At 37.6% G+C, this 72,089-nt stretch overlaps 1 protein-coding gene across 3 annotated transcripts; it reads right to left on the bottom strand.

Moving 5' to 3' along the window:
- Window positions 1–18,238: 18,238 nt before the first annotated feature.
- RAB3IP (RAB3A interacting protein) lies at window positions 18,239–68,410 on the bottom strand. 3 transcript variants are annotated; one of them, XR_003570106.1, is made up of 12 exons: window positions 68,336–68,410; window positions 46,908–47,177; window positions 46,250–46,508; window positions 35,355–35,450; window positions 32,176–32,253; window positions 31,409–31,612; window positions 28,040–28,168; window positions 26,633–26,745; window positions 20,768–20,867; window positions 20,602–20,671; window positions 20,103–20,204; window positions 18,525–18,598 (listed from the first exon to the last, which is right to left on the bottom strand). XR_003570106.1 is itself a non-coding variant. In XM_027873236.1 (11 exons), exons 2-11 carry the CDS (start codon window positions 47,150–47,152, stop codon window positions 18,516–18,518), a joined length of 1,377 nt encoding a protein of 458 aa, XP_027729037.1. In that variant the 5' UTR covers window positions 47,153–47,177; window positions 68,336–68,410; the 3' UTR covers window positions 18,239–18,515. The 3 variants fall into 3 exon arrangements, 2 of the variants coding, with proteins under 2 accessions (XP_027729037.1, XP_027729050.1); XM_027873236.1 differs by lacking the exon at window positions 20,103–20,204 and having other exon boundaries at window positions 18,239–18,598; XM_027873249.1 differs by lacking the exons at window positions 20,103–20,204; window positions 28,040–28,168 and having other exon boundaries at window positions 18,239–18,598.
- Between the last annotated feature and the right edge of the window lie 3,679 nt (window positions 68,411–72,089).

The raw sequence follows: 72,089 nt of genomic DNA, 5'->3' as shown, positions 1-72,089 counted from the left end.
AAGTTGCAAAAAAAAAAAAAAAAAAAAAGGTGTTTATCATAATGCCTGACACAAAGTAGGTACTTAAAATAATGCTTATGGACAGACAGACCTACATTAGTAGAGGAAGTACATCATTGGGAACTCCCTACACCAATGAAATCACAGGTCTAGTAACAATCCCTAACTCCAGAACTATAACAGTGTAAATCAGATTTAATGAACTTTGTTCTAGAAAGCTGAGGGTCACAGAGGTGGTGTGGAATAATAATAGCTAATATTTATGTAATACTTTAAAGTTTGCAAAGTGCTTTATAAATATTAACTCCTTTTATCCTCACAACCACCCTGGAAGGGAGGTGCTTTTATCAACTGCATTTTAGTAGGAAAAGCACTGGTTAGTGCTTTTAGTTAGGAGAGACCTGGATTCAAATCCTACCTCTAGCATTTATTTGCTGTGTGATTGCTGTACAAGTCACCTTAACTCTTTGAGAATTAGTTTCCTTATCTGTAAAAAGGGAGTAATCATGCAGGACCTAGTTCTCAGGATTGGTGAGGACCAGATGAGATGTTACGTGTAAATCCCTCTGCAAACCTTAAAGCATTGTGTGTTGTTTTTGTTCAGTTGTTCAGTCAAGTCTGACTCTGACTCTTTGTGACCCCATGGACTATAGCACACCAGGCCCTTCTATCCTCCACTATCTTTTTTTTTTTTTTGGCTAGGCAATGGGGTTAAGTGACTTGCCTAGGGTCACACAGCTAGTAAGTGCTATGTGTCTGAGGCCATATTTGAACTCAGATCCTCCTGAATCCAGGGTCAGTGCTCTATCCACTGCACCACCTAACTGCCCCCTCCACTATGTTTTGAAGTCTGTCCAAGCTCATGTTCATCGCTTTCATAACTCTATCTACCAAGCTCATGTTCATCGCTTTCATAGCACTATCTATCCATCTCCTCCTTTTGCCCTCAATCTTTCCCAACATCTTCGTCTTTTCCAATGAATCCTGTTTTCTCATCATGTGACCAAAGTAGTTAAGCTTCAGTTTCAGTATTTGACCTTCCAGTGAGTGGTCTGGATTAATTTCTTTAAGTATTGATTGATTTTACCTCCTTGATGTCCAAAGGACTCTCAAGAGGTTCTCCAGCACCATAATTCAAAAGCATCATTTCTGTGGCACTCAGTTTTCCTTATAGTCCAACTCTCACGGCCATACATTGCTACTGAAAAAAAAAACATAGCTTTGACTAATATGGACCTTTGTCAGCAAGGTGATTTTTTTTTTAGTATACTGTCCAGATTTGCCATAGCTTTCTTTCCAAGGAGGAAGCATCTTTTAATTCAATGGCTGTAGTCACCATCTGCAGTGATCTTTGAACCCAAGAATATAAAATCTGATACTGTTTTCATTTCTTCTCCCTCTATTTGTCAGAAGTTATGGGACCAGTTGCCACAACTTTAATTTTTTGTTTTGTTTTGTTTTGTTTTTTGTTTTTGTTTTTTAATGTTAAGCTTCAAGTCAGCTTTTACATTCTCCTCTTTCATCCTCATCAAGGGGCTTCTTAATTCTTCTTCACTTTTTGCCTTCAGAATGGTATCATCTGCATATCTAAGACCATTGATGTTTCTCCCAGCAACCTTAATTCTGGCTTTTGACTCATCCAGTCAGGCATTTCATATGATGCACCCTGCATGTGTTAAGTAAGAAAGGTGACAATATACAGCCTTGTTGTACTCCTTTTCCAAACTTAATCCAATCAGTTGTTTCACGTTCAGTTCTAACTTGATTCCTGACCCACATACATATTATTCAGGAGACAAATAAAATGATCTGGTACTCCCATCTCTTTGAGAACTTGCTACATTTTGTTGTGATCCACAGTCAAAGGCTTTAGTGTAGTCAGTGAAGCAGATGTTTTTCTAGAACTCCCTTGCTTTCTCCATAATTCAGCAAATGTTGGCAATTTGGTCTCTAGTTCTTCTGTTTCTCTGAAAACTCAGCATTATATAATAGCCAGCTATTATTAATTGCTCCTATGATTATGCTCCATTCATTGATAATGGCCTTACTTGGATGGCTCATTGCACTAGAAAATTTTTAAATGATAGCATAAATTAAATAAGAGCACCAGAGAAAATAATTTGAAAAGAAATGAGAGATTTGAAGAAAAAGTTGAAAACAGCTTCTTGAAAATTACAATGAATCAAATAAAAGTTAATGACTCCATAAGACAAGAAATATTAAAACAAAATCAAAAGCCTAAAAAGAGAAGTAAATGGAAGTTATGGTATATCAAAAATGATATGAAAAACAAATAAGGGAAGAATAATTTAAGAATCATTGGCCTACCATGAACAACAAAAAAAAGAGCCTAGATATATATTTTAAGAAATAATGAAAGAAAGCTGCTTAGCCATATTAAAATAAAACCGCAAAGTGAAAATAGAAAGAATCTACTGGTAACCTTCTGAAAGAAATGCCAAAATGAAAATCTGCAGGAATGTCATAGTCAAAATCCTGAGTTTCCTGGTCAAAGAAGAAAACATTGTAAGCAGCCTGAAAGAAAGAATTCAAATACCAAAGTGCCACAGTCAGGATCACATAAGATTTAGCAGCTACTCCTACAAAGGAATGTTAAATTTCAAAAAGCAAAAGACAATAGCTTATGATAAAAAATAATTTTAGAATTATATTTTTACAATTTTTTACAATTATTTTTTACAATAAAAAATAATTCTAGAATTGACTAGAACTTTAAAATACAAATGAGTCAAGAGAAACATTAAAAAATAAATGTGAGAAGCAATCAGAGGGGACTATACAAAGAACTGTTTAGTTTCTAATAGAAAGAGATGACACTGTATAGGGGGATAAATAAGACAGAAGTTCTGGGACAGGTTTTCTTATATTTTGATAATCTTAAAAAAAGAAAGAAATTGGAGGAATAATGAAATAAAAACTAAGATGATAGTGAGATAAAGAATCACAAGGAAGTTTGTTTTTAAATGTCAATATCAGTTCACATGTAATTTTAAAAAATAATAAGAAAAAATATAATTTCCCTAATATACCACCTTCATCTTACCCTGTTGCTGTGGTGAATAAAGTGCTGGACTTAGAGTCAAGAAGACTTGAGTTCAAATCCTGCCCCAGACATCAACTAGCTGTGTGGCCCTAGACAAGTCATTTAACTTTTCTCAGACTCCGTTTCCTCATTTATAAAATGAAAGGCTTGGATTCAGTAGCCTCTAAGATCCTTTCCAACTCAAAATCTGTGATCCTAAATCTGAGTGTGGCGAAACCAGCATAGAAAGCTTTAGGAAAAATGACCCAGTAGAATAAGAAGAAGTCCTTACAGACATTCTAAAAAAAGGTACCTCAGGGAATCAGCACATTGACAAGTACAGGATAAAAACTGTGACTCTCCAAGTCTCTCAAGTTTTCACTAATAGTCACTAATAACCAATATTTATTAAGTGCCTACTATATGTCAGGCACTGTGCTAAGTGCTGGGGATACAAAAAAAAGAGAGGCAAAAAACAGTCTCTGCCCTCAAGGAGCTCATAATCTACTTTGGGCATTTTTTTTAAAACCAAGATGAGGGGAAAACATGGGTAAAATAGTCACTCCTTACTTTCCTTGTTTGGTTGGTATGACTATTTTAATGAGAGATAAAAAAAAGAGACAGAGACAGAGAGACAGGTCCAAGCCAAGAAAAAAAGGGGAAAAAAAGTTACTGTATTTTGAATACTGCTTATTTTAATATTTACTGAGGGATTTTATATATGAACATCAAAGCATTCATTTTTGTTTTAATTTTTGTTAAGAAAAACAATAAGCGGAAATCAATAAAAATAATGGCCATCTACCTATACTCATGTACTACCTATATGTATAATATACACATACACACATTTTTGGTCTGGATCTGTGATGTCGAAAGTTTTGGGAGCTGTCCATGAGGAATAACTCTCTACTTTTATTGGCAGATCAGCAATTGTGCCGCGATTTGAATTCTTAGAGCAAAGGCTCATAACCCTTTTTGTGTGTTATGTACCCCTGTGGTAGTCTAGACTCCTTCTCAGAATGATGGTTTTAAATGCATAAAATAAAAATACATAGGATTATAAAGGAAACCAATTATGCTGAAATACAATTATCAAAATACTGAAAAGATAAGTTCATGGACCTTTCATTAAGTCCCCTTAGAGAGCTGTCTTAGGTACTACGAGATAAAGGGATTTGGGCGTGGGGAAACAGGGAATTAATATTCAGAGGCAGGATTTGATCTCAGGTCTTCTTGATTCTGAGAATAATTCTCCATCTACCATGCCATACTTTAGCAGTAAGTACATTGAATATATCATATTGTGTATTTATAACATACATAACATATAGACAACATAAATAACATATATATGACATACTTCAACTGTAGGCATATTATGTGTATAACACTGAACATAAGTTATACACATATATTCAATGCACCTGCAGCCAAAGCATATTACATATATACGCATATATATATATATATATTCTCACATGGACATTTTCATACATATAACATCTAAAAATTGAGAATGTGTCTATGTTACACACACACACACACACACACACACACACACCACCCCTAGAGCAGCACATTATGGTAAACTGGTTTTATCCTCAATTTAGTAATCTGCTAAATGAGAAAGTATTACATGAAAATGCTTCTGAGGTTCCTTTCAGTTCTAAAATCTCTGATTCAACGATACCTTCTCTTCAATTACAATCTAAAACACAAAAGAATTATGTTTATTCTGTTCTTAGTTCTCACATGTCAGTTTCTTGCTACAAGCATTCATTCTCAGAATTCCCTTAACACAAGCACTTCTTTCAAGGTGTCTGTTGAAGAAAACATCTAAACTAAATTTATAAATAAGGGTGGGGGAGGGGAGCTGTGATCAGTCATTTTCCAGAATCTACTATTCCCTTCTGGAAACTGGCTTCTTTCTTACCTTCAAAGAATTGCTGCAACGCTTCATTCTCTCCCACCACTTCCATGATGAGGACACAGGTCCTGGCCAAATGGAACGGTGCCGAACTTTAGAAAGGAGGGACTACAGTCCTCTGTTTGTTAGAGGTCTACCAGTAAACTTGAAAACGTCTCATGTTGTTCTAAAGAGGTGAAGATCTTCAGGTTAGTGACTTGGTCCAGGTAAAGATACGTTATGATCTTAACTGGTCCTTTTGTAAGAAGCAGGGTGTGTCGTAAGGTGGTAAGCAAAAGTTAACAGGTGAAGGGGGGAAGCAGGAGCAAATCCATCTTCCGCTTAATACAGAAAACGTTCTATTCTGCATTTCTTCTTTGTTTCAAGGACCTTTGGTCTCGGTGACACATGCAATTATATAGATGGGCAATAAATATATAGTCTTATCTTCTCTCTCATTCTAGAACAGGATATTTATAATTCTACCACTACAAACAGACCTCTCCAGCCATGGTGAAGTTAGGACAGAGGAGGGGCTGAGTCTACATTTCAAGAGAGCAGGAAGTAGCGAGGGTAACTCATTTCTGTCAAACACCGAGCTCAGAATGCTCTAGTTAAGAAATGCTCTTGGGGCATCCAGGTGGCTCAGCGACAGAGCACCGGCCCTGAAGTCAGGAGGATCTGAGTTCAAATTTGGCTTCAGACACTTACTAGCTGTGTGACTCTGGACAAGTCACTTAACCCTATTGTTTCGAAAAAGAAAAGTCTAGTTTTCTTCATTTATAAAGTGGGGATAATAATAGCCCCTACTTCACAGAGTTGTAAGTGATGAATTAGATAACATATATGAAGTGCTTTACAAACCTTAAAGCACTACATAAAAAATGTTAGCCATAAGGACTGTTGAGTTGTTTTAATAGTTCTATTTGTTGGGAAGCCTTGGGCAAATGCCTGAGTCCCTGCCTACCTCAGCTTCCTCCGTTTAAGGAAAAAAAAGAAAGAGAGATAGATTGTTCTTGTGAAATTATAAAATATGAAGTTCAAAAGTCCCACTGTCCAATAACCTCACAAGTTTGTTGTGAGGAAAACACTTTATAAACCAGAAAATGCTATTCATGAGTTGTTGTAAATCCACAATTAAATGGAAATAACAATTTTCTATAACATCATTTATATATTTTGTTTTCACAAAACTGACATTTTCCAATAAAAGCCCAGATAATATCCCATATACAAAGTACATTGCCCCCTCTCAGATACCAACATCCTTTATATTTTCTAATAAAACTTGGTATTTTTTAAAAGTATATACTAATTTCAGATCACTAGTTCCAAAGCTATTCCACTTGTCTCTGATGCCTCTCTGTAACTCCTTCTCCTCTCTCTCTCTTTTTTAAATGCTTCACCGACACTTTGTTTTTTGTTTTTTAATTTGGCATTGCTATCATCCCTCTTGCCCCCATGATGGAACCAAAAAAATAAAAATAAAAATAAAATTTAAACCCTCCCTTGTGGCAAGTTAATATAGTCAAGCAAAATATCCACACATTGCCCACGTCCAAAAACATATATCATTTTACACCTGTAGCCAATCACTTCTCTGTCAAGAGGTGGGAAATATACGTCATCATTGGTCATCCCAAAAGTCTTGGTTCATCATTGCATTCACCAAAGTACTTAAGTCCTTCAGAGTTGTTTTGGTTTACAATGCCATAGTTATTTTAGTTCTTCTTATTTCACATTGCAGTAGTTCATACAGGTTTTTCTAGGTCTCTCTGAATCCATCCCTTTCATCATTTCTCGTGGTACAACAATATTTCATGATGTTAACATACCATAATTTGTTTCACCAGTCCCAATTGAAGAGAATCTGCTTAGTATCCAGTTCTTCGCTATAGCAAAAGTGTTGTTATGACTATTTTTGTGTAGCTATATAAACACATGTAAGTAGTGCATAAGCATAGGGCAGCTAAGAGGCACAGTGGATAGAGCACTGGGCCTGGAGTCAGGAAGACTCATCTTCCCGAGTTCAAATATGGCCTCAGATACTTACTAGTTGTGTGACTCTGGGCAAGTCACTTCAACCTGTTTGCCTCAGTTTCCTCCTCTGTAAGATGAACTGGAGAAGGAAATGACAAACCACTCCAGTATCTTTGGCAAGAACACCCCAAAATGGGGTCATGAAGAGTCAGACATGATTGAATAACTGAACAACATGCCTATGCATATTTGTAGGTACACACGTGTGTATGTGTATGTATTTATGTAATTTATATTTTTCCTTTATTTCTATGTATACATGTATACATACATGGGTCCTTTTCTCTCTTACTTCCAGGCGGAGATGTGTGTGTGTATGCAGCAGTGGTATCATCTGGCCAAAAAGCATGCACAATTTAGTTAGTTTAGTTACACTAATGAACTACAGTCCCAAGTTGTTTTCCAGAGTAGTTGATCCACTTTACATCTCTCTCATCACCTATTCTCCTTTATCCCTTTCAACAATTGTCATTGTCTGTTGGAGAAGATGTGGGGAAATTGGAACACTAATGCACTGTTGGTAGAGTTGTGAAATGATCCAACCATTTAGGAGAGCAATTTGGAACTATGCCCAAAGGGCTATAAAAATGTCCATACCCTTTGACCCAGCAATAGCACTTCTAGGGCTGTATCCCAAAGAGATCATATAAATGGGGAAAGGACCCACATGTACAAAAAATATTTATAGCAGCTCTTTTTGTGGTGGCAAAGAATTGGAAATTGAGAGGATGCCCATCAATTGGGGAATGGCTGAACAAGTTGTGGTATGTGAATGTAATGGAATACTATTGTGCTATAAGAAATGATGAGCAGGTGGACTTCAGAAAAACCTGGAAAGACTTGTATGGATTGATGCTGTGTGAAGTGAGCAGAACCAGAACGTTGTACATAGTAACAGCCACGTTTGTACAATGACTAATGTTGATAGACTTAGCCTTTTTCAGCAACGCACGGATCTAAGACATCTCCAAAGGTCTCATGATGGAAAACACAATTCACATCCAAGGAAAGAACTATGGAGTTTGAATGCAGATCAAAGCATGCTATTTGCTATTTTACTTCTGTTTTGTTTTCTCTTTTTTGTGGTTCCTCCTATTGGTTCTACTTCTTCCTTATAACATGACTTATGTGAAAATATGTTAAATAGGAATGTATATATATAGCCTATATCAGATTGCTCACCATCTTGAGGACGGAGGCAGAGAGGGACAGGGAGGGGGAGGGGGAGAAAAATTTAAAACTCAAAAGCTTATGGAAGTGATTGTTGATAAATCAAAATACATTAATGAAAAAAATTGTCAAAAATCCATTTTTGTAATCTTTGTCAATCTGATAGGTGTGAGGTGGAATATTAGAGTTATTTTCTTTTTTATTTTTACTGGTTTGGGACTTTTTGACTTTTAGTGATTTTTTCAAATAGTTTTTGATACATTGGGTTTGTGGGTTTGTTTTTTTTTTTAAACCACCCGTTGATATCCTTCTTATCTTTTGGGGAATGGTTCTTCTTCATTTCCCTATATATCTTAGATATCAGAAAACGTTGCTGCAAAGATTTTTTTTCCCAGGTAACCATGTCCCTTCTAACGATAGCTGAATTGATTTAATTTATGCAAAATATTTTTAATTTTATTTAGAAAATTGTCCATTTTATTTCCTGTGATCCTCCATATTCCGTGTTCAGTGAAGGACTCTTCCCCTGCCCATAGTTGGGAAAGGTTTCTCCTCTGCTCCTTTAGTATCTTCATGACACGTCCTTTTCCATCTAGGACACAGATGCATTTGGAGCTTACTGTGGCTGATCTAAAATGAATTTTGGGTGGACTGCTTCCCAATTGACCCAGCAAGCTTTGCTGAATTTTTACTTTTTACTCTAGCAGTTTGAGTCTGGACTTATTGGACAACTTGCACTCTTAATTTGCTTCTTGCTTTTGTATTCCCAACCTGATCCACTTTTGTATTTTTTATCCAGTACCAAATAATTTCAATAATTACTTCCTAATATAACTTGAAATCTGGTACTGTTTAGGTCCCTTTCTAATCACTTTTTTTCATTATTTCCTTTGAGATTCCTGACCTTTTGCTCCTCTAGATGAGGGGGCAGGGGAAGAAGGAGGAGGAGAAGGGAAAGGAAAGGAAAGGAAGATGTTTCAATTTGTACTCTGAATCCATCAGCCTCTGTTTGGAGGTGGACAGCATGTTCATCATGAGTCATTTGGAATTGATCTCATCAATGTTTATACTCTAAGTGTATACGCTTAGAACAACTATAGTCGTTCCTCAACATTCATGAGGATTAGGGGAACAGGATCCCCTCAAATACAGAAAAACCACAAATAACTCTTTTGATCATATTTATTTAACACACACAACAAGCAAAACAATCCACTGCAACCGTAAGAAAAAGTTGCAGTTTCTACAGGAGAGAGATTGGTATTTTGCACCCTATGCAGAGTTTTCACAGCCGCTGGTATAGCTGCAGCAACTGTCTCTGAGTTCCTTCTCCTGTGAAAAAGTGCAAGATACGATGATCGCTGCCGCAAAAATCATTTGACTGAGTCTGAATGGTAGAGACAAAGAGGAGAGAGTGCATAGCTCGTAGTTCTTTAGCGCACTGAAACTTTTAATAAAATTTAACTGTAATTTATATATGTATACTAATGGTAAGAAATATAAAATGAATTAATATGCAGCATTTATGCATTTGACTTAATCATTTTTTAAAAGTTTTCTTTACATATGCACATCATCTGTGATTTACCACAGCATGATGTAAACCTCCAAAAATTCCCATTTAATTCTCGATGGCCAACCCATGAACGACTGAAACCAGGGATGACTGCACAATGGCTGTACATTACAACCCATCTATGCGTGCTCATCTTCAGCAGCTCTTCTTCGGTCATATGTAAATCCTCTTTAGACAGCCCCACTCAATGTAGTGAGGGTCTTACTCTAGTTTTCCAGTGGAAGCCTTTGTTCTTATCACATTGCTGCCAGTTCATACCCATCGTGCTCCTCTCCACTGCCCTTCGGGTTAACTCTGCTGTTGAGGCAAACCCTAATACACTACACAAATGTTAGAGATTATTATTCTACTATAATGATTACTGCTCCACAAAATCCTACTCTGATACTTGAGTGGTGCAGAAGTAGATCTGGGTTCTCAAAAACTCCATCAGGAAAACACACTTTTGACAGGATTTCTTTAAAAACGTTTTTTTAAAAAGTTTCAATATGGTCCCAGCAAGAGACCATCTGCTCTCCAAGGCCAGTTGATAATGGCCACTTTCCAAGGCCATGGCAACTCAGGAATCAAAGACAATAGTAAACGGCGCTCAGCCCTTTGTAGACCCCTTCCACTTCTGCAGGAGCGGCGGCAGAGGCAGAAAATGGGGCCAGAGGTTTTTAAGAACCACCTTTTGGACTCTCTATAAACATTAACTTAGTTGTTGATACGCTATATGTGAGATCCTTGTTCAACAACCATCTCATGGGCATATGCCTGGAGAAACTGCATAGGCTTAGTCTTAATATTCTTGCTATAAATGAAATTAGGCTATCAGAGTAAGCAGAAGCTAATTGGAAGGAAGTTTTCCCTGGAGGAAGGAGTTGGCATGGCAGAGTTGGTTTTATCACGTATCCATAGACAAGAAGAAACATCACCTCATGGGATATGTGATCATTTCGTACTGCAGGGCTTATGATAAATATCCACAGAGATGACCATAAAAATCACTGGAGCATATACACTAATACCACTTACAGAGAATAAGGCGACAGAGAAATTATATGAAGAATTTGATCAAAACACCTCCAAATTTAATAAACGTATACTTTTCATAATACTCAGTGAATTTAATAAAAAGTAAACGTAGGGGAAGATAGCAGAAAAAAATATATTGGTGAACATAATTCAGGAGTAAGGAGCCAATTAATCAATCAACAAGCATTTATTAAGTGCTCACTATGTGCTAAGCACTGTGGTAGGCACTGGGTACAGAGAAAGGCCAAAACACAAAAACAGTCCCCCGTCCAGCAGGGAGGATAAAGGCTTAGAGACTATGAAGAAATCTTATCCCTACACACCATGAATGTCTTCTTCTAAAAAAAGAATTGAAAGGCTCTAGATATGATGAGTACCAAGAAGCATTACAAAAAATAAAGGCAGGAAATGTGACATTACTGATGTGGGAAACATTTCTGAATAAGCTGTTTGTAAACAGTTATACAATTGACTTCTTAGAACAAAGCTCAAAATCAGTACAAAAAAAGTATAGGACAAAGTATAAAAGGAAGATTAAATATGTGTAATAAAACAATTCCAAGCTGGCCTATTTAAACAAATTATTGGTGCTGAAAACTGAGAAACAGATGGAGGAAAAGATCACTAGAAGAACAGGCATTAACAATTATAGCAATCTGATAATGGAAATTTACCCTCAAATGCTCAAATAGATTGGTGATCCCAATGTGAGGAGTTCCACTGATGCAAATCACGTCATCCATGCCTGTCAATTCTTTGTGACTCTTTTTATGTTCCCAAAAGTTTGCCACAGGGGGTCTTGTTCTGCTACTACTTGTCAAAGGACACAGAAACTTCAGCAGTCACATACTTTCACAAACCTTTTTCAATTCACTGCAATGTGAAATATAAGGTACAATTTCTCAAACTCAAGAGATGGAACTCATTTAGGGCAGGTGGATTCTTTTTTATCTCCTCATCGCCATGGTGGTTCCAATTCATGGTTTTCAGTTTTGTTTTGTTTTGTTTTTGCTAGAGTTCAGTTTCATTTCATGATTCCTTCTATTTACAGTTGAAGTAATTATTTATATTGTTATTCTAGACCTGACACTTTATGTTACTCTTTCCATTCTGATGAATTTTTCCGAATTCTTCAGATTAATTTATTTTTATGGTACAGGAGGATCATAGGATCACGAATTTAGAGTTTAAAGGAATCTTAGAAATCCAAACCCCTCATTTTGCTATTGAGGAAATTGAGGTAGAAGTTAAATGACTTGCCCAGGGTCACACAGAACACAATTTGCTTATCTACTTTGCTTCTGTTTCTTTGCCATTAGCATTTTGGTGCATGAGACCTGGCTTTCTGTTTTTAACCTTGTTGGGGTATATGCTTAGCACTGGGTTCTCTGGGTCTAAGGGTACGGGAATTTTAGCTACCTTCATTGTCTAATTACCCCCAGCTTTCCAAAATGGTGAGAAAAAAAAATTTAAATCTAAGCAAAAATGGATACAGCCATATTAACTTTCCTCATCACAATTTGCAATTAGCTCTCCGAAAGTTTGTTTTGAGAAATCCATAGCCCTGTTGAACTAACCTCCTTTGAAGAGTCTCCAGGCCATGTGTTCTTTGTCTTTTCTCTGAACTTTCTGGTTCATGTCAGGTAATTTCTAGAATTCATCAATCTGGAAGATGTGCCTATACCCCAGGGGTTCCCAACAAGGAGCTCCGGGCTCACACAAACTCCAGAGTCACTCTAAGGGGGCTCTGGGCTCATATGGACCTGGATTTATCTGTCTCAGGTAGAAGCTGGGCCTGTGGAAGTCCAGATCCCCTTACTGAGGACCACAGGGCTACAGGTCACAAAACCCTAAATTTTCCATTAATTCTAGCAGCCTCTTGGCTTGTCTTTTCTAACCTGTCTTGACTAAAATCACATCCATGCCAGATAATTGGTGCTTCTCCAGGGCCCTAGGTCAGCTATCATGATTTCTAAGATATGTGGTCATTTCTTCCCAAAGTTTCTTTTATTCCCACTCTGCTGATAAATTCTAGAATAACTAAGAATTTATGAGGGGCAGCTAGGTGGCACAGTGGATAGAACATTGGGCCTGGAGATAGGAAGACTCATCTTCCATCTGGCCTCGGATACTACTTCAACCACTTTGCCTCAGTTTCCTCATCTGTAAAATGAGCTGAAGAAAGAAATGGTAAACCATTCCAGTACCCTTGCCAAGAAAACCCCAAAAGGGGTCACAAAGAGTTGGACACAACTGAAAAACGACTGAACAACAACAAAGAATGTATGACATGGCTTTCGACAAAGAACTCTAAGAAGTATCCAGATAAAGTTCTCATCACAAGCATTCATTTCAACAAACATCAAAGACCTACAACATACAAAGGACTGAGAACAAAATGATGAAAAATGATAGACACTGACCTCAAAAAGTTAATAATCTAAAAGGATGACATGGGACTGGGCTATGACATTCACTTAAATATGATTTAAGGTAGAAGATAATAGAGGCTGGACCAGATTAAATGCCGTAAGATCATCCAAGAAGAGAATTACCTGTAAGACTCTGGACAAGTCACCTAAATTCTAAGGCTATCTGTAAAATGAAGCGATTGTACTCAACTTCTAATGTCCCTTCCAACTCCAAACATCTTATGATTATGAAGCATCATGGTGGAGTTAATACAAGCTGGGCCTTTACTTAGAAAACTGTCTGATATGAGGGACACAAGTGCTCTAGATATGGGTTCTCCATCAACTTCCAGAAGCAAAAATCTAGTCAGTCGACAAGCATTTATTAAGTGCTTACTACATGCTAGATACTGTGCTAAGTGCTGGGGAAACAGGCAAAACCAAGCCCTGTTCTCAAGGAGCTTCAACAGCAGTTGACTGAAACAGTGTGTGAGGAGGGAATATTTCAAAATGGCAGGGGGTGGGGGGAATAGAACGGAAAGAAGGTCAAAACAGAGAAAGAATCTGGAGAGGCAGAGGGCATCCTACGACCTCTGTCAGGCAGGTTAGATGGTAGAATGTGACAAGGGAGGAAAGTAAGGAGGGTGTACAGAGAATTGCAGGAGCTCACTGGAGTTAAGTAATAGGTATAAGGGTCTACTGGCAGCAGGAAGCAATGGGATCCTCTGAAAAAGCAACAGCTAGTTTGCTCCAAGGAATGATATTATACAGATACCATCAGAAAAGGAATAATGCAGTGTCAGAGGAAGAACAGAAAAAAGGAGAGGTCACTGATGATGATGACTCTTTGCAGGAATCATAAAAATCTATCTATCAACCCAGTGTTTTCTAACAGAAAAGCCTGCTTCCGTCTTGGAGGATATAAACAAGACGCAACACCCTCTCAAGACTTGTCAAACCCAAGAACCACATTGGTGCTTCAGGCAGACACAAACAATTATGTTTAAAAGGCTCCAAAAAGAATTGCTATAAGCTATAGTCCTGGGCAAGAAAATGAAGCCATTCAAGGCACGAGTTGTATGTCTATCCCTATTAGCCATTTGAAGGCAGGAGCATTGGAAGAGAATGGTAGGTTTGGGAAGTGAACAGTTCTTAAGAATGAAAACAGTCTTTGTATTTCTAAACTGTAGATTAAAATACAGGTTTGATGAGGGACGATCAGGGATGGAATGAACCTAACAAGGTAAGAGTGTATTTGCCTAAGATCTTGCGAATCTGGTAAGGAGGGCTTAAAACTGAAAAAAGGAAGAAGAAAACTGCTTCCATTTATCCATCAAGCTTGCCGCTGTTTGTCTTTCATTCTTGAAGAGAACCAATGACATCAGAAGGGAGATGCCTTGACTTGCAAGTGGACTGAATTTAAGTGAGGCAGGGCTATGCAAAGTCACCAGCCTCACTCTCTCCTCCAGGATCATGAGTCCAGTGGCAAGACAACTGGAAATTACCCCAGTTACAGCAGGAGACCTTGGTCCTTTGTCAGCTACAGTCTTTCCCAGGTCTCAGTTTGTCCGAGGCAACACCTATTGAGTGATTTAAGGCTAGATCGAGCTAGATAACACTGAAAAGAGCAAGTATATAGCACAGTAGAGGTGCTTAGTAATTCACAGAAGACAAAAATCAAGAAAGAAGCCATTAGTAAAACCCAGAGTCTCAGATTTTTATATGCAAATGAAATAAGCAAGGCAAACTAGAGGTCCTAACATGAGGACAATAAATTATCTCATAGGTAACTACTGATCCTCAGTGAAGTGGGCTTTATGACTATAATATCGCTATGCAAGGGAATATATCTCATTCAAAAGGAACAGAAGAGGTGAAGAAACACTCACAAGAGGACATAAAAGAGCCCAAAGTATGAGACATGTTAGAAAGCATCTGGATGAAGATCAATGGAGGCGGAAATAGAAGTCATATTGTTGGCATGTGTAACAGGAAAGCGGAACAGAAGGAAATAGATGACTAAAGGAAACAGATCACAAGCTTAGTAAGGGAGCATGATCAAATCGGGGTAAGGAAATTCTAATACCTGGGCATTTGCTACAGCTGTCTTATAACTCATAACAGAGCCCTTAATTTAATTCTTGGCATGCTATAAAATCAGACACAGCTGACATGTTAGTTGGTTTTGCCCAAATGCTTTTTCCATCTTAGCTAACTGGTAGCTATGGTTAATCCTAAGTCAGCTTCTCTACCCTAAATCCGTTACACATGGTTTTACTCACAACTGGTTATTTCTGAGGCCAAAAGAGACTTCTTGTTGCTTAGTTGTTTGCAGTCACATACAACTCTTTGGGACCCCAACTGGAGTTTTCTTGGCAGAGGTAACTTCAGTGGTTTGCCATTTCCTTCTCCAGCTCATTTTGCAGATGAGGAAACTGAAGCAAACGGGGTGAAATGACTTGCCCGGCGTCACACAGCTTAAGGTCACATTTGAACTCGGGTCCAAGAGACCTCTACCCACTAACCCACTAATAATAGTGTTAATAATAGCTAACATTTATTCTAGGTAGCAGGCACTGTGCTAAGTGCTTTATACCAGCTCATTTTGTCCAGACAACCACCCTGGGAGGCAGGTGACTTGTCATGGGTTACACAGCTAGTACTAAGTGTCGGAGGTGGGATGTGACCTCGGGTCTTCCTGATGCCAGGCCCAGTTTCTGATCCTTCCCACTATCTCCACTTGGATTCCTATCACATCAAACACCTATCATTTTCTCTCCTCCTTCACCAAACCCAGCTCCTTTACCTATTTTCACCATTCCTATAGCATCTTCCCTATTCCAGTTATCCAAGCCAGTGGTATCAAACTCAGATGGAACAAGGGCCACTTAACCATACATAAGGATTCTGTATATTGACTGAGCAAACCACGGACAAGTATTACCCATTTTTTATTGTATTTTTATTTGTTAACTATTTCTCAATTACATTTTAATCTAGTTGGGGCCCACGCTAGAAAGTGTTGTGGGCTGCGGGTTTGACACCTCTGATTTAGGCTACAGACCTGAAATTTCTCATTCTTCTCTTTCATCCTTTGTCCAACCAACTATGAAATCTTTCTGATTCTTCCTTCTAAATGTTTCTCAAATTTGATCCCATTTTCTCCATTCATGTCATTACCTTTTAGCTGGACTGCATGCAAGACCACCAGAATTCAGATGATCTAACTTCAAATCCTGGCTCTGATATCTACTAGATTGGCAAATCAACACCTTTGAGTTTCAGCTTTCTTATCTGTAAAATGGGAATATTATCTGTATTGCCTATTTTCACTTTTTTAAATAAGACTGTATAAATCTTGAAGCACTATTATTCCTTTTTTTTTTTTGTGAGGCAATCGGGGTTAAGTGACTTGCCCAACGTCACACAGCTAGTACGTGTCAAGTGTTTGGTCTGAGGCCAGATTTGAACTCAGGTCCTCCTGACTTCAGGGCCAGTGCCCTATCCACTGCGCCACCTAGCTGCCCCCACTATTATTCCTTTGAACTATACTGCATATGCTGAGCTCTGCCAGATTAGGAAGCAGATAGGTGGCATAATGGATGGATGGCTGGCCTTGGACACAAGATAGACCAGAATTCAAATCCTGCCTCAGGCATTTAAATTGCTGTGAGACCTTGAAGTTACTTGAACTCTCAGCCTCAGTGTTTCTTATCCATAAAATGGGAAACTAGCACCTACCAGAGTTGTGAGAATTAGGTGAGATAACATAAGTAAACCTTAAGGCACTATATAAATGCTAGTTATTATTATCATTAATTCTCCTAATGCATAATTTTCATTGCTAAAAAAGCTAAAACAATCTTGGGCAACAGTAGAAAAGTATTGTGTCCCATTTACAAAACTATAGTCTCATCATATTTTTCACTGATCACATCATATCTGGGGTGCCATGTCAAACTCTAGGTACATTAAGGTCACTGAGAAATCAAAATGAATCCAGGATGGCAACCTGAGTAATGAAGAGTCTGGAAATCATGCTATACAAGGAATGGTTTAAGGGAGTAGGAATGTTTTGTCTGAATGAAAGATGAAAGTGAAGACACGAGAGCTCTCTTCAAATATTTTGTGGGCTATTACATGGAAGCACTACAATGTGTGGAGTTGACCTCGGTCTAATAGTTGATAGTTATAGAGAGGCAGACATTGCTCAACATAAAAAAAAACAAAAACTGATCACTAAAATTCTTCAACAGTGAAATGAGCAATGACCTTCCTCATCACTGGAAGTGCTTAGATGGAAAGTGGTTATCCATCAAATCAGTTATAAAAGGAATTCTTGCATCGGGAGGTGGTTAAACTGGATGGCCAACACGACTCTGACATTCTATGTCACCACTCTGCTGAAAAGACTTTTAGTTGGTTCCACATCAAGTCAAAATGCCACTGCCTCACAACCAAAGCCTTCTATAATCTGCCCCCACTCAATCTTTAAAAAAATTATTATTTTTTTTTACTATTCCATTAAAAAGTCCCCTTGGTATGGGTCAAACCACTTTTCTCATTATGTTCCACTCTAACTTCTGCCTTTATCCATTTACCCCTCTTCTCTGGCTATTCAATCCTGCCCCAGTCCCACTTTTCCATGAAGGAATTCCCAACTATAACAATTCCCACTCATCTCTCCTATTTTTGCACTTCTTATCAGCACTGAGGAATTATTTAGTGTCTCTTTATTATCTAATTTACTGTCTCATGTTTATTGGACTGGACCCCAACTAAACTCCAAGTTCTATGAAATCTGGGACCACCTGTGACATTTCTCTTGCATCTACCAGAGTAACGCAGCACACTTTCATCGACCAATTTGTAAAATTCAAAGCTGGTTAATCTTTCGTAACTGGTTCACAGAAAAATCACTACTAACATACAGACAGTGTGAGTTCAATATACAACAAGAAATTAGCATTTTAAACAAAAAATTACTCAAAGTATCAGAGATCTGAAATTCTAAAGTAATGAGCTGCCCCCTCATGTGGCATACCAGAACTAGAAGAGAAAGCAAACACACATCTTCAATCTAACATTTATTTAGATTTTTTTTGCAACTATAAATTACAATCACAAGTACACCTGCAAATCTTTGTCTTAGTTTGTTCAACTAAAGTTTTACATAAGCATACACAGAATGTGTCAGTTTGAAACAAATCACAGTACTCCTTAATGCGTTTTGCAAAAGAGGATAAAAGATCTTGGACCCAAATCCTTGGAAATAAATATCAAGTGACCATAAAAAAATTCAGCCATTTTAGTTATTCAGTGAAGTTCATGCATACTCAGTGTAGAGAATTAAAGTTCCTCCTTGAAATATCCCAGTTTTGCCAATGACATCTCTTTTCTCAACTGCATAACTTCCCAAAACATCTGATCAACTGCACAGAAGAGAAAAAAAAGGACACACAAATCATTAAAGACCACCCTAAATTCTAATTTAATCTTTCACTGAAGCACATTTGAAACCAAAGGATTAGTTTAAACTCCCATCACTAAGGTTTGTCTCAAGAAATCTGAGCCTGCATGCTTCTCTTCATTAAAAACTATTCATTATTTTAATTCATTTTTTGATAGTTGCAGTTAACACTTAAAAAATAATTATTAGAGTAGACATGCCATAGCATTTTAAGTATGATCCAACTTCATCAAAAATTAATGCTATGCTTGTATTATAGTACTATTTATATTAAAAGTTACTTTGTTCCAAGAAGAAGGAGACACTTCAAAGTCATCTGACATATAAATGTTGTCATCATCAACAATTAAAATTAATACTCGATTACTCAAGAACTTATTATCTAATTCTTAGATCTCGTTCTGGCTGGCTACCTCCTGGCCATTTCTGAATATCTTTATTAGAAAGTAAGCAAGAAAAAAAGGAAACTCAAATTCAGTGTGGCTACTCCTAAGTACAGTGGTAAAAGGTTTATTATTGAATCAAACTGATGACAAAAGTTAATTGAGAGCAATTAATTATCTGTGGATTTAAATTACCCATATTCTTCTATTACAAAGGCTAAGCATTGGTTCTATAGTTGAGGCAACCCAGGATCTTCATTTTGTTTCTAATGACAATGGATTGAAAAATTTAATAGATTTCTCTTCCACGTACAAGGACACAAAATACTATGGAGGGGAAGGGTTAAAAAAAGCAATAGTATCACCTCTTCCCCTGAATTCATCTCCTATGCTTTCAACCTTCATGAGAAAAAACAAACTAAACACTTTTCAGTCTTCACCGTTAACAAAAAAATTTCTGTAGAGTTTTAAACAAAAAAAAAATAAACATTCAATTTTATGTAAAGTATTTGTTTTTCAACTTAGAAATGGTCTTTGTCTTTGCTAGTCTAGTCCTATGAATAGGTATCTGACAATCTTTCAACATGAGAAGTATCACACAATCTATCACACAGAAACCTAAGCATAGTGACACAAATTTTTAATATGACAATCCCCCAGATATCATTTACATAGTTCAACCATTACAATTCTAACTGTATAGGAAAAACACATGAAAATACCCAAGCCAAGAAAAGGATAGTTTAGTTTTGAATTAGCATGTTTTGTTTCATACAACTTGGTTCATCTGGATGAGAAGTGACAAAACACCACTATTTATTTATTTCAGGGATAGGAAGATTTTCTGTCCCCAGCAAAAAATGAACAGGTAGAAACCCATAAATTGAATTTCACCCAGTATAAAATTAATATGACCTTGGCAGACTGCAATGATGAGCTAGTTTTAGGATAGTAATATCCAATTTGTGAGACTTTTCTTGGGTTTTAAGACCACATTCAACTTTTTAACTTGAAACTTGAATAAACTGAGAATTACTAATAATTACTAATTAACAAGAAAGACTATATTAAAAATTAACACACTTGCTTGAATTTGGCTCTCCCAGGTATATCATCTGCACGTCTCTCCTGATTTAGAAAACAGTAATCTTTATTCCATTCAGTACTGTCCTCACAAAGGCTTTACTAAATTTCATACATGTAAGCAGAAAATATAGAAAAAAATGTATTGTTAGCTCTTTCATGGTTTATGACCAATTAAAACAAATTCTAGATTCTGCTCCATTCCTTGAGAGGCAGAAATTCAATGGGCTATGTACTCCCCTCATGTATACTGACTTATCACACCACTGAAGAGAAAACTGCTTCTGTCTAGAGGCAGAATGATTAAAACAAAACAAAACAAAAAACCTATGCACTTAATTACAAATTTACATATCAGTTTATTGGTATTTAAGAAAACTCAAGAAAATGCCAACATTAGCATTCCTTCTTGTTTCAGCATTATTACTAGGGAATAAAAATATATTCCAAATTTTTGATGCATAGTTGAAGGCAAGCATTTGCTAAGGTAAGTACTCACCATCCTGCTGTTTCACAAGTCCCTGCTGGATATAGCGAATGTATGTAAAAAAGTTACACACTGATGTGATCTAAAACCAAAATAAAAATGTCACAAAAGGTCAACACGTTATATGTAGGTGTACATATGAGATAAGTTTGAATAAAAGTTATGGCAAATTACATACCCTGTATCTGCAAAAAGGAGAAATGTAGTAGTAATTGCTTGAGTCTCCTAATTTAATTCTGTGTTTGCATGACTTACTCTGACCACTGAGAGCACATTTCCTGTAAAACAATTACAACCTAAGTTATTTAGTGTTGAAAGCAGCTACCCCTTCCATCCCATGTAGAAACGATAATATTTAGCATAACAATGTTGGATGTAACAATGTTTGGGATTTTCTGAAATCCAACATAATGATAATTTTCATTGTGTATTTTTGTTATTTTTGTAACAATCTCCACACAAAGAAAACGGAAGTAAAACAGTGAGGTTTGTATTATTAAAGTGTTAGACCAGACTCCTAAGTAATGTGATCTCTAATGCTAATTGGCAGGTGATACTCTGCAGACAGTTTAGAAGTAGAATACAGGTGGTATGTTTGGCCTCAGGGGAAGGAATGCTGTGGGGAGTTCAATTCTATCACATCCAGAAATGAATTAAGGCTTTAGTAACTGGCTGCAAAAGGATTTCCATCTGCTTGGTTAGTGACAGTAGAGTTGCCTACAGGGCAAAAATGAGAGATAAACAAAAGGAGAAAAATAGGACAGTACTCAGCTTTCCATCTGGGGTACAACATATTCCTTTCTTACATGAAAAATTAATCATGGCTCCAGTGTTTGTTAAAATATAATTAATCAGAAGAACTTCAAGTTAGGATTTGGATGACAGTAAAGATAAAACATTTGGCTACATTTTAAGGCCTAAATTATTAGGTGTGGATTTAAAGAGCCAACTGCAAAGAAATTATATGTATCCTATAGTCTGATGATGACACAACAAACCAATACTTTCATTTTGAGGATACTTTTGGCATAATGACTAATCTAAAGAAGTACAGCCATATGATGATGATGATAATAGCAGCTAACATTTATACAGGACTTTAAGGTTTGCAAAACACTTTACATATTATCTCATCTAATTCTTACAATAATTCTGTGCAGTAGGGGCCACTAACCTCATTTTACATACAAGGAAACTGAGTCTGAGAGAAGTTAAGTGACTTGCCCAGATTCACATAGCTACTAAGTGTCTGGGGAAGGATTCAAACCCAGGTCTACCTGTCTCCCTCCTCTCATTCACTCCATCCACTCTGGCAAGCTCCCTCCCAGTAAATAATATTAAACAGCTAAAGCTGTATGTACTGATATTTCAATTATGATCAAAAAAGAAAAAACCACTCAACAGCCTATATGGATGATTCCCTGGTTACTCCAAAGGGCACACCTATAGCCACAAATGGATCTATGATTCCATTGATCTGGGAGTTCCCCAAAATGACACAGATCACAAGCCACGCACGTGGCTCATCATCCAGTGACTCCCGTTGACAACCTCCCTAAAGTTCAACGACAGGGACTCCACCCAATGTGCTGGAGGCCTCCTCCTAACATCAGGAGAGTAAGCATGGAAGACTCTTGCCACCCTCCTGTCTGCCATGCCTCCCCATGGAGCTGGGCCACATCCTCATCCTGTTACGCCTCTCCTTGATGCCATCTTTTGGATCTCTTTTTCCTCAGAATTCGTCACTGGAAATACACTACGCCTGCCCACTCCCGCCACGTGCCTCCCACTACCGATGGCGTGACGCTCACCTTTAGTTTTTTTGGAGGCAGGGCTGTTCCAGGTTTTGCTGCCATAGAACCACAACATTAAAATGTTGGTATTAAAGAGATGGGTCTTTGCTGAGGTCAGTAAAAGTGCTCTGCAATTTCCTAAAAGAAATCCAGCCCATCTCTTCCTCTTTTTCAACCCTGGGTCCAGGGCTCTGTCTGTCTATATCGTCTGTCCCAAAAATACGAACAATCTCTACAGGGTTCTATCCAAGTTTAAGCTGACATCTGAGCAAGAGACATTTTTCAGCCATATAGTCTTGCCTTGTGTGGATGGACACACCAAATTCCTCTGAGTGACTACAGATCTCTGAAAAGCTCTGAAATGCGGTGAGGCTTAATGCAGTCGAAACAACCATTAAGCATCATCCACAATCAGGAGCATGGAGAGGCCTTTCCCATCCCGGTAATCCTCCCTTGACCTGGACTCTTTCCTGAAGCCCCTCCACGGTAAATACAATGAGTGATCACAATCTTCCCTATTTTATGCCTCACTTGGTGTCTATTAATGGACGTCACTGAATATTCTGTTGTTACATCTTCCGAGGAAACTCATCCTGCTCTATAGATGGGAGACAATTTTTTCTGAAAGAGCTCCTAAGAAGACATTTCACTCTACCAAGTAGGATGCTTTTTTTTTTCTTGGCAATCAACCAAAGGGGGACCTTCAATGGTAAAGACGTGGTCTGTTGTTGAATACTGTTTGCCTACTTGTTTCACACAAATCTGCTTACTGAAAATGTCTTCAATCCATCTATACGTGACTCATAAAGATTGCGTAAATGGGAGAGCAGTTGTTGATATTTTTTGATCACTTGTTTTTTGGAATTAATAAGATCTGAGATATTTTCCACATCTTTGGTACTTTCCCCTCCCTTTAAATACTTGGTAAATTAAATTGATCTCTCAATGCCCTTACAATTACACTGACTCCAAAATTAGTCTCACATTATATTTCCCACTGTATTCCTTCTCTCTCTCCCTAGTCTAGGTCTTCTTTTAAGTAGCTAATTACCTATAAGAACCCTAAAATTTTCAATTAGATCATAAATAAAGGGATTTTGGGTTGGATATTTTGAAAAGGCAAGAATTTGTAATGTGAATAATCACATTCCAAATTTATCTCATTCTGGATAAAGTCAGATTTTCCATTGATTTCACTAAAGAGAAACACACCTGTACAGTATTTCATGTTTACAGCCCTGGGGTACTCTGGGTATGATGACATGAAATACTATGTAGGTATTCCACAGGAGTCCTACTCTGCTGCATCAATCTGACAGGGAAGTGATCCTGGCTTTTCAAAGGCTATGACAGAGAAGACAGGGCAACCTCTAGCAGGTTCTCCCGTGTTGGAAAGGCTTCAAGTACAGCCCGTAAACAGACTGAGAACCAGCCTTGCTAATCACAGAAAGGTTTATCACCTACATGCTACCCACCTCCTAATGACCTTTTTTTTTTTTTGGCAAAGGCAACCCATGAAACAAAGAAAAATATAAAATATAAATAAAATATAAATATAAAATATGAAAATATAAAAATATAAAATGTCCTGTGCCCTAGACCTTCTGTTTCTGCAGTGATGGTGGCCAAATGGAGGAAAAGGAGGCAGAGGGTACTAAGAATCACATAGTTTCTGGACATCAACACACATTCGTTAAACCACTGTAAGTTAACTGCTACAACAAAGAGACCAAAAGAGTGGAGAAAATGCTTTTAGTCAGCAAACATCTGACTTACTTGCCAAATGGAGAGATATGGCTGCCAAAGGCAACTCTAGGTTAGACTATAAATTTGTAAACTCCTACAAAGAAAGCAGATAATCGTGAATGGCTGCCTCATAAAACAGAGTGAAACAATGAAAGGTAAAACCAGTCTAAAAAAAGCAAGATTCCAACTAAGCTAAGTCATGTTCAAAGATAAAAATGAAAAAGGACTAAAAACAAAAGAAAAAAATGGAAAAGATTTGCAAAAATGATTACAACAAACTATTTTCTCTATTAAGGACAAGAACTACCATTAATATTATGTCTCTAATATCACAGTCCATGAGGTGTTTACAGAAAAGTATAAATAGCATATGATGTATAAAAAATAATAAATAAAAAGCATAAATGTTCTCTTTAGGGAATAAAGCAGACAAACTGGATCAAGTATGGAGAGGAGACTCATGCTGGAGGCAGAATAAACTGTGGGGGCACTGAGGGACCAAATTTATACAAATGTCCCATAATTATTTGCTTTATTGTATCATCGTGTCCTGCGTACAAGCACCACCTATCCTGTCACCTAGATTTCTAAATATTTGAGAACAGGGGCCTCATCTTTTCTTATCTCTTAGAGCAGCTGTTACAGGGCCTTACATACAATACACATTCAAATGCCAATCCCCCAAATCTATAAATAAAGTCTCAATCCAAGCACATTATTGGCAGAAACATATCTGGAGAGGGTACTTGACCTGGGATAGAAGACCTGGATTCAAATCCTGACTTCCCTACATACTATTTGAGTCTTGACCTAAGTTTTCTCATTTGCAAAATTAGGGAACTGACCAGATGATTTCTAAGCTTTTGGTTCTAACATTCTATGATTCTTATTGTACTAATATGGTAAAAATTAAACTTTGGCTGGTAACTCTGCTGTTATTTGAAATTTGTTTTAGCATATATTATATGCATAACATACCCAGGAGCTGAGATGTCCAACTAAACTGCTCCCATGTGGCCCCAATCAGATCAAAATGCAATTGGGAATGATTTGCAAAATAAATAAAAATATGAAACAACACAGATAATCTAATGTGTGGTTTTCTAAGTCAATATGTGAGCCACAGGGATCCATTTCTATGAATTTCACATCACTGCCCTGGAAAGACAAACTAAATTATAACATACAGTAATAATTACAACTTGTGAAAATTTAAGGTATGAAACACAACTGGAAATATTAAGCCCAACTTAAAATTCTTGAGTGTCTACTGAATGTGGGCAATATCCACCCCTATGTTCAAGATTCGATATAAAGTGGCACTAGAATAAATATCAGACTGAGCATCTGGCTTCAAGAGGAAGGGAAGCTCATAAAGACAGAATGAACGCCTCGATGAGCAATCAACAAAATACTACTATGACAATTTACACGCATATTAAATTTCAAAATAAAGCTCCCATCACTGCTATGACACATCTAATTTCCCTCTTCTACCTTGAAAATGGGTCCTACAAAGGGAGAAAACATCTGCTCCAGCTGTGGTTCTGCTGTCCTAAGCTGGGCTGGACCTAGAAAACCAAATGCCATTTTCTCAATGGCTCTCACATCACTGTAAAAAAGGCGCACGAGGGGCAGCAGAAGCTACCTTAGTGATGCTGTGTATTTCTGCTGCTACCCTGATCCTTCGTGGAAAGACCATGTCTGTGAAAGGACTGGGGTGGGGAGAGAAGGGTGACATTTCTCCCTCCAAGTAATAAAAACCACAGAAGGCTTCCTTCTAAGGTTTATGACACCCTAATATGAAATGAGAGGGTTGAAAGAGGTGATCTCTGGTCCCTTCCAGCTCTGATAGTCTATGATTCAGCAGGAGTGGGTACTGAGCAGCGCTGTAACTGGCAGTTTTTCACCTGGGGCAAAAACAGTTGGGAATGGGGGAGAAGAAAGGGACATCAATGGTGAACACAGAACAACATTGGGGGCAGTCATGTTGGCAAAGATGACAGACCATCTCCCAGAGAGTCTGGCCCTTATGCAGGGTTAAGGGATGAGGAGGAAGTCCCCAAGAGAAATGCTACAGTGACAGGGCCTCAGGAGTGACAACATGGGCATGATGTTGCCATATGGTAGGCCAGCAGAGGATTCCTATGCAATGGGGTGGGTATGGTGGTTACAACAGGAAGGAAATCTAATATTTCCCCACTGAAAGGAGAAAGTGTTTCTTCAACATCCCAGACCAAAGGCCCATTCTCTTTGTAGTAGTTATAGTTCTGCTATTTAGCACAGCAGGAATTATTCAAGCATTCATGATGTTAAGGAATAAGACTATTACTTCACATCTCATTTGATAACTTAAGGTTCTATGCCAATCTAAGGGTGACAGAGTCCTTGGGCCACAAGGGCCCATTTCGAAGGAATGACATGAAATCCTCCCATATTAAACACCAACACCACATAAAAATCATTCAATATTTTTCATAATTTATATAACTAGACTGACATACTTTGGTCCTCCACATTCAACTGCAGAAGCTTTTACAAATCGAATAGGTTGCAGTCCCACTGGTTCAATGCTTAGGGTATTGTTTTCCACAGCCTCCAGAACAGCTGAAGCCAACTTAAAAAAAAAAAAGAGAGAGAGAGAGATATCAGCATTTGATGATATGTAGCTATTTTAAAATTCAATCCCCAAATTGCATAGCGTTGGTCCTAAACAAGGAAAAGGAAGAAATGCTACAACCACAGTTAGAATGTAAGCTCTCTGATAATTTCTTTTCTGTATTTTTATCTCCAAAGCCTAAAATAGTACCTAGTACACAGTAGGTACTTAAAAATGTTTAATGATTAATTCAACAATTTTTTGTTCAGATAAAGGCAATTTAATCATTCCTGATATAGAACATTACTTATCTTTTTGATTCAATCCAGGATTATAATTTTGCCCTTTTCAATGTCAATACTTTTTTTTTAACTATGTGTTTTCTGCTATATTTGTACACAAGGTTTTATAAAAGAATAATCAGACATTATGTGTCCTTACGCACAGAGCAAAACAGTCAGTACCATGAAGAGATGGATAAAGAGCCACATACCTTTTCTTCTAAAAAACTCAAAAAGTACAAGATTATGATTTCTTCAAATTTCAAACAAACAAAAAAAAAACCTATATACCCTCTTGACTGAGTGTGTGTGTGTGTGTGTATGTGTGTGTGTGTGTGGGAATGGCTAGACCACAGCCACTGCACAGAGCTGCCATGATTATATTTTAGTTGAGTGATTTGTAATGGAACATTGCGAAAGCTTCAGGCACAAATGGTCCTCACCAGGCATTTACATTCATTACTTGTTTATATTTTTGAAGATCTTTCACATTCACTATCCCACACAATCCTCCCAAGAGGCCTATGAGGTAGTTGGGACAGGTGGCATCTCTATTTTATAGATGAGGAATCTATACAAGCCTCTTGGCCTTATATAGACAGAAATTCAATCAAGGCTTTTGATGATGATGTCTGAGCATAAAAGTTAGCATTTCTCTAGGACTAAATCTCAGAACATAAGTCTAATTCCCATTACACATTTAACATTTCATCCCTCAAAAACACATTTCAATGCAAATGACCATCTGCTCAAAATTAGTAAGAGGGCCAGGATTCAACTGTTCAGAATTTACTATGAGACTGTGAGTAAAAAAGAGAGATAAAGAAGGGAGGATCTGTGAGGATCTGTATGGATTAGGAAGGAGGATGGAGTCCAGAGAATTTTGTAAACAAATACATAATATATAAAGCTATATTTAAAATGTGTTTTATGCAAATAATATATTAAAAATGTGGAAAGCACAAAACAATCCTAAACAATCCCATATTTGTACAATACACCCATGTATTCAAACTTTAAAATTTTTTTACCTCACTTTTGGAAAAAGTTAAGCATGGAAATATATCTTCCTGATAAATTTTGTCTAAGAACGGGCATGTCCTGTCCATTGTGGGTTCATCCTTCCAAGATCTGAACTCATTATACAGAGATAAGTCAGCCTAATAAACAAATTCAGAAAACATTTTTTTAAATTCAAACCCCCAATTGGATGTCTTTATAAGTAAAGCCAAAGTAACCACTAACAGCTTTTCATTATTACCATTATGAGGTATGTACATAAAGCAACATGACTGATTTGACAAACATACTGTAACATATAAGCAAATGAATTCTAATTCCTTCATATACATATTTATTCCAAAATTTCTGCAACTATTCAAAGTAGTTTTGGAACCTTTCCTTTGGGACTGCCTTCAGATCTTATACTCCATTCTTTTGAATGTTTTTAAATGCCACATCTGTGCAATACAACTGATTTATGAAAAAGTCAAAATTAATTTAGAGCCACATTTAGCTAATAAAGTAGGCTTTGCAATGTATATAAAGTGTTTCTTGCAAACATTAGAGAATGATAAGTGTGGGCTATCATTACATCATTTTTTGTCATTTATATGACCAAAAAAAAAAAAAAGATATGCCTATAAAGGAATGGAAGAGATTTAAGACTCATTATTTCATAGTCATTCCTAGTAATTTCCATTTGGCATTATCAGTAATAATTAACCCTGGCACCTCTTCGTTTATTCTCCCAATACTAATAGATGTTATCTAGGTTGTTTTTCAAACTACTAAGACTTCCTCACCTCATCTTTTAACTACAAAGAACCACAGCTCTCCCCCACCATCCATATCATGTACACTTAAACGCTGTCCACAGAATGCAAATTTAGAGCTGGAAAGGACCATGAAGGTTCCTTCTCATAGTCCAATCTCATTATTTACAATGGAGAAATCTAAAGCCCAGAGAAGTTAAGTGACTTTTCACACAAGGTCACCAAGATAGTTAAGTGCCAGAGGCAGAATTTAAGCCTCCTTCTCTTGACTCCTGGAGGGCTCTCTCCCACACTACAGTTTTTCCTACCAAGTCCAGAATACTGAGAACATCATCAGAACCATACTGACTTTGAGATTTATTCACCTGAACTACATCTAATCCATGTGCAGATAACTGAAGGCTAATCGCACCTGCCAGATATTTCAATGATGACATAATTGTCTACATTCTTTCAAGCTGTAATACAATGATCTCAACAGTTAATTTTTTTTCTTCATCCCTATTTCTCAACTCTTTTGATTATGATGAAAGGCAAAAGAATGCATGACAGAAAATGTCTAAGTTAAACAATACTTCCTTCAACATTTCAAAAGATTCATGATTTCACTGATGGGAACTACTCTTTACCAACACATATGGCAACACTTCATTTCTTAGCAGAGTGTTTCATGAATTGCTACATCCAAACTCCCACCAAAACCCATATTATGTCCAACCTTCTGATAAGAGATTTTGAAATTTAGCTAAGTTGGTCCTTCAACAATAATACACTGCTGAGCCTACGTAGTAAAACCATTTCAGCATGGCAGAGCCTACTAGGGCTTGTATTCCACTAGCACAGCTTTCAAGAACCTAGAAGATGCTCCAAACCACAAAAAGGGGCCAAAATTCGGTTTTAAACGAAGGAAAATATACTTGTAAATTTTTTTTTCTTAAAAAAAAAAAAAAAAAAAGACCCCATCAGGCACCTAAGTGCCAAAGTAGTACCACATATCCCAGAGAAAGCTTGTGGCCTAAGGAAGTCATTTACAAATTTTGTGAGGTTACAACACCAGAAAAGCTTTCAACTAAGTAGTCTGAACACAATAAAGCCAGGGATCTTCTGTCTTACATATGTGTTTACATTAAAGTCATAGTTAAATGTGATCACAATATCTTGTGGACAAGGATAAGTTTTGTGCTACTTATCAGATTAGTATATCTGTTCTAGATATTAAGACTTAGGTCAAATTTATAGATTTCCTTTGTCTAATACTTTTCTTTTACAATTTTGTAAAACCTCAACATGTATGCTAAATAAAGTTTATACTTTATTCATTATTTATTTTAAATGAGAATATACTTATACATATAAAAACTTTACAAATGCATCCAAATAATGGTAGTTAAAGATAACCTTCAACATTAAGTAAACAATGGGAGAAAAAAAGATATATTTAAACATTATAAAAATCAATAAGAAGAATGCAAATGTTACTAGGACTATGTATTAGTTAATGTGCTACACAATGGAAAATTTAGTCTAAATTCAACAAAATTAAGAGTAACAAATTTAAAACAATTTCTTAAATGTACAGTAGAAACCAATGCAACAAATTCTATAAAATGTTTATTTTCAAACTCTGAAGCTGTATGCCATCCATAGATTTGCCCAAATGCTGACTTTTCTTGTACATTTCCTATTACCATTTTTTTTAAATAAAAAAGATACACATATTTTTCGTTATTAGTGTCATCCTTTTTTTTCCCCCTAAAATGCTATCCAATAAAATGAAATTATACCAGCTTTGGTTATTCAACTACTAGCCTCTGCCTGCAAACTTAACTGAACAAGGGTAACCTTACTCCCACTAAGGAATAATTCAAAAACCTGATTTGCAGCTTCAAAAATACAACTCTCAAGTTGACAAAACCATCTACTATTAGGCCCATTTTCTAGGAATGATGTGACAGTTAATATGAGAATAACAGCTCTAATCTAGGTCCCAGGACCTAATTTCAGTGACCTGCTGAACTCTGATAGTTCTACATCTCCCCAGTTTTTAGAAAAAAATTCAAAATGTAAAATCACACAACTTGGGTGGGTTGAAGAAATCTTAATTCTACAAGTCTTGGGACAGATAGGTGGCGCAGCGGATACAGCACTGGCCCTGAAGTCAGGAGGACCTGAGTTCAAATCAGGCCTCAGACCAAACACTTGTCACTAACTAGCTGTGTGACCTTGGGCAAGCCACTTAACCCCAATTGCCTAAAAAAAAAAAAAAAAAATTCTGCAAGTCTTTTTCGCTTTAAGACTCAGCACTAGCAATAAAATTACTTTCATCCAAGACAATTTCAGTCAGCCACTCTTCATTTACATGACACAAAAAACATAAAGATTTTTCCTAACTGAAATAGCAAGATTCAGAGACTTACCAAGATTCCAGTTGGTATTCCAAGGTCAGCCAGAAGAGAAGGAGGCTGGAGAGTCCCTGAAAGAAGTCAGCTCTACATAAAGCCTCCCCCATATAAATACTGTTTTTTGTACCACAGAATTTGTTGGCAAAAAGCCTAAGTGACATCTCAGTGATGAAAATTAATAAGCATCAAAAGGGCCAGGGGGGTACAGTCCTTGACGAGTTACCTCTTTGCAGTCTTTTACAATAGGTTGCATCACACTGAGGTCCTGATGACTGCTACTCATAGCACTGCTTGTACTTTTATTTCTGGCATGTCCCTTTTTAAAAGGAGCCTTTCCACTTGGCGGAAGCTCTTGAATTGGTGATGTTGGTGAAGTGGACAACACAAGTGTCTTTAAGGCAGCGACTTCTGCTTGAAGTACATCAATCTTGAAAAGAGTGCAATACAATTACTTATCTACTAAATACTTTTGTGACAAATAGAGACACACTTCATCTCCAAGGATAGGGAATTAATTTTCTTCATACATTATACAAAATAGTAGATAGAGGGAAATAAACCCTCTTTTTTGTTGTTATTTTTTTTTTCTGGCTTAGATTCAGCTGTCTTTCAGATTTTCAGAATTCAAATCAACAAATCTAGATGGAAAAAAATCACCGGTTTTTTAAAATTTTAGTTTTGTTTCATTTCCAAAGATTTCAAATTAAAAGTTCAACATCAGTTTTAGTTCATCTCAAAATAAATGATGCTCTCTCTGTTCTGTATTGGTGATCTATTTTCAAGTATCAAATACCAACATAGTGCCTTACACGTAATAGGTGCTCAATAAATGTAAACAGTCACATTTAATGATAGAATATTTGATTATTTAATCCTTTTAGACAACATATAAAATGTATAAAGTAGTTCTAGAAAAGAGTAACTTTGACTCTTAAAATGCCTGAGTAATTTCTATCATTTTTTCTACCGTTAAATACAGCAAAAACTTACCTTTCCCTGTGCTTCTTTTAATTGTTTTTCAGCTGTTGCCTGCTTGATATTAGCTTCTCTCACCATTTTATGAGCTTCCTACAAAATGTTAACATAGTGCAAATTTTGGAATAAAGAATTCTTAAGATTTAATTTTTTAAAAACTTTTAAAGTTACTTTTTACCTAAAGAAGGGTAAAATCTAAATGCCAACTATGGTAATGATAAAGGTACTAATATTGAAAGGTATACTGGAAAAAAAACAGACTGTCATCTTTTGGAATTAATGTGTAATTATGTACATAACATTGGGAATCATTTCTGAAATAAGTATCTCTTTCATAAGTAAATATATCAAATTGTACATCTAACATAAAAATAATAAGGTACAAGCATCATAAATAGATGTAAAAACTGACGGGATCAATTTAATTAACTGAATAAATGTTAGGAATGAGAATATACCCTATATGTCATGGCACAGGTGTCAATTTAGCAGTTTTTTCACTTGTAATTAGTTTTCACATATGGGACACAGCATATACATGCACAAAGAACAAGTAAAGACATAAACACATGAATAAGGATGTAATTTGTAGATAGATATGAATCTGTTTAAAAGGTTTTAGCATGTTAAGTTCTAAAAGGCCAGGAAATTATATAGGAGGCTACTTTGTATTTTATGCATTGGAACCTAAGGCCCTTTAGTTTTTAATTAATAGGGTCTTCTTATATTAGTACCACAGATAAATAACTAATTTGCTCCCTTTCTTTAGTGTACTTACATTAAAAGTAAGAAGACCTCGATTCTGGTCCTAGCATTGCCACTAACCAGGAGTGAGACCAGGGACAAGTCAATTAAACTCTCTAAGCTTCAGTTTCTTCACCTGTAAAATCATAGTACCTGTTCTACATACCTCAGAAGGTTATTATAAGGGCAAAATAATAATGTGATGCACACAATAGGCATTCAATAAATATTTCCTGAATGGATAAATAATAAACAAGAAATGGCTTTAAGGGAAAATAGCAAAACAATATGCAAATTCAAATTACTAGCTATGTAAGGCTTTAAAAGAAGTATATTACAACCTCCTGTCTTTTTAACATTAGAGCACTAGATCTCTGTTTTCATATGTGTATATATGTATACACATGTATACACACACACACACACACACCCTCAAATAAGTTAAGATCAAAAACTAATCTTTAAAAAGCTAACGGCTACATTAAAACAAATCTAAACAGACACATAAACGATCAACTTTTAAACTCAAGGTTTAGATTCAATACTCAAGTACATTATTCAAAACTATTTAAACTCTGAGGGAATTTACTACCCTTCATGTTTACTGACAGAGTAAATAAAGTATATAAAAAATATTTAAAATAAGGCACACATGCAAACTACCTGATAATAAATTAAAAGTATTCACTGATCCCACTTTTAAAAATAAGAAGACATCAGAAAGCCTCCAAGCAAGAGACAAAAATAAAGACCACCAAAAAAAAAATCTATGAAAATCTACTTTTAATACATATTCATGTGCATTTTGGATACTATTTTCTTCACGACAGAAATAAATATTACAAATAACATGATATTTACAAATATACATTTAAGTAATATGTTATAAAAGTAACAATTATCAGAGTTCCATTGTCAGGAAGCATATAACACAGTAACAGAGATAATCCATTGTTATTTATCTGCCAGAGACACCTGCCTGGGTCGCTCTGGAGAACCTAGAAATAGGGAAGACCTTTCTTTTTGCACATCGTCTCACATACAACACGTTTACACAACACCCTTACCCAACTCCTAGAAAAAGGTGTTATGACTGACCAACTCCTTCACTTTTGTTCATGGGAAGTTAAACATTGGGAACATGTCAGTTTGTTAGACTTGAAATTTAATTTCCTAGCATTCTGTAGTCCCAATTTGCTTTTTTTCTTCAGTATTTACAGGTGGCAGCTGTAGAAACTGCTTTGGTAAATCTTTTTCAAAATTATAACTTTGTTTTAGATATGAGTTTTATGCCTGATCTTTTTATAAGAGTCTTACAAGTTACAGACCTCACTCTAACTCTCTCCCTTCCCATTTACTTAATTTACCTGCCTCTTGTCTTCTTTTAAGGACTTGCCAGTGTAAAAGAAGATAGCTTGGCCGAATTACCTCTATTTTAAAACTAACTCTTATTGCTTGCTCACAAATTATATACTCCTGTGCCTAGAAAGGCACTGTTCAACTGTTAAAGCCAGCCAAATCTTAGAGACACTCTGTTTTATGACAAAATCTCTAAATTCAGACACTGGAGATAAGTCTAGCTTGTTAGTTATCTGGATCCTTTTGTACCTAATGCTTTCTCTTCCAGTTTGTTGATGTATATGAAACATTTCAATTCTTTAAGGCTCTTCCTGAAGAAATGTCTTTCAATCTGGCTACCTATTGCTTCTTTTTTAATAAAAATGATGCGCAATCATGCCTGAGAAAATGATGATTCCATGACACAAGGTTAACTATTGAGGCAATCTGATAAACTAATTCATGCTAAAATGATAATGAAAAACAGCATAGTATAGTTTTAAAGATAATGACTATAGGCACAAAGCCTGCCCCTAAGGTAGTCTCTCTAATGCTGTGAATCTGAGTCACTGTACCACGTTAATGGAGAAGCCATTTTATGTCATGTAGCCACCTATTTTGCTCTTGAAGGTCAAACAACCTTGCAACATCTCTCTTTCTAGAGCTATGTCAGGTTAACCCTCTATAACAGTACTAATAGGTTCTCTCTAACAGAGTTGTTCCTGAGCTTCCCAAAGGCTGTACCAGTGCTGCCCAAGTTGGAAAGCTGACAAATATGAGCCTGGCAGTGTGGTAGATGTTTATTGTCTGAAGATTAGTTTGAAAGACTCATTACCAGAGAGCTAAGCAAGAGGTGATGGATTTTTTGGCCACAGCAACTCATTATAGTCTACATATGCATCTAAGGATGGTGACTTGCAGCTATGGAGAGAGTATACCCAGATGGAACTACAAATCTTGGGAAGTGTAGAAAGGTACCAGGTTACATGATAAAAAATTACTCATCATTGTAAATTATTAACATTTACCTCCTCAAAAATTTCTATCAATAAATACATCACAACCAAAAAAATATACATTTTCTTTTACAGAATAACTAAAAAGTGGCTAACCTCAAACAGACTAGCTGTGAGTTCTTCTAATTCTTGTCCCAGCTGATCTCGGACTTTTGAAAGCCTCTCACATTCTTCATCTTTTAGTTTCAGTTCCTATGAAAAATATGAGTTTAGTATGCTTACAAGTGAAATTGAACATAAGATAATCTTATAAAATCCTGACTTTTTTCCTCATTGTTTCCACTGAAGCTCTATGCTGCACCTCTTTACAATGTGGAGGTGAATCCCACTGAGGCTTCTCAAACGTTTTAATATCCGAGCACAAGTTTTGGCGAGTTCTCTAAAGCTGAAAAGATTTCACGCGTGGAACTGGTGAGCAGACTCCATGACATTTATCCAAAGACCAAACTAAATCCAGAGTAGGGTTTGTGGCTCGAATCTGGTTGGCTCCTGGGTAACGAGTAGGGGCAGAAGGAAAAGGGAGGTGCACAAGACAACAAACCACACTCCTTAATGAACTGAATTACATCCATATTGATGTACAGTCTCATTATAAATGAAATCAGAAGCTATAAATACAATGCATTTTAAACAGAAAGGTTGAAGACAGATTTATTATGTGTTCAAAGGAAATAAGAAACACCATTAAATAGGATATTAGTTATTTGGCTTTAGAGTACTCCTGGTGGTGAGTATATACAAATAGACCACTTTTATTAAAGCAGCTTGTATGATATCTACAGCACTAATTAAAGCAGTAGAGAAATCCTGAAAACTATGCCTTTCCACTCAAAGCTACCTCGCATTTATTTTGCATACAGTATGTTTGTATACATTTATATACATACACATTGTCTCCCCTGATAGAACATAAGCTCCAGGAAGCCAAGCCATTTCATTTTTGTCTTTATATGTATCCCCCCCAGACCTAACACAATGGCTGGTTATAAGGGGTGCTCAAGAGATGATTGTTAATTTAAATAACTTAGCAAGAGTCTCCAAACTAATTCACTATATAGTTTGACACTCAGTGACTTCAAAATGAAAGTAGACAGTAGACATAAAGGAGAATGATGAAAACTATATTGGAAAGTATGTTTGGGGAATAAGAAATAAAACAGGTCAAAGACTCGCAGCCAACTCAGAAGCCAAATCCTATATACCGAGAATATTTCTTCAGGAAGAAAACTGGAAAACACCCTGGTAATAGACTGAGAGCACAAACATTATCATAAAATCAAGAGTCCTATAATTACGACAGGAAATGATTAAAGACACAACAGTCATAACAAGAAACAGTTGTGTGTCATCAGGACCACACTTAGCATAGTGCCTGGCACACAGTAGGCACTTAATAAATGCTAGCTGACTGACCACAGCCAAAAGTTAAAAAAAAAATTGGAAGAAAGGACAAAAGGTGAGAAGATGACACTGCATTCAACTAAAGTTGCACCAAAAAATCACCTGACAAAGACAAAGTCAACTCCAGGAAACATGAAAAGGAGAAAAGTAAAGACTCTGATTCTATTACTATATCCTTGAGAAGTTTAAATACCACAGAACACTCATCACAACAAGGCGGTTGGAAAAGAGACCTTGGAAAACTGAGTTAGCCAGCAAACATTTCATCCCCATATCAAGCAGAAAAGTCAAAGGCAATTCACACATAATAGAATAAATTCATTTGCAAAAAAAACTTTAGAGGATGATGTCAGAATGATAAGAACACCATTATCATATGAAAAAAATGAAAAAACAAGTCTATAAGGTTGGCATGAGGTATACCTAAGCCACTTATTTTTAAAGTACATGTAAATGAAATTCAACATTAAATAGAATTGCCCAAGTGTATAATGGGACAAAAAGAGTAGAACCTTCATGCACAGCAGAAGTCATATGTGCTCCTGCCAGAATAGGATCATAGCACAGAAGATTAGCCAGGAAAAGGATCAAGAACTAATCAAATACACACACACACACACACACACACAATCTATAGTGAGGACAACACAATTTTAAAAGGCATAAAGGGATCTCAAACAACAAATAGAACAAAACCAGTGACCTAAATGACACGGGCAACCATTAAACAACATTTCTTCTTCCTCCTATTTTTATGAGAATGATATCTCCGTGGCAATATGAGAAGGTAATAGATAAGCATTTTAAAGTCAATTTTCTATATCTTTATAATCACATAACTGAATAAGAGCAGTAGAGAATGTAAGATCCCACTATGTTTATTGAATTTTGAAAAATCGTTTACCTCAGGGCAAAATGGAGTCTTAAAGGCTCTTGTCAGACAAGGCATCTCCTATGTGTACATTAAAATCACATAAGACTATGCCAGATGTAACAAATAAAAGGATTTTGTTCAATCATCTGCTAAAACTGACATTCTGTGCAAAGTCCAAAAAAAAAAAAAAGATTCCTGTTTGACGGCAAAGTTCTTTCTCTAAATTCTATTTGCATACAACATTCTCCTAACCACACTGAACATGTTAACAGTTAAAGAAAAAATTCTCTTCTAATGAAATCCAGAGATGTTCAAGAGATGGGCCTACTCATCTACACAGAAGAAACAATGGAAATTCCTGTTGTTCAGATACAAGCAGCTGGACACGAAGCCTCAAGAAAAGTGCTTCTCAAAGGGTGCTTGTGCAACAAATTTCATTAAGTGTGCTGTGAACTTTTATATCTTAAGCATATTACAGATAAAAGAAATGTTATAAATAATTTTATTTAACCAGACCTTTAACTAATAAAGAACACAATAAAAATAGCTGCCCTTACTGAAAAGAAACTTTGGATACTCAGGTCTTCCAACTTTCCCAAATTTAAAAGCCTGTATTGTGGTTCCTCACAACAAAGAATACTGTTTTATAAAAGAAAAATAATGTAAAAACAACCACTGTGGAATACAGTCAAGCAATATGTGCATCTTGGACACAGGAAACCAACAGATCATCCCTGAGGAACCAGAACTGAAAAAGAAGAGGAGACTGCCTTAGGTCCCATGAAGAAGCCACACTCTCCTTTGACACTGCCCCAACCAGAGTCACCCTTGCATACCACTTAGGCTTCAGGTGATGCTATTAATAAGTAAATGGCCATGTAGTGGAACCACAGGAGCCAGGCTCAAATGCTGGCTCCTCTTTGGCCAAGTACCTCAAGCTCTCTGGACTCTAACAGAGAATACTCTGATTGTAAATAAGGTAACGCCCAACTCTTCAAAATTACAAATAACCCAAAAGAGCCAAGGAAAGGCGCATGTCACAAAAGCAGTAAGGAGCAGAGTTAATGTCTGAAGGCAAGTTTCCTGTAGATTTAAAGCTGGCAGGGACCTCAACAGTCGTCTAATTCAACTCCATCATTTTGCAAATGATGAAGAAGCCAAGGTTAGTGCCTTGAGGTCACAAAAATCATGAGGAGAACAAAGCAGAGATTTGAACAAAGGTCTTTCTGCTGGGATACTCAACATTGATTCAAGCTCTAATACTGGATAATGAGCATATAGCTCTTGTGTTGCACTGACACCTGCAAAATATTAAAAGACCTACAGAAGGAGCTCCAGTACCTTGGGCAGATCCTCTACAGAAGATCTGTGGGATATGGGGGGAAATAGAGGCAGCTAGATGGCTCAGCGTAAAGAATGCTGGGCCTGGCATCAGGAAGACCTGAGTTCAAATCCAGCCTCAAACACTTATTAGCTGTGTGACCCTGGGCAAGTCACTTAACCTCTGTTTGTCTTAATCCACTGGGGAAGGAAATGGCAAACCTCTCCAGTATCTTTGCCAAGAAAATTACATGGACAGTATGGTCCACCAGGTCATGAAGAGTCTGACACAGCTGAATGACTGAACAGTAAGAAATGGAGGGTGGGGGTGGGGTGGGGAGATGCCACAAGGGATCCGAAGGCATACATACATGCTTTGAAATAGGCATGACTGCAGAGAGTGCCCACCTCCATAAGCCCACAGAGCCACTGAAATGCACCATCTCATAAAGAACACATGTTCCAGGATGCCTATGGTCACTGCTAATAATTCATTAATTATGGCCATTTAAATTTTGTTGACTACAAAGGTAGAAATAATGCATTTAGGTAACCTACATCATCGTGCAGGGAACCTGAATCAATGTTGTGACACCCAACTAGGGCACAGAGTGCTAGACTAAGGAATCTACAAAATCTGAGCTCCAATCTGACCTTGGACACTTACTAGCTATGTGACCTTGGGCAAGTCACCTGTACTCCGCCTGCCTCAGTTCCCTTGTCTGTTAAATGTGACAGCCCAGAGGAAGCATGTACCAGTTTCACTGTTAAATGGGGGCACTTACAGTTTGTCACAAATAATGAGGAAAAATACTTTAAAATTCATTTCAGGAATTTTTTTTTGTTTCTAAGTTATAAAAACCAGTAATAGTGCCTTATCCCAAAAGAAGCACTTCAACATTGATTCTATATGTAAGATATCAAGTGCTCACTTGTTAGGAAATATTTAAGAAAAGGTTAAATATATCTTATTAAGAATATCCTCAGTATATCAAAGGCAGGATGACTTCAGAGAGAGCTGCTATTCATTTTATCTTTTTCAAAACATGTTCCTAGTAATAGGTACTTTATGCCCCCCCCCAAAAAAGAGGGAGTATCTCAATGTGGAACCCAACAGAAATCTTTAAACATGCACACTTGCATACCAATGTCATGACCTTCAGTCAATGCTGAAAGGGTTGTTGAAAGACAGGTACGCTAATGCACTGTTGATGGAACCTTAAATGAGTACAACCATTCTAAAAAAGCAACTTGGAATTATGCAAATAAAGAGCCTTTGACCTGGGTTCCATATATATGAAAATATTTATACAAGTCTTTTTGTGGTAGCAAAGAACTGCAAAGTAGGTTCTCATCAATTGTGGAAAGGTTAAATAAATTGTGATACATGAATGATATGGAATATTATCATATTATAAGAAACAATGAATATGATAAATAAAAAGAAGAATGATCTGATGCAAAGTTAAGTAACCAAAGCCAGAAAAACAATATGCATAATGATTACAACAATGTAAATGGAAAGAACACCACCCAAACACCTGAAACTAAATCTTGTAAATTATAAAGAGAAAGCTGTCTCCCAAAGAAGAGAGATATGACAAGATCTCCTCTTGCTACTCTGAACAAATGGAAGATGGAAGACCTTGATTTTTTTTTCTTATTACTCTTATTAAAAAAAATTTTCGTTAATAAAAGGTAGCTCTCTGGAAGGGAAAGAGGAAGGTCAGGGGGAATTTATACAATGTAAGTAAGAAGACCTGTCTATCCTCAAATACTTCCCCTGAACCTGCATGGCTCAGGAGACATCACATTGGCAGTAAGTGTGAGAGACAGGATATGACGCTCCCTCTCGTGACTCCAGAGCCAGCACTTATCCCACTGTACCACAATGTCCCACTAATAAAAGCTATTCAAAGTTGTCTAATGAGCAATACTGGTGACTTCTATATAAATTCCATGTTGGTTAAAATTGAAGCAATTAAATGGCAGATAATAAAAGAACAGTCCCTCTTTACCTTTCCCCCAAGTTTTTTAATGTCACAAGAACAACGGAAGATAGTTTTTACTCTACACTCTCCTCTGGATATCACCCAATATGGATGGGTATAATTTAACGTGCAAAACCAACACAGTCCCTAACATTTTCATCAATATTAGAAAAAAAGATCAATTTACCCTAAATGTCCCAAGAAGATTTGTGCTTCAATGCATTTTTTCCAATAATTTATTTTTCAAAAGTCATTTATTCCCAGCTTCCATTCTGAAATAACCAAACAGGTGCTATGCTGAATTGTGTTACTCGTACACATACCAGGGATTTTAATTGGCATAAGAAGTAAATGGTGTCCAAATCTCTACCCTACTACTCAAGACATGTTCTGTAACAGGCATGATATATACAAGTAAATGTACAAGTAAAAATGAAGGTGACTACACCCAAATATATGTACACAACCCTGATCTCTCCGAAGCTCACTTCTACCTTACTAACTGCCAACTGGACACCTCCACTTGAATATCTCTTAAGTATTCCAAACTTCACATGTCCCAAAAGAATTTATATTAGGGGCAGCTAAGTGACACAGTGGATGGAGCTCCTGCCTTGGAGTCAGGAGGACCTGAGTTCAAATCCAGCCTCAGACACTTGACACTCAATAGTTGTGTGACCCTGGGCAAGTCACTTAACCCTGATTGCCTCAACAAAAACAAAAAACTAAAAAAAAGGTCAAGATGGCAGAGTAAAAGCAGTGACTTGCTTGAGCTCTCCCCCAAACCCCTCCAAATACCTGTAAAAAATGGCTCTGAACAAATTCTAAAGCACCAAAAGAACTCATATTTATCTAATCTCCTTCCTCCCAAATCTATCCATCCACTAAATTTACTTATTTTTGCTGAAAATCACTGAAGCAAAGGCTCTGTGCTGGCTCAGCACTCACCAACTTTAGCAGGTTGGATCCTCAGGAGGAAGTTGTATACTTCCTCCCTCAGAGTTCTTGAAATAGCCCTCAAGGGCTAAGGGTATTTACTACTACTGTCCATGAGCCTCTACCCAGGGGGTTCTCATTCCCAATTTCATTAACCAGTAGATTCCCACCCTGACACTTTGCCCTCAGTTTAATAGTTACTGTCCTCAGTAAACCTACTGGAGGGTGTTAGTCAAAGTTCAAAGATCTAACTTCTGGAGAGCTCTCCAGTGATTCAGGAAAGTTCAGCATTATCCTTTTTGAATGCCTTTCCCAGTGAGGTGGCACAGTTCATAAACATTCAAAGAATAATCATTCTTTGATGCTTCTAAATATGTACAAATAAATATCATTTCATTAAGTCCTGATAGATTAACTACCTGTCTTGGTACTTACTTTCCCCAATCCAAAATAACAAGGAAAGGGGGAGAGGAAAGGAAAAGAAAATCAAGCCCCCCTTCTCAAAGGGAACCTGATTACTACAGAGTTCCTCAAAGTATGTCAGAGTTGTCTCCACAGGAATTAAGAACCCGGGATCACCGAGAATCTCCTTCTCACTCTTCAGGTGAGAAACCAGACTGAGATGGGTTGGTATTTGTGTAGCAACACTGATCTCCTTGGCTCCAGAGGCTGAGGTAGGGGTTGTCCTCTCCCTTCCCTGCTCTGGGCTCAGTTAGGTACCAAGTCCCACAACAAATCAGCACTGGGACCAGGGGGACGAGGGTCTTCCCTTGTCGCTTTCTCCCTAAGGAAAACCCATAAACCAGGTATCAAGATGAGGGTAATGGACAGTGTCAAAGGCTGGAGAGAGGTCACGAAGGATGAGGACTGAACTTTGGAGAGAGTAGTTTTAGTGGAATAATGAGGTCAGAAGCAGAACATAGAGTTAAAAAGAGTTGAGAAGGGAAGTAGATTTTTTCTCTTTTTAAAAGCCTTCTCAAGAAGTTTAGCCACAAAGGGTAGAACAGATATGGGACAAGAGCTAGAGGTAATAGACAAATCAAGTGAGTGATTTCTGAGGAAGAGGGAAGCATGGGCATGTTGACAGGCAGTAGGGAAGTAACCAGTAGACAAGACAAGACTCAAGGTAAATGAGCGAGCAGTGATGATGGAGTGGGCGATATGCTAGAGTAGATGGGATGGAATGCGATCTTCCAAACATGGGCAGAGGAAATTGTATAGGAAAAGTAAGTATGGTCATTTTCATCTCAAATTTAGGGCGCAGGAACTGTTTGGCCTCTTACTACACGTCCTTCTGAGTGTGGCCTATTCCTGTCTCCGACAGCTTCCTTTTTCTGTTTTGTGCTATTTCCTGAGTTTTTTTCCTCTCATCCCAGCATTTTCCTTTTTTCACCTTCTCCTTCCTGTTCTCTTTCCCTTTGTCCTACTAATGCAATAGTTATATTACAGCAGGATAAAAACAGTGTCTTTTGTTTATTTTTATCTATCCCACAACTAACACTGACCTAGCATAGTATCTTACATACAACAAGCATTCAATAAAGATTTGTTTCTACCTTAGCTGGTCATTTAAAAATATACCTTAGTTTTTTTATTATTGGTTGAATAAAAGGTTATAGTTCTTGCTCTTCATGCTTTAAATTAGTGATATGAATATATTTCCCTGTCAGAAAAGGGGGAAAAATAAAATAATGTGTATTATTTTATTTTTACTTATGCAACCTCAGTTGTTATCCATTGATCAGGGACCCAGAGCAAGAAAGAAAAGATTTTAAGAGCGTGGGTGATGTTTTCAGATTAGAAAGTCTTGAAAAATAAACAAACTAGTTAAGATTGTATATGAAATGGTTTAAGGTGCAAGAATGAAAGGCTCCTAGACAGAGGTGGCAGATAACTGACAATAAACATCAAAGAGCTGCACGGACCTCTGAGTACAGTGTGAGGATGGGTCATATTCAGAATGATCCGAGACCATTAAACACAACTCAAAGAGTTCAGGTTACTGGAAAGGTTACTGGGAAGATCAGGGAAGGAACAGAAGAACAGAACAAAGCAGCAGTTTTGGTAGATGGGACAATGGTAACATACTGGAGAGAGAGAACATAGCGCCTCAACTTTTTTTTTTTGCCTCCACTTTCTTGATCAAAGAGAGTAATACACAGACTGGAAAGATAGAACAAAAACAGTAAGTTGACCACAGACTCATCATTAAAAGGGTATATCAAACAAATCTTTTTTCTGGACGTGGTTAGATCAAGGAGATGCCATAGACATAGTATACCTGTAACTTAGCAAAGCATCTGACAAGGACTCTAATCATACCCTTGTAGACAAGATGGACAGACCAGCTGATGTTATAATTAACTGGTATCATAAATGTTTGTATGATCACATCCAAAAAGTAGCAATTAATAAATGGATTCATGCCAAACTAGAAGTCGAATGCAATTGAGATCAGTTCTGTGTTCTGTACATTTTTATCAGTGGCTTAGATGAAGGTACAGAGAGTATGCTTATCAAAAATGCAGATGACACAAAGGTGGGGGTGGGAGATAATTATGAGATTGGATGACAGAAGCAGGATCCAAAAACATCTTGATAGTCTATAATGATGGGCTAAATCTAAGAAGATGAATGGTAATTAGGACAAATGTAAATTAAGTATTACAGCTGAGTTTAAAAAAAATCAACCACACAAGGAGGATAGAGGAGGTACTAAGAGACAACAGTTCATTCAAAAAAGACCTGGAGGATTTAGTATAGTACAAACTCAGTATTATTTCACAATGTTATGCAATAGGCAAAAAAAGCTATTACAATCTCGTCCCACATCAAAAGAAAAAGAGTATGCAGAATAAGGGATGTAAAAATGCTAATGAATTCTGCTCTGACCAGATAAATCTATAATCGTGTGCTATGATCTGAGACGCCTTTTAAGTAGAACACCGAGAAATCTGAGTGTGTCCCAAGAAGGCTCATGAGGAGAATGAAAGGTTGAAGGAAAACAGAGTGGCACAGTGAAGAGCCCTGGGCATGGAGGCAGGAAGATCAACATTCAAATCCCACCTGACACTTGGGCCCCTGGGATGACCAGGGGCAAGACAGTTAACCTTACAGAGTCAGTTTCCTTGTTTGCAAAATTGTGATAATAATCTTGTTTCCTTAAATTAAGTTTTATTTGAGAATAATAATTCTTACCTCAAAGCATTGCAGTGAGGTTCAAATATGTGAAGCACAAACTTTAAAAAGTATTAACATAAAAATGTTACTATTAAAAGCATGTTTAAGTCCAGAGAAAAAAACAGGATATAGAGTAGGTATAATTTTTTTTTCAATCAGATAACAGGTTGGACTAGAATACCTCTGAAGTACCTTCCAACCCTAGGAGGCTATGATTTTATAGTTTTACAAAATGCTCCCTGCATCCCCGTATTTAAGAAATCGAGTTAGGTAAGACTAGTGATAAAGGTTATAAATTCTATGGACAAGAACATGATTATATTAGCTATGAAAGGATTCAACATTTGCGACTAGTAATCTCACTACTTTATCATCTCCAACCGAAGTGGGTAGATGGACCTAAATGATGGACTGACTTGAGATGAAGAACCCCTGATCTAAGCAGTACAGGACCTCCCTTCTATGACAGAGATCAAAACCTGTCCATAACTGACAGTGTGAGAAGCAGCCTAGTGCTCAGAGCTTCAGTGACTTTTTTACCAACATCATACAATTCATTAATAGCAAAGTCAGGAACAGAATTCAGACTCTCAGTCCAGTGTTCTTTCTACCATTCCAGAAAGTAGCAAACACAACTATCTCACACATTTTTGAAATAAATGTAGGAAAAAAATCTAAAATCAAAGTAAAAGAAATTAACGTCCATTAGGAAAGAAACTACTAAATGGAGAACTGCAAAATGGACAAAGTATAGCAGCACTGTTAAATCTGATCAAGAATAAAAACTAGGGAGACAATCTATTGAAATCTCACATCATCACATAATATGGACACCAATTTAGGAACAAAATGTTTACTCGTAACACAGAAGAAATCTTAAATAGTAAAAGGAAATGGAAGCAGATTATTAAGGAAAAGTTGCCATGCTCAAATTCTAGAAAATTCAAATCAGTCTGAACACTGAAAATATTACAAATTTTAAAAACACTGCAGATCTAAAGAACTAAGACTGAACAATTCCTACAATTTTCTGACCGACTAAATCCATATCACATGAATATTTACTCAATCAATCAAGTGGGAGTAATCTCTCTGTAACATCCAGGTCCGACATCAAGCTAGTCTGAAGTTCTCCCAAACACTGCCTACCAAGTACAAAGAAAATGAGTAAGTACAAGACTATATTGACTTTTCTTTGTGAAAGATCTACCACATTGTCCCCTGCTCATCAACATGAATAACTGAGAGTGTCGTATCAAAGAAAAAAGGATAGATTTTTTTTTCCTTACCCTCTGAGCTTTTGCAAGTTCTTCTTTTAATCTTTCATAACCCTTTTCCCTCACTTCTAGAACAGATGGGCTCCGTAAACGAGACAGACTGTCAGTACTCAATCCAAAAAAATCATCATTGCCATCAGAAATCTCTGTTATTGTAGCATCCTGTAAAAATTCTCTCTCGGCACTGTTGCTATCCTTTCTGGATGGCAGTTTAGTTAAACCAGCTGTGACTCCAGAGGTGGAACAAGGTAATGAGTCTGCAATATGGATGCTGTAAAGGAAAAAGTACAATTTTAAATACACAATTTAACACACAAAAACAACATGTCCTCGTATTTTGACCACGTAAAACACAGTAACACTAGAATTCGGCTAACATATTTACATGTGACTTTATAAAAGTTACACAGATAATTCTCTGTTCTTTAGATCAGAAGTAGGTTAAAGTCTGCTACATAATCTGATTAAAATATAATTGGAAAATGTTTAACAAAGTAAGTAAAAATACAGTATGGTATGGATTTTAATTTGTGGGTTTCTGAGTAGGTGGTCCAATTTTCTATCTAAGCTTCACAGTAATGCTTTAGAAAATGCAAATCTAAAATGTAATATCTCAAGACTGTCCTTGTATTTGATAAAAGTTCAAATAAAAGTATTCTTATTTACCTACCTAATACCCGATATTTCTCCACAATTTAAATGTCTGGGAGACGAATAAACAGGTTGTGTAGGAAGGTCAGAAACATTTAAGGTGTTGGGCTGAACAGGTGTTGCGCACAGAGGATATGGCCGGTAGATAACACTTGGTGAGGTAGTTTGCTCCTGAGTTGCTGGCTCATACACACTAAGAAGATCTGGTGAAGTAGGAGAAGCCAAGTTTACTTCATGGAAACCTTCCAAGGGGTCATTAGCCATAGTAAAAGCCTCATTATATAACACCCTAAAAAAAAAAAAAAGAGAAGAAGCAGGTAGTTAGCATTAAGATAAATCCACACATTTTTACCTGGATAAAATTATAAAGATCAAACAAATAAGAACAAATAGATAATGGCTTAATATTTAAGTATGAAAAATAGAAAAAAAAAGGCAAGATTTCTTATCTTTTGAAGCAACAACAACCTGAAAGAGATGGTAGTACATTTTCCTACTAAACTGAATACAAATAAGTTAATGGAGTAAACAGAGAGATACAAGCAGAATACTAATTCTGGCTTTGCTATAATATATGACCTTGCCAAGTCAATTAAACTATTGTGCAATGTTTCTCCATCTGCAAAATAAAACTGCTGCCCAAAACCAAAACTTTTTAAGTTTTCTGAGAACTAAAGAGTGTATCCCAAGTTTTTCATGTAAAGATCCAAAGTAAAAAATAATAGCATTGCTATTCAACAAATTTAAGATTCTTGCTTCCCAAGGCTACAGTGGTAACATTGTGTTTTTACATTAAGGTTCAACAAAGGTTCCTCATATAAGCATACCAATATGCAGTAAACATGCAATAGCAGGAAAGAAGAACCAAAATCAGAAAAGGGTAGACAGGAGAATTTCCCAAGTAACTCATTCCAGTGTCTCAAAAATAAATCAAATTTAATAAGAAGAACTATAAAATACTAATTATCTTCCTTCAACAATGAAAAACAAATTAGTTCATTAATTCATTTTGGGTTGAATGTTGCATTTCTGAACAATTCATAGTAGTCCAAGATACAAAATGTAGAGAAACTACCATAAATTCTTATTTATACTACACTCATTTTGTGAACCTGTTTTTTGCTTTTAAATAGCCTTATGCATCCCCAACATGAAAAGTCACAATATTTGCATAAATTAAGAACAGAGAAGCTTGAGTAAAAGGTTGCTGTTTTGTTTTTTACTTTCATTACACAAACAATAAGTTCTTGTTACCATGAAATCAAACCTAAGTTTTCCTAGTTCTTCACGATGAGCCTGCAACACATGGTGAAAAAAGAACTCAATGGCTCTGGAATCAGAACACCTGTGATTAAATCCCACTAGGACACTTAACACTTGTGTGACCTTGGACAAGTCACTTAATCTCCTAGGCCTTTGTTTCCTCACTGACAAAATAAGGAGGTTGAACTAGGTAGCTCCTGCGGTCCCTTCCAGTGTGTATCAAACGTATTTTATTAGGATATCATAGGATGTTAGAAATGGAATGGCTCCTAGAACAATCCAATCCCCTCATTTTACAAGGAGTAAAGAAGGTCAAAGGAAGTAAGCAAGGGTGCATAGGACAAACTTTACCCACCTCAGTCTCCTATTCCCCCAAATAAGGCAAGCACTAGAACAAACAGGAAAAGGGTTAAAGGGAATGAATATACTCGTATGAGAAACAGATTACTTGAGCAAAGAGGAAAGAGTATCACATACTGTGTGAAAGAAAAGACCCCAACTATACTGAGTTAGGAATCTCAAAGGCCACAATTCAACTGGGTTCTCACTGAGAATTCCCTCTGAAACATTCTCAACAAGAAGCTTTCACCTCAAGTGCAGAAGAACCCTCTGCCTCCTAAGGTAGCCCATTTCACTTTTAGATAAGTCTGGTAAGACGACTTTCCTCATCCAGCCTATGTTAGCCTCTTTACATCTTCCACCCACTGCTCAGCTATCTGCGGCCAATCAGAACAAGTCGTTCCCAATACAGCCCTTCAAATACCTGAAGATGGCTATCATGGCCAATACACAGCTCTATCTTTCAAGTCTTGTTGGAGCTCAACACAGGGACCCCTTAATAAGAGACAGGGTTTTATGATTTCACTACAAGTTCTAATAATACTCCTTGCAGCTCCAAACATTGGTGAAGGCCCTACTGGGATAAATTATGGGCAAGACTAAGTTCCCTGACCTCCCCTGATACTAGCTAATACATTACGAGTAGTCAAAGCCGAAATGTCAAACTTGCCTAGCTGGGAACCAGATTAAAAGCAATTGGGAAATGTTTAACAAAATAAATAAAAATACAATACAACACAACACAAATAACGTTAATGTGTGGTTTTTCTAAATCAATTGTGATACCACTGATTTAGAGCTTCCCAACTCTAACCATAGAATCATGGATATGGGTCATGGGAGGTTTGGCTATAGCTGTCCAATATACAATCACTCTAAAGTTCACATACACCAGGAGGTTTGAGTACCACCTGTTTCAAATTAATGTCCTAATTCATCTCCTATTGTCCTTTCATGAAAGACTTAGTGGAGTTCTATCAGACCATTCCCATGACCCTTCAGAAAATGGGTTTCTTTTCTTAAATCCAGTCCAGAACTGCTTTCTTCTGCCCTGGAAAGGGAAACAAAACAAAAACCTCCATGGTTTTCTCACTGTACTTAAAATGTTATGAGAAGGAATCAGGTCATTTATTTTGAAACTGTATGTATCTACAAAATCCCCTGTCAGTGCACTACTGGCATTATCACTGATCAATCCAAATTGACCACCATTTTTAGAGCATATACTATATGTACAACCCTATGCTGTGAACTGTTCTGATAATTTTTCTCCCAAAAATTTACCACAACATTATTCTTCCTAATTCAGAAAAGTATCCATTCTAAACTTCAACCTATTTTGTGAAGCTGGTTTAATTCATTGTGGTAAATTGCTTTGTATTCCTATTTCAGTCAGTCAGTCAGTCAATAGACATTTATTGAGCATCTACTATGTGCCAGGCACTGTACCAAACCCTGGGCATATATCAATTGGGAATGGCCAAGTAAGTTATGGTATATGAATATAATGGAATACTATTGTGCTGTAAGAAAAGATGAAAGAGATGGTTTCAGAAAAGTCTGGGAAGACTTGTACAAAATGATGCAAAGTGAACTGAGAAGAACCAGAACAATTTATACAATAACAACATTTTAGAGATAATCAACTTTGAAAGATGTGTAATTCTGATCAACACAATGACCACGCACAATTTCAGAGGACTCATGATGAAACATGCTATCCACCTCCAGAGAGAAAAGCAATGAACTCAGATGGCACACTGAAGCATATTTTCTTCTCTTTATTTTGCTACTGGACACACCTAATGCAGAAATTTATTTTGCATCACCTTTAATATTTGTAATGGGTTTTGTTTTTCTTGCCTCATCAAGGGAGGGATATAATACCGAACTAAAGTGATATGCCCCCATGGTTCCTGAACTAGCCTGTCAGGTCAATGAGTTGATAAAAAGTCAACTCTTTCCGACTCCAAGGCCCCAGCTCTAGCCAGTACAACAAAACCACCTTTCACTGTAATAATCCCTCCAGCAGATTTTTTTCCCCAATTCCTTTTACTCGTTCCTTCCTTGCTGACAAGAAATATGACCAAATCTCCTAAACATTTTAATAACCTTGACTTGACTCTGCTATTCCCTCCATCATTTTACATTTTTCCTCCCCTTCCCTGCAAACTCAACACATCCAAAACCAAGTTACTATATTTTCCCTTAAGTCTGCCCCTTCTTCTGACTTCAGGAAACGTGGTAGTGGCCACCAAGTCTCCTATGTTGAACTGCTCTATGCCCCTCAACTTTGATAGACAGTCACTAAATCCTGTTGCAGGAAAAGATAGAAAAATAAATTCCAAACAAAATAACTACAAAAACTATCTGGGAGTCTAGCTACCAAGATTCACACAAGAATTATATGAAGACAACTACAAAATACCTTTCACAAAAAGACAGACTTAAATAATTAAAGAGAGTTTCTTCATGGCTGGGGCATACCGATGTAATACACATGACAATAAAATTACTTATAGATTCAGTGCCATAACAAGCCAAGTATTCAAAAGATGGTCTTAAGAAGAGAAAAAATAATACTCCTCTGGAGGAACAAGAGGTCATGGAAAGGATGGGAGCCTGGTAATATCAGTAGTGTTTTGAAGTAAAGTTATACTATAAAACAGTCATTATTAAAACTATTTGGTACTACTAAAAAAATAGAATGTTGATCAGTGGAACAGATTAAGTAAATCAGATCCAGAAGCAAAGAGATAGCAGCACAGCCCAATATCTGAGTAAGGATGTTAAGTCCTCTTCAACAAGGACTGCTAGGGGGCAGCTAGGTGACGCAGTAGATAGACCACTAGCCTGGATTCAGGAGGACCTGAGTTCAAATCTGGCCTCAAACACATAACACTTACTAGCTGTATGACCCTGGGCAAATCAACTAACCCCACTGCCTAGCCAAAAAAAAAAAAGACTGCTAGGAAAATTGGAGAGCAGGGGGGCCAAAATTTGGTTTAAATCAGTTATTTCACACCATATACCACAATAAGCTCTAAACGGATAGATATATGGGGGTGGTGGGGAAGTAGGTGGAGGAGGAAGGGGAAACCACATATGGTACAGTGATGATGACACTAAAAAAAGTAAAATGGAAAAAAATTAGAAGCAGGGGACAGCTAGGTGGTGCAGTGGATAGAGCTCCAGCCTTGGAGTAAGGAGGACCTGAGTTCAAATCTGACCTCAGACACTTGACACTTAACCCCGACTGTCTCACCAAAACACACACACACACACACACACACACACACACACACACAAAACAACCCAAGCTGTTCCTAGTGAAGATTCCTTTTCTGAATGAATTTGGGAAATGCTCACATTAGTTTTAAAAAAAAGAAAAGAAAGGAAATTATAGGACCAAACCTGGCACCAGAGATATGAGAAGGTGCCTCCATGCTTTCTATGCAGATATAGGGGATTATGGGGACCCTTCAGAGTGGATAAATAAGCAAGAGAATGGCAGTTCACATAATCTAAATTGCCCTGCCACAGTCTCAAAATGACTCCACAAGGACTCAGTTTATTCACTTCATATAATCTAGTTTCTTCTTTAGAGGCCATAAAGCATACTTACCACACAAGAATACATGGAATAATGTAATATTTTAAGAAGAATTATTCCTGATCCCTAGATGTGAAATTTTCCTTCCATTTCTGTAACTGAAGAGGTGTTCATTAGTAAACCTATTTCAGAAAATCAGGGAATTTCAGAGTTGGATCCTCTAGTCCATCCATCCCCCTTATTTAGGGGGTGACTCTGATGAAGGTGACTCATACCCCAGATACATGATCTCAAACAAGGCATCTGACCTTTTTGTATACCACTTTCTGCCTCTGCAAATTAAGGCAAAGAGTTCTAAAGTCCTTTCCAGCTTAAATTCTATGATCCTATAAAAAGAACCAAGCCTCCAAACTCAAAACACAGTACACTTTCTACCAGACCACACTTCCAGGTGACATCTGTGCCACCAATGGACGAATTTCACACAATTTTGATGCTTTAATTCTACAGATTAAAGAAAGAAAACATTCAATAAGTTTCAGAGTAATCACTATTGTTTTGATATGGATGTGTTTTTCCAAATTAAAAATGGCAAAGATACCTTAAATGAAATTTAATCTTTTTTCTTTTTTTCTTTTTTTCTAGGCAATGGGGTTAAGTGACTTGCCCAGAGTCACACAGCTAGTAAGTGTCAAGTGTCTGAGGTTATATTTGAACTCAGGTCCTCCTGACTCCAAGGCCGGAGCTCTATCCACTGAGCCACCCAGCTGCCCCTACAAGGTAATCATTTGGGGAAAAAAATGTTTCTTTCTTTAAAATCAAAAAGCCTTGGATTAGGGACATGAATTAAAGCAAATTCAGGAACTCTACATAAGAAAGAATACATGTTAAGACTGGTAAATAGCACTGACTGTGGAATCAGAGAACCTGGGTTCTGATCCTACCTAGCCCTAATGTTTACTACCTGTATGACCTTTGTTAATCTCTATAAGCCTCAGTTTCCTCATCTATAAAAATGAGAGGATTAGATTAGATGGGGTAGGTTCCTTTCAGAGTGATAATCTTATGAACTTTTCTTACAAAAAGTACACTTATTTAATGTACTCTCAAAGCACATCGTATTCACAATCTACAAATTCTTCAGTTTTAGAAAGGTATATAATATGCATGTTAAAGCAATTATTTTGATAAATGTATTATAATAATTTTCCATAGTAATGGTATAGCCATATCCAAAATCAAAATAAGATAATTTTTCAATCATCACAAGTTAATTAAACTATAAAATCAAAGGAAAATGATCCATCTCCAAAGCAACAGGTTACATGAGATCATTTTATAATGAAAAGAGCAACAACTTGGGAGTAAGAAGAACTTGGTTCTAGCCTTTGCTCCACCATTATTACCTCTATGACTTTGGTAAATCACTTCTACCTCTATGAACCTGTTTTTCTCATCTGTAATTTTAGAAAATTAGGCAAAATCATCTCTAGACTCACCTCTATCTCTAAAACCTAGGAGCATCATGAATACTTGAGGGATATTTTTTTCCATATTGTACTAATATAACCACTATCACAAAACAAAGTAAACCTTTAAATTGTCTTTAAAAAATTCAAACCAATATTTAAGCTAATCCAAATTAAAATAAGTTAATGTAATACAGATATTTTTCTTAGAATTCTAAATGTTTATTCTAATAAATATGAAATTATTTTATTTTGTTTTTTATGAAATTACATAGGAATATCTTGAGTATATTTATTGCATTGTAAGAAAAAATATATATAAAGAATTCTGAGAAATACAGGAAGACTTATATGAACTTATACTGAGTGAAGTAACAGAACCAAGAGATCACATATGCAATAAGTGCATCAATGTAAAAAAAGGTAAAACAATACAATGAATCAATGCTAGTTAATTCTAATGGCCAAGCTTAGCTCCTAAGAGATGTTGAGAAAATTAACTCCTCTCCCTTCCTTGATGAGGTTTGGGGTGGGGGGGGGGGGGTCCTATGGGTATATTTCATAGACTGTCAGAAATAGCTGATGTTAGCTGATTTTGATGAACTTTTTTTTTCTTAATCTTTGTGACAGGGCTCCCAAATTTGGTCCTGGGCAGTCTGAGGCCTGGTCTAGACTATTATACTTCAAAAGTCAATAAAATATAAGCTACTTAAACTTCAAAGCAACCTGGTCTTACTACCTATACATCAATGTAAGGTCCAAATGGATATGTAACCTAGATATAAAATATGGTATCCTAAACAAATTAGAGGAGCCAGGGAAAAATTACTTTTGAGTCTATGAGTAGGGGAAAAAAAGTTTATGATAAAACAAAAGATAAAGGAGATCACAGAAGACAAAATAGGCAATTCTGGTTATAAGTTTCTGCACAAACAAAACCAAGGTAGTTAAAATTGGAGGGGAAATAGATAACTAGGAAAAAAAGCTTTGCAGCAAGTTTCTCTGATAAAGGTCTCATATACAAGAAATGTAAGGAACTAATTAAAATATATAAGAACAAGAGTTATTCCATGCTAGATAAATGATTAAAGATATTAATAGATACTTTTCAAAGGAAAAAATATCCAAGCTATCAATAAGCATTTTTTAAAATTCACTAATTTTAAATTCACTAATTCACTAATAATCAGAGAAAATGCAAATTAAAGCAATTCTGAGTTTCTATCTCAGAACCATAAGATTTGAAAGAGATAAAAATATAAAATGACAACTGTTAGAAGGGTTATGAGAAAATAGGCACACTTTGAAACAACTTCGAAAGACTTGAGAACTCTGATCAATACAATAACCAATTATGATTCTAACATGTTATCTACCTCTTGACAGACAGGTGATGGATTCAAGATAGAGTAAAAAACATACATTTTCAGACAGAGCCAATATGGGAATCTGTTTTGCTTGACTGAGTATTTGTCATTCCCTCCAATGGAGTGGGAATTCATGGGGGAAAGGCGTAAGACAACAAAGAAGGAAAAAAGTTAAGAGTATCACTGAGGCAACTTTTTGGAGGCCAGAAATTAGCACAGACAAGCAGAACAGCTTTGAAAGCTATCGGTTAAAATTATACACTTAAAAATAAAAGCAAGCTGTCCATGACAAAGATAAGTAGTTTCAAATGCAACCTTCTTTTTTTGTTCTACAATGTATATGCAAATACCCATTTTATTTGGTGTTTAAGTTGAGAAAACCAATTTTTTTAAATAAGAAAGTTTTCTGAAGACAGGGGCTGTATCATTTCTGTTCTTTGCATGTCCAGCATCCAGCACAGTGCCTAAATGCCTAGCACTTAGTACGTGCTTAATAAATGCTTAATTTGTTGCATAACTTTCTTTTGAAGTTCATCAGCAAATATTTCTCAGATAGTTCTACTTTAGTCTTATATTTTAGCATTATGAAATACTGAGCATCTAACAGTAACTATTCATGAGTGATTTTTTAACCAAATCTTTAACACTTGATTGACACTTGTACCAAGTGTCAAGGAACAGTGACAAGAAAGTGAACCAGAGTTGGTGAATGAATGACCTGTTAGGATTTGCTTACATAACTTCTCAAAAGGTTATATAACTAGTGTAACAAATCCAAATATATAATAACATTTATGTGCTTTAACTCAAAATGTTTTTTAAATTTTTCATACACTTATTTATGTAAATTATTTAATATTTAAAAAGAATTTAAGTTTTTTTCTTTTACTTTTATAAAAACAGATTTTTATACATCCTATACTAAAGTAACCAGAAAGGGGATATAAGAAAAGGTTTTAAAAAATGTTGTTAAAAAAGTAGTGGTCTTCCTCACACAAATGAAGATTATCGTCCAAAAACAACTCTCTTATGCTTTATCATCTTCAACTTATTTTTCAAATGAGAAACTTAGACTGAGCTCTGTGGCCAAGTAAACTTACCAGTACTTCCCTTTCTTCCTTCTGTGTCTTTTTCTCCAATTTTTCTCTTGCCCTTCCATCTTTATTCCCATTTCCACTTTGCTGCCACTTCACATTTAAATTACATGGCTCGTGGTATCAACTGGCAAAGCAACACTTACTTAAAATAAATATGGATAATAGTTGCATTGGCCACATTTCTGATACACTGTATATAAAGTAAAAATCTGTGGGACTTCCAGCAAAGATGGTGACATGAAAGGCTACAGATGAACCTAGCTCTCCTAAAAAAGTCCTCATCAAAGATGTAAAAGAACAGCAGATGAAGCAATGAATAATAAAGCCAACAGGAAACACCAGTCAACTCCTCCATATGGCCTAGACTGCATAACGACCAAAGCCTGCACATTGTTCTGGTTAGGGTCCTACCAAGAAGACCTGAAACCAGAGTGATCTCCAGTGAACGGCACGCAAGCCAGGAGGATCTCAGCTCCAACTTGTATCAAGGTACATAGCCAGCCCCCCAGTTAATGATATCCCAGGCTAAGTTTCTAAACAAACATGGGATAAAAATAAATCAATACTCATTTCTTAAGTGCCTACTATATACCAGGTACTATGCTGAACATTGGTGCTACAAATATAATCATTGAAACAATCCTTACTCTCAAAAAGTTTATTTGGGGCAGCTAGGTGGCAAAGTTGATAAAGCACCAGCCCTGAAGTCAGAAAGACCTGAGTTCAAATCTGGCCTCAGACCAAACACTTGACACTTACTAGCTGTGTGACCCTGGGCAAGTCACTTAACCCCAACTGCCTTTAAAAAAAAAAAAAGCTTATTTAACCAAGACAAAAAAAATTAAAATGAATAATTGCGATCACACAAAACTGAAATACTTTTGTATAACCAAAATCAAAGAGTTGACTAGGAAGGAAATCCTTGCAACAAATTTCTCTGATCAACGTCTGACATCCAAGATATATAGAATAAAACAGATTAGAACAAGAATCATTCTCCAATAGATAAATTTTCAAAAGAAACAAGAGGTTTACAAAAGAGGAAATGCAAGCTATCAACAGCCACATTAAAAAATGGTCCAAATTACTAATAAGAGAAATGCATATTAAAACAATCTGAGGTTCTACCTCATACCCAGCACGTTGACAAAGACAATAAAAAAAGGAAACTAATTGTTGCAGGGGCTGTGGGAACTCAGGAACACTAATGCACTGCTGGTGAAGCTATGAAGGGTTCCAACCAACTCTGGAAAGCAATTTGAAACCATACCCAAGAATTCACTAAATTGCACATCTGGTGTCATCACTGTTTGGTTGTTCAGTCATGTCTGACTCTTCGTGAACCCATGGACCATCCTGTCTATGTGGTTTTCTTGGCAAAGATCCTGGAGCAGTTTGCCATTTCCTTCTCCAATGTGCATATTCTTCAGAGCAAAGTGGGTACCTGACAATTGGGGAATTGTTGAACAAATTATGGTATATAAATGTAATGAGACATTATCATGCTCTAAGAAGGAAAGGGGCAGATGCAAAGAAACCTGGGAATACTAATAAGAGGGGATTCCCTTAAATGAAGTTGGTGGGGGAGAAGGAAAAAAGAAAACAGCATTAACAAAAGTTTTTTTTTTAAATTTATAGAAGCATGCAGTACAAGGGTTCAGAAAGAGTCATAGATACCATGATGTTAAATATGTTACTAAAAAAAAAAGCTATAGATAACAGATTTGTGGTTCGTACCCAATCTTTTTTTTTTCTGTCCTTTGTTCATGCTTGTTGATTGTCAGTTTCATAACAAAAATGTTCTAAAAGAGGAGGGGCAAGTTAAGGGAGAGATGGTGATAAGTTCAGTTTGAGACCTGCTAAGTTTGAAGTACTAGTGGGAAAATCGGGTAGAAATGCTGAGCAAACTTTTGGGAAGAAAAGATAAGAGCTACAGATATAGATTTGATAATTCTATGTACATTGGTGAAAAATGAACCTATGGGGACCCACCACGATCACCGAAGGTAACAGTGGAGAGAGAAAAGAGAGCTGAGCACAGAGCATCAGGGGACTTCCTGGAGGAGGTAACAAGAAACAAATGACCAGAGACCAGAGAACCAGCAGAGTGGAGTGTTACTGAAGTCAAAAAAACAGGAAGTATCAAGAAAAACGGACAGGGACAGGCAGGTACTGGGAAGGTCAAACCACCACCACCTCCCCCCAAACCCCAACTGTGACAAACCCAGTTCCTGAGCCCAGGAGTTCTGAAGAGCAGTGCCACCTCCTCTCTCCCCTCCCCCTTTCTAAGCCAGGAGAAAATATAGAGAAGCTCTGGCCCTCATACTACTCTCTGCAATCACAGATAACGAAGAATCAGAAAAGAAAATCCTCACCAAAGTCCCCGGCACTGTTAAGTGGTGCAGCATTCGAAATCTATGCAGTCTTACCATGCATCACCGCGCACTCTGTCAGTGCACCAGAAGGACCACAGGGGGCTTGGCTTCCATGTGACTTGGAAAGGAAGCACTCCTATGCCCTGAGCACAGCTGCCTTTCTTCTTCATTTATATCACTAGTCCTGGCACAGCGTTTTGCACAAATACTTCTTTCCTTCGTCCTATTCACGTGTCAGATGCTTGAGAAATATCACGGATGATCAAAGGACAGAGAAAACACCTTTGGCATGATGAAAGGAGAAGGCAGCTTTGGCAGAGCCAAATTAAATCCCAGCTATGATCCATCTTCCTCTCAATCTCCTCATCTGTACATGAGGCAGTCAGACCAGAGGGTCTGGGGTCCTGTCCCAGCTGCATCACCCACTCATTGTGTGACTCTGATCATATCACTGAACACTCTGGACCTATTTCCTCATCTGTAAAATGAGCCTCTTGATCCTTGCTTTACCTGCTTAAGACTGTTGTGAGGAAACGTTTTATACATTTTAACCTTCCATGGAAACCTAAGTCACAAGAGGAAGTGCAGCATAGTAGAAAGAACACAGACCTGGATTCAAATTCCAGCTTACTCCCTATGTGATCTTGGGTAAACCATTTCTCCTCTTTAGGCCTCAGTTTCTTCAACTGAGCTAAATGATCTCTCTGGTCCCTTCCAGCTCCATATGACGCAGCTACATGGTATGGAAGATAAGGTCCTGGTCATGGAGTCAGGAAGACTTGAATTCAAATCTGATCTCATTTACTAGCTTGTGACCCTGGGCAAGTCTCTCAACTTGTGTGCCTAGGTTTCCTCACCTGTAAAATGGGGATAATAACAGCACCTACTTCACAGTGTTGTTTTGAGAATCCTCCCAGGATCCTTGTGAGAATAAAATGAGACGCTTGTAAAGCACTTTACAAACCTTAAATAAAGCACTGTATAAATGCTAACCTTATATCCATGATCTTACGTCTCAATGACCTCTAAATTCATTTCCAATCTTAATTCTACCATCCTACCATAACTATAAGGCCAATTTCACTTCTAAATGCCATGATTAGGAGATCCTTAGTATCTTAGAAAAGAACAGTTTCAGTAGAGCAGTAGGAATGGAAGCCAAATTGTAAAAGGATGAGGAGGGAGTAAACGAACAATGAAGTGAACCCAGGTATAAATCATTCTTTCTAGGAATTTGGTAGTAAAGGTGGTATAACAAGAAGGTGATACAATAGCTTGAGTGTTTAGAAAAATCAAAGGAAGGATGTTTTAGATTACAGGATATGAGTATTTTGTTGTTGCTGCCCTTAAAAAAATAAAACAAAAATACTGGGTCTCTCCATCTCACCCGCTGGAAGTACAGGGGCTACTCATGGTCTGATCCCACCACTGCTCAGCCCAGGAACTTTGACTTGTCCCATTTCTTACCCGGTCCAGTAAGGCAAGCTGGCAGCCATACTGATATCTAATTTGATGCAGACACCCAGATCAACAGAGCCCACGAGAGCTGAAGAGAGCCATCCACAGCTTCTGATTGCAATGTAACTTCTTTTTCAAAGCTAAAATATTCTGAAAGCATTTGTAATTTCAGGTATACTTATGATTATTCTTTGTTTATTAAACTGCATAACGGAGAAACCTCATACACAGCACAGGAGCAAGCAAGATGACCTCCAAGTTCAAATTTCATCAAATTTCATCTGTCAACACCTCATGGCTGTGTGTCTCTGGACAAGACATTCAAGCCCTCAGAGCTCCAAAACACTCTGTAAAACTCTTAACTTTCAGAGAAGTTTCAGTGGGAACTTCTACAGCCAGAGTCCCCCACACAAGTGAAATCACAGGTCAGTTCCCACATATTTATCATTTAAATGCTCTTTGTTAGCTCTTTCCCACAGCACTTCTGATATGCCTGCATCTGACAAAGAGGCACCTCCAAAACACACCTCAAACATCAATATTTTCTCGATAGGTCAAAGTGCAATTACCTTACCTCATTTGTCTTTTTTATCATCCTATGGGTCCTTTTAGCATTTGTTTTCCAAATCCATTCTTCATTTCAGAATAAAGAATACTTTCATTACAGTATTAATTTATATTTCTATGTTGAATTTCGTTGTTTCTACTATGCTTAAATTTATAAGCCTGAAGATAACAGCTAGGAGTAGCTAGGTGGCAACGTAAAAAAAAAAAAAATAGCTTGTACCAAAAATTCTGTCTCACAAGTCTGTGACATACTCTCCCACAAAATCAAAGAGAGCCCAAGGGAAGGTGGGCTGAAGCTTAGAGACCACTCATGGTTAAAAGGGTACCTCACAGTCACTGGCTGGATGGAAGTTCTTTTCTCCCTTCCCAGAGTCTCTGAAAGTCTTCCTGAGGTGTGTGTAGTTCTCTGCTGAGCCCCAAGGGTCACAGCCCTTGTGGAGCAGTTGAACTTCTCTCCTCCCCAAGAGGTCATACTCTGCAGATGCTTTACCTAAGCACAGACCTAGTTTGTCCTGGCTCAGCATCCTGTTAGATGCCTTATTTGTTACTAGTCCACTCTCTTTGATGACCTGGTCAAAGAGGGGGCAAGAAATTCAATCCTCCCTCTCTTACCACTCCCTGCCCCCCCCACCACTGACCTCTGGTTAAAGGTGCAAAGGTCTGACCCCTCAAAGTGTTCCCAAAGCTTAATTCTCAAAGTTGTTGCTGCATTGGACTTGTATTATCTTGTTCTCTGATGTAAGCCCAGAAGTTTGTACAATTCTTTCAGCTAATCCCAATACACTTCACCCTAAGGCTTGAAGCCCTTCACTTCTTGGCACTCATTTTACATCTGTGATTGAATGATTCAATAGAGGTGTCTGGGTAATGTTCACACTTAGTTTACAAATTTGACTGATTCTGTAACTCAGAGTCATTCTCACCGAATAAAGATTTCTGAGCATAAAGCATTTTGCTGCTTACATTAATTTGAGTAGGAAGAGTGTGAATCACTCTTCTCACACTACACTTAATCCCTGCATAGTGTTTTATACTTTACAAAGAAATTTCACATACATTATTCAATATGTCCTCACCACACCACTGTGTGGATAACAGTATCCTCTCAGTTTCAGAGATTAGGAAACTGGCTCAGAGTCAGATTTTTTTCCCAAATCACACAACAAATACGCTAATAAGTGGCAGAACTGGCATTTTAAGCCAGGTCTTTTCATTCTTGGTCCAGTTTTCAAGGAGAATCATGCTGAGATAATCAGCACACACCTCTACATTCTCTTTTTGAGGCAAAGAATAAATAATCTAACCTTGCAAACATTATGACCCATCCAGATCCAAGGGAATATAAACCCCCTGAGGGCAGAATTCTTTCCTAGTGCAGTGCCTTAAACAAAGAACTTAATAACTGCTGAATTAAATTGACCTGCTTTACTGGAACCAATCCAGTCTCCAAATGTTCATGGGGACCTTCAGTCAGGTGTGTACCTTTATCTTTCATAGTCATCACCCAATCTTCCACTTTCTTAAAATACAAATGTACTTACAGATGTAAAAAAGTTTTATAACACCACTTAATATTTTCAAAGAGTCGATCTCAAAGAAGGGTAGTTCAGAGAAGTAGCCAATCCAAAAGAAAGGCCACCTATAAATTGAATCCTAACCTTAACTGTTACCAATTTTTCATTTAATTCTCTTTCAATTTTCCTGTGAAAACAGATTATTTATACATTTTATGTATTTATACTACTATCCTTCAGCGGATGTGCCAATAAATAAAAGTAACAACTGAAAAATGCCTTCAGCTCTTGTAAATGGAAATTCTTCCATAAATTCAAGGTAAAAGTTGTACACTGTAAGCAGTGAATTTCCTTTCAAATGCTTATTAACGATATATGAACAGAATGCTAGAACAAATGCAGGGCTGATAAATGAAAGCATGTACTTATAGATATTTTGTTTGGGAGTGGGGTAGAGGGAAGAAATAATCTGCTTATGTGATTCATAATATTTACAAATATTATAATATAGTTAAATTTTATAAGAGAAAATCCAATTCTACTAAATGATACTCATAAGACTGACTTTTGCATTTTAATTACTGCTTAGGTGAAAATTACTAGAAAAACTTTCATAGTTTTATTAAAAGTTTTTTATTTTTTAGCAAAATCAGTTTTCAGTTGTCAAAGATTTATTTTACATATGTATGTATTCTAATTATATCACAATAAATCTTGAAGTATATATTCTTTTTCCTAGAATTTTGCTTCTCAAAAATGCTGCAAAATTAAATGATCTAAATTTAATTTGTACTTTAACCATTTACAAGTTTTTGAATGCTTGTTAGCATACACTTATAATTTCAGCAAATATTGAAGGTAGGCACCAAGGAAGATGTTACACTATAAAGAACCATTTACCAGTAGTTAGAGACCTAGGTTTGACAGTCACTACTGACAAGGGCTGTGCAACACTAGGCAAGTCATTTACCCTGAGTCTCAGTTTGGCATTTATAAAATGGAGCTATTAATACACGTATGGCCTATCTCACAAGCTAACTGTAAAGAAAGTACTATGTAAATCTTGAAGCACCATATAAACATAAGTTATTGTTCAGAAGGGAAAAGCCATCAGCATATGTATTTTTTTAAACCATTCCTTTGTTTGTTTTTTTCCTAAGACATCAATCAACAAACATTTATTAAGCACATACTAGTGTCAGGCATCCTGCTAAGTGTCAGGGATACAAAAAGAGGCCAGTAGTCCCTGCCCTCAAGGAGGTCACAAACTAATGGAGGGGATAACATACAAATATATACAAAGTAAGCTGTATAGAGGATAAATAGGAAATAATTAACAGAGGAAAGGCACTGGAATTAAGAGGAGGTGGGAAAGGCTTCCACTAAAAGGGATTTTGGAAACCAGGGAGGTTAGCAAACAGAGCAGAGGAGGGGAAGGATGTTACAGACCTGGGGGACAGGTAAGAGAAAATGCCTGGAGCCAGAGATGGAGTGGCTCGTTCCTGGAACAGCCAGGAGGTCCACGTCACTGGATCAAAGAGTATTCTTCAGAGAATAAAGGGTAAGAAGACTGGACATGTAGCAGGAAGCTAGGTTATAAAGGGTTTTGAATGCCAAAGAGAGTATTTTGTATTTGATCCTAGAAGCAAAAGGGAGCCTAGTGGAGTTTATCGAGTAGAAAGGTGACATGAACGTGCTTTAGGAGAATCACTTTGGCAGCTGAATAAAGAATGGATTGGAGTGGGGAGAGACCTGAAGCAGGCAGACTCATCCGCAGGCTCTTTTGATAGTCCAAGTGTGAGGTGATGAGGGCCTGCACTAGACTGGAAGCAACCACAGAGGAGAGAAGGTGACAAAAACAGGAGATGCTGCAAAGGTGAAATCGGCAGACTTGGCTCAACAGCTTGGATACGGTGGGGTGAGAAAGGGTGAAGAGTCTAGGAAAATTCCTAGACTATGAGCCTGACATTAACTTAAAACAGGTGTGTTAACCTTTTTGCATCACAGATCATTTTAAGAGTCTGGTAAAACATTATGGACTCCTCAAAATATTTTTAAATGCATAAAATAAAATACACAGAATTGCAAAGGAAACCAACTACACTAAAAGAAAGACTCAATTTTTTTCCCAGACAAGTTCACTGACACCCTGAAAGACTTCAGGTAAAGAACCTCTGATTTAAAGTCATTTAACATTAATATTCTCCTAGTAATATAATATGGTTGCCAATCACGAAATGCAGGATCTCAAGATACTTAAATTGCAGATTACACAAAGAGACATGGAAAGACATATGATAGGTATAAGAGGGAAACGTGTTACTAATTACTTCCTAACCAAAATCTCGGGCCTGGCTTTGAGAGGCGAACGCTGACCTCATCTATCAGGGACCAGACCTCCAGGACATGCTCTCCCCCCCCCCCCCCCAACCAGGCTCATCTTTACGTACTCTCTCCCCATGTTACAATTAAGCTCATTGAGGACAAGGGCTACCTGCTTGCATGTATTTTCATCCCAGGGCCTGGGAAACAGAAACCATTTAATAAATGCTTTGTCTACTTAAGGATGACAAATTGAAAGAATTGACCAAAAACAAAACAAAATAAAACAAAAAAGAACAAAATGTCCTTGTATTTGTTTTGTATGTAAGTTGTACATAATCATACGTGAAAATGTGTCCTTCAATATAACGTAAGCTCCTTGAGGGGTCAGGGGCTGTTTCATTTTTGTTTTTGTTTTCCCCCAGCACATAGCACAGTGCCTGGCACACAGAGCATGCTAAATAATGCCCGTTTATTATGTGACTGGAGTAGGAGGTGGGCCCCCTATGTACTGACAACAAAAGAATAGGAACATTCCTAGCACAACACTGCTGTTGATGAATTTTTTTTTTTAAAGAGGAATTACCTCTAGCACATTGGATAGCTCTTCTACACCAAATTTACACCAAGACATGAAGAATCACATAGGATGAAAAGGACAGACCCAAAGTATATTCATTTTGCCATTTTAAAAATATGTGTGAGGTTTGGAGGGAAAAGGAAAAACAGTTTAGATGTATAGAGAAAACAGGGTTTATCCTCAAAAGACCTGGTTTGAGTCCCAGCTCTCTTTCCTTAACCACCTGCCGTGACCTTGAGCATCTATCTATCTACCTCACTCTGTTGTCTCTGTGCCTCACTTCTACCATAAAATAAGGGACTTGAAATAGACTGTCTCCAAGGTCTCTTCCAGCTCTAAATCCTATAAACCTATGATCAATTCAGCATTGAAACCACATCTATCAATAGTGATTCATAAATAAAGTAGAGGCAGCATATGAATTTAGGACACTGATTCACAAATTACTGTATGATCTAATAAGAAATTCACTGATTTCTAAAAAGTAGAGCTATCTCAAACACTGTTGAAATTAAGTTTATTCTAATAAAATGTAGAGTCATTTGGTACTACAATGTGAATTATTTACTAATCACAAGATCTATGACGAACTTCTTTTTCCTTAAAATGCTATCATGTGATAAAACTCAGGTAATAAAACATGCATATGGATATATTCCAGAAAGTTTTTCCTCCAAAAAGGAGCATGTCAATATCTCATTTTTTCATAGCACAACCAATAGCAAGAACAAAAAGGTTTTTTCTTCTAGAGAAACTCAAATACTGAAGTAATACTTTATAATTATCACAATGATTAATATAAATTCTATGAAGCATTTAGCATCATACCACATCATGAAATCATATTTCTGAGATGCAACAAATGCTGCCCAAGCAACACTGACACACTGCAATAAATATCAAATGTTATCACAAGAAGACCTTATAAAACTGGTATACTATTTAACAGCATCAATTGTTTACTACGCCTGATCTCCAAACCCAGGCTATTTTCTCCTCAAATTTGTAAATAAGTCATCATTAAAAATAACTAAACTTCAACTTCAATTAATTAAAACTAAATAAAATTTAAATTTAAAATAAAAAAGAGCAACAGAATAAAAAGGAAAAACAAAGGTGCTCCTTGAGAAAACAAGGATTTAGCCACCTAGGAGTCTGGAACATCCCAATATCTCTCTAAAAATCATGTAACCATTTTACACAAAAGAAGGTGACAATCAGAAAAGGATTCAATCAATACAGACAGCCTACATACAAATGACAACTGCTACACTCCCTCCAAATTAATATTGCCTTCCTCTCAGGGACTGAAATATCCTGATTAACCTTCAGGTATTTCATACTCCATGGAAAGTGAAAACCGTAAGTCATTCTACAAACTTCCCATTTAAAAATTGTACAAAGTCACTTCAGGGGTGAAATGCCAGTGCCAAAGTTCATGCCCATGGTTCCTCCCTTTACCCATCTTCTATCACTCAGAAAAGTTTCCTAAGATTAAAAGCTTTATTTATTTCTCCCCTGTTCTTATTCCCACCAGGAATCTGACTCACTGAAACCTCAAGAGAGTCACCTCTAAGCCTTAGTGACTTGATCTTGCCAAAAAGGAGTCACAAATAAAGTTCCCGGACTGGTAAACTGAAATCCTTTATGAAAAATATGGAGACCCTACCAAGGTTATTTATATATGGACATATACAAATAAGCTCTTTTATCCAAAATGGCGCACCCTGACACAAACTAAGCAGCATTGAGTAGTGGGATAAAGAGCTTGTCTATCTGTAGAAAAACTGCATGCTTTAAGGGAAGGAAATTTTTTTGAGTGTGTAATTTTTTGAGTGTTGTTTTCAAAAGTGAATTCTTAATAGACATAAGAAATATATAATATTTGTTGTATATATTTTTTATTCTCTGGGTACTTTTGTTTACCTATAGATTTTGATCTTCATGCAGAGTTTACAGCCATGTGTGCTCAAAACCCAAAGGAAAAATTAAACTCAGAAAAAGAGGTTCATATTAATAAAGGATTCACAATTAAAAAAAAAAACCTCAAATCTCATCTCTGACATATAGTGTCTGAGTTCGAGTCTCACCCCTGACATAGAGTGACCAATTCAAGTCTTGTCTCCACATATATGGTCTGTGTGTAGTCAGAATCTCTCAATAAGCTAATCAATTGGGGCAGCTAGATGGCGCAGTGGATAGAGCTACAGCCTTGGAATCAGGAGGACCTAAATTCATAATCCAGCCTGAAGCACTAACACTTGCTAGCTGTGTGACTCTGGACAAGTCACTTAACCCCAACTGTCTCACCAAAAAAAAAAAAAAAAACAACCAACCAAACAAATCAATAAGCTAATCAATTCTCTGAGGCTATAGCAGAGATAAGCATTGTTATCGGGAGTTTTCTACACCAATGAAACCAGGTACAGTCTCTATCCACCCATGCGGAACCATAGTTCTAGAGCTCAAAGGGTCCAGAAAGCTTATCCTAAACTCTTCCTTTTCATTTTACAGCTGAGGACACCAAAGCCCAGAGAGACTGGGATGACTTGACAGGTAGTAATTGTCAGAAGCAGCTTTTGAACCCAGGTCTTCCGACTCCAGAGTCAGGAGCGTGCATAGACAGAGGCAACAAGACCTAACAAACGGAGAGGGCAGCTGGCAGGCAGGGAGCTGAGTTCAAGCCCTCTGAGGGCAGTGTGCGACTCTGGACAAGTCACTTTAGCCGATCAATGCCCCCAGGTCACTCTCTAGGACTTCAGTTTCAGATAACTCACTGATACGAGTCGGGGCTGGACCTGGGGGTGGGGGTGGTCCAATACAAGGCCTTCTTCTCCATTCCAAGGAGATTCCCGGTCTTACCCTACCCCACCCCGCAAAAGCAGACGAAATCCCCTCAGGCGGCGCTTTAAGCTGCTCCGGTCCTCCCGCACCCGGAGAAGCGTGTGCTTACAACCCTCAGCTAGGACCCATTGGGGAGGGTCCAATGACATGATCGATCATTAATGCTGACTGACTGGTTTGTAAAGCCCGGCACACAGTAGGTGCTAAGTGAATGCTCGTCGCCGTGCCCAGCCCCGGGTCGGACACCCCAAGTTTCTAGTCTGCAGAGACAGGGTCCCCCCTCTTTTTCGGACGCACGTCTCTCTCTCGGAGACGCCCTCGAACTTCATCTTGGGCGGCCCCGGGCCGGCGGGGGGTTAATCAGTAACCGCCGCCGCCTGCGGAGCGAGGCCGGGGGCCCGCGGGAGGCGCTGCCGGAGCCCGCCCGGCGCCGCGGGCCCCCGGGGGAAGCGGCGGCGCTCCGCGCCCAGGCTCCGCGGCAGGGCGCCCGAGCAAGGCCCGCGGGGGTCCGGGGTCTGAGGTCCGGCTGCGCGCGCCGACCCCTCCGCGGCCGCCTCCTCACCACGGCGGCGGCCGCGCTCCGAGGGGCGGGCGGAGGCGGAGGGGGCGGTGCTGCGGCTCGCGCGTGCGGCGCGCCCCGCGCGCCCCGCTCCCTCCCCCTCTCCCCCCTTTCCCCCTCGAGCTGAAGCTGACACTCACCTGACCGAAACGCCCGCGGAGAGACTCCCCCAGCCACGAGCCCGCCCGCCGGGGCGCAGGGACTACGGGAGAAAGCCGGGGCCGCTGCTGCCCCCGGCCGACGCCGCTCCGCTTCTGGCCCAGCTCGGCGCACTGCGCTGGGGGAGCCGTCGGAGGAATCGGACACTGCGCCTGCGCCGCGGGGACCGGAGCCGGCGAGAGGGACCAAACTCCCCACCCCGCCCCACCCCGCCCCGCACCTGACTCCCTTTTCCCCCTTGAAGTGGTGGGGCAGGGCAGCCGCTCGGTCCGAAGGGCCAGGCGCGCTTCGGCGCCCCCTGGCGCCACGAGGCGTCCCCTGCACGCGCCCGGGGCGCTGCAGGTTCATTGGGCCCCAGGTGTCTGGGCTGGGGGGGGGGTTTCCCCGGGAACAGTCACGAGTCGGCGCAGAGCTGTCTTGACTTGGGGCCAGGCTTGTCAATGTCACCCGAGCTCTTAAGTGTGTTCAAGTAAAAAAAAGAAAAAAACAAAAGACAAAAAAAACCACCCGAAAGAACTAACCAACCTATAGGAGGATCGGGACTGCTAGAAAGGAACATGCGGCGTGGGCTTCTCTGAGTTAGAAGACGATATGCATTGAGCATCCCTCCAACTCAAGCCTTCGCGCATGCAAGGAGGAAGGGTAAGGAAAGAAAGCGGACTCTTTCCTTCCCTTCCGCATTCCTTTCTTTCCAGGAACTGCTTGAAGGAAAATGTATTTTTTAAAAGTGGCTTTTGCCTTGAAAGCTCCTTATCCTGACTCTCTTAAACTACTCTGACAAGCTGACTGTTCCAAGACTTCCAAATGAGAAAAAAAAAAAAAGGAAATGTGGGAAACAAAACCTAAAAGTAACCATTAAAGGAAATTCATATATGTGGATGTGAGGCCCAGAAGGCTCCATCTGGGGTTCATAGATCTAAAAGTGGAAGAGACTTCAGAGGTCATCTACCTGGACAAGCTGTGTGACTAATATCTATCAATCAGTAGACATTTATTAAGTACCTACTATGTGCCAGACACTCTACTAAGTGCTAAGCATATACAGTAATGTGCATAGAATCATAGATCTAGTGGAAGAAGGGAAGAAAAGTATTTATTTGTTGTTCTTTCCGGTTTTCTTGGCGAAGATACTTGAGTAGTTTGCTATTTCCTTCTCCAGCTCATTTTACAAATGAGAAAACAGAGGTACATAGGGCTAAGTGACGTGCCCAGGGTCACATAGCTACTAAGTGTCTGAGGCCCATTTGAACTCAACATCTGTATTCCTGACTTCAGGCACAGCACTTTATCCACTGCATGCCTACTATGTGCCAGGTGGTGTACAGATAACTCAGTTGATTCTCACAGCAACCTTAGGTGGTCGGTGCTATTATTATCCTCATTTTACAATTGAGGAAATTGATACAAAGATTAAGTGACTTGCCCAGGATCACAGAGCTAATAGTAATATCTGAGACCCAATTTGAACTGGGGGTCTTCTTGACTACAGGTCCAGTGCTCTATCCACTGTACCACCTAGCTGACTCAAGCAAAAACTTCTGAGTCAGTCAAAAATCAAGTCAACCAACAGAAGAAAAAAAAAAGAAAGTTATACGATAACTTTATTATATATTTAAAAGGAATTTATTATATATTTAAAAGGAATAGCAAATTGTACGGATAGATTTGCAGTTTAATGTACAATCACCTTTTTCCCCCTATTCTACTGTTATGGAAATGCTTGTTCCATTTAAGTTCGGAATAAAATCAAAAATTTTAAAAAAAAAGACATACTGTGTGCCAGGCACCATGCCAAGCACCAGGAGTACAAAGGGAAAAAAAATCAGTCCCTGTTTAGTCAGAGGCCAGCTGGTCCAACCTCCACATTTTACATCCCACAAGAGATACAAAGGCTCTGGGCTCAAATTTAATTTATGCAACTCATACGCATTTATTAAGGATATTATATCGTTATAGGATCATACACAGCCAGAAAGGACCTCCGCAGCCAACAAATCCAGCCATTTCATCTGACATCTGACAAGGGGCTTTGGCTCTCAGCTCACATTTAGTTAATGACATATACATTATTGTATATGAGTCACATATACAATATATATATATATACACACACATATACATATATATATTCATGACATACTACCTTAGAATGTGATGCAATTCAATTCAACCAGCACTTAATAAGCAAACGATAAACTAACAATCAAAAATTTATTAAGTACCTACTGTGTGCCAGGTACAGTTCTGAGTACTGAAGATGCGAAGACAGAAAGAGAATCAGTCCCTGCTATGTAGAAATCATTGTGGTAATCTCTCACGTGTGAATGATATGTATTATACCTAAAGTAATGTGGGTGTACAGGAAATAGTAAACATTCCAGTATGGAGAGTTCTGTCTTGAGGCCACTAGAACCACCTACCATCAGCATGGCCCATTAGAATGGTATGTGGCAATGCTTCCTCCCCTGCTCTTGGACTGCCAGCAATTTGATGATGAGAAACCATGATTCATTTTGTTATCATTCAAGAGATACTCATTAAGTGCCTATTAGGTACAAAGCAATTGGTGCTTGTGATCTAGCAGGGACAATGGGCCCAAACTAACCAGGTACATTTTGTTTTGACCAGATTGACCAGTAGTGGAGGTTTTGTGATAGAGGGGATTGTTGGTCAAATATAAGTTAGACTAACTAGTCTCTGAGTTCCCTTCCAACTCTGAATCTGTAAAAGTTGAAATTTAGTACTATCAAATGTAGCATCCTGCACTCAAAAACAAAATACAAAATGGGGAGGAGGGAAAAAAAAACAAGCCCACGAAACAGGAAAAAATACACAAAGGTTTTAGTGGACTGCAAACTCAATACGAGTTAGCAATGTGTTGTGTCTGACAAAAGAACTAATGAGGTTTTCGGCTGTACTAAAAGTCATCATCCCTTAAGAGTGTGTGTGTGTGTGTGTGTGAGTGTTGGTAAGGGAGCAGAGTAGAGTTTTACCCAAGCTATACATACCATAGAAAATTTTGAGGACTTAGCAATGTTTAGCCAGAAGAAAAGACTGAAGAGGTACAGAATAGTTGTCAAAATATTTGAAGGGTTCTCAAATAAAAAAGAAAGATTTACAGGTTTGCTCCAGAGGGCAGAGCTAAGACAGTAAGTAGAAGTATAGCAAAGACAAATTTCAACCCTATGTAAGGAAAACTATCCTACACATTAGAATTGCCCCCAAAATAGGACATCCTTTGACATGAATGACTTCCCCATAAATGGAGGTGGTTAAGCAGTGTTCAGTGGGATTCTTGATTTAGTCGGTTTTGTCTTAGATTAACTGTCTTCTAACTCAGAGATTCTTTGGTTCTGTGACACTCTAGTTTAATTAAACTATGGTTCCACTTTATAGTTTCCATACACAAACATACTAAAATTCTTAACAACATGATTGGGGGGAGGGAAGGCAGAATGAGACTTGAGATTTCATTGGTGTGAGGAACTCCTAATAAGGAAACTACTTCTTCCAAGGCAGACTGACCCTTGTTCTGTAACTTAGTCTTAGGTTGCCTGGGGAACTGGGAGGATAGTTCATTCCACTTCTGGATACCATAATTAGTGAAAGAATAATTTTCCATGACAAAATACTGAGAAAACAAAGGCTTAAATAAAGTTAAGTGATTTGTCCAAGTTGAGACCTGTACCCTAATTGGCTACAATACAGTGTTCTTTCTACTACTGTATGCCAACT

This window comes from Vombatus ursinus, unplaced genomic scaffold, assembly GCF_900497805.2.
Source record: "Vombatus ursinus unplaced genomic scaffold, bare-nosed wombat genome assembly UNPS02003292.1, whole genome shotgun sequence".
In the NCBI taxonomy this organism is placed as follows: domain Eukaryota; kingdom Metazoa; phylum Chordata; class Mammalia; order Diprotodontia; family Vombatidae; genus Vombatus; species Vombatus ursinus.
This window is presented reverse-complemented; position numbering and strand designations above follow the sequence as displayed.

Coding starts and splice junctions, on each gene's coding strand:
- RAB3IP (XM_027873236.1), bottom strand. CDS start 47,152: ATGGCTAATGACCCCTTGGAAGGTTTCCATGAAGTAAACTTGGCTTCT. Junction 46,509..46,907: donor GGAGAAATATCGGGTATTAG/GTAGGTAAATAA, acceptor TTTCCTTTACAG/CATCCATATTGCAGACTCAT. Junction 20,672..20,767: donor CTCCTTTTTGCAGATACAGG/GTATGTAATTTG, acceptor TTTTGGTTTTAG/ATCACATCAGTGTGTAACTT.